General features: G+C 50.1%; 5 protein-coding genes across 5 annotated transcripts; 2 read left to right on the forward strand and 3 right to left on the reverse strand.

The window, feature by feature from the left end:
* Positions 1-1,624: 1,624 nt before the first annotated feature.
* On the reverse strand, positions 1,625-3,889 carry Dynll1 (dynein light chain LC8-type 1). Its single transcript, XM_051176506.1, has 3 exons — positions 3,721-3,889; positions 3,449-3,586; positions 1,625-1,944 (listed from the first exon to the last, which is right to left on the reverse strand). The coding sequence occupies exons 2-3, from the start codon at positions 3,578-3,580 to the stop codon at positions 1,807-1,809; spliced, it is 270 nt and encodes an 89-aa protein (XP_051032463.1). The 5' UTR covers positions 3,581-3,586; positions 3,721-3,889; the 3' UTR covers positions 1,625-1,806.
* Positions 3,890-20,881: 16,992 nt separating this feature from the next.
* Positions 20,882-26,507, forward strand: Srsf9 (serine and arginine rich splicing factor 9). The gene is made up of 4 exons (XM_051176497.1): positions 20,882-21,134; positions 23,635-23,795; positions 25,285-25,457; positions 26,012-26,507. Exons 1-4 carry the CDS (start codon positions 20,947-20,949, stop codon positions 26,153-26,155), a joined length of 666 nt encoding a protein of 221 aa, XP_051032454.1. The 5' UTR covers positions 20,882-20,946; the 3' UTR covers positions 26,156-26,507.
* Positions 26,508-27,861: 1,354 nt separating this feature from the next.
* Gatc (glutamyl-tRNA amidotransferase subunit C) lies at positions 27,862-33,206 on the reverse strand. The gene is made up of 3 exons (XM_051176502.1): positions 32,944-33,206; positions 29,111-29,214; positions 27,862-28,033 (listed from the first exon to the last, which is right to left on the reverse strand). The coding sequence occupies exons 1-3, from the start codon at positions 33,189-33,191 to the stop codon at positions 27,978-27,980; spliced, it is 408 nt and encodes a 135-aa protein (XP_051032459.1). The 5' UTR covers positions 33,192-33,206; the 3' UTR covers positions 27,862-27,977.
* Positions 33,207-33,255: 49 nt separating this feature from the next.
* Triap1 (TP53 regulated inhibitor of apoptosis 1) lies at positions 33,256-35,088 on the forward strand. Its single transcript, XM_051176507.1, has 2 exons — positions 33,256-33,440; positions 34,190-35,088. Exons 1-2 carry the CDS (start codon positions 33,294-33,296, stop codon positions 34,271-34,273), a joined length of 231 nt encoding a protein of 76 aa, XP_051032464.1. The 5' UTR covers positions 33,256-33,293; the 3' UTR covers positions 34,274-35,088.
* Positions 35,089-37,656: 2,568 nt separating this feature from the next.
* Positions 37,657-40,598, reverse strand: LOC127215993 (cytochrome c oxidase subunit 6A1, mitochondrial). Its single transcript, XM_051176504.1, has 3 exons — positions 40,454-40,598; positions 40,174-40,316; positions 37,657-37,933 (listed from the first exon to the last, which is right to left on the reverse strand). Exons 1-3 carry the CDS (start codon positions 40,557-40,559, stop codon positions 37,850-37,852), a joined length of 333 nt encoding a protein of 110 aa, XP_051032461.1. The 5' UTR covers positions 40,560-40,598; the 3' UTR covers positions 37,657-37,849.
* Positions 40,599-69,227: the final 28,629 nt, after the last annotated feature.

The raw sequence follows: 69,227 nt of genomic DNA on the forward strand, positions 1-69,227 counted from the left end.
AACCCCTGCTAAGAAAGTTCAGGTGTGCCAGTACACACTCGCAGCCGCACACTCAGGAGGCAGAGGCAGGAGGGTGTCTTAGTTCAAGGCCAGCCAGGGATACAGAGAAACCCTGTCTCCAAAACATGACAACAAAGAGCTATCCAAAAGGCCCAGCACATTAGGGGACATCTATAGCTCTCACAAGACCGTCTGTCACCGCAGCTTCCAGACGGCCAACTACAGATAGAACAGCAGAGAGCACCCGAGAAAACGCTGCACCTTAAAGAATTCATTCTTCAGCCAGCTGGAGCCTGCTGGCTTTTAAATTAACAGGGAGGAACAGGCACTGAGATACTCCATAAACCATCCAACCTATTTTATTTCTATAGCAACATGTTTTCTCATCTGAACCTGAAAATGAAAGTTAAAAGCTACCAGCCTTCTTGACAGGAAACACAGGCCAGATCAAATTAGAACAGAACTCTTCTCAGTGTCCAGCCTTGGTGTCTTGCTAATTAGCTCTAGGGACTTGCTAGAGACATCTGGTTTTGATGGCCAAATTCCCGTCAGGTTTCAAATAAAAACAGCCAGTCACAAAGAGGGAAATACCTCTGTGCTCAAAAAGTACAAATCTGAATTACCCTAACTAGTCTCCTGCTCCAAAATACCCCATGTTTTCTGCAGATAAAAGGGAACACAGGTCAGCTGTCAACAGAAACTAATACAACCAGGAGGGGTGTTGCGTATCTGCAACCCCAGGACTTGGCAAGTGAACAAGATTGGTTAGAGGTTATCCTCAGCTACATTGTGAGTTTTAGGTCAGCCTGGGCTGCAAAAGACAGTCACAAAAATCAAACAGGCATGGAACAGATCTGATTGTACATGGTGTTGCCCAGTTATCCTGACTTCCACACATGTACAAGAACAGTGAAGATGTTTCATGCCTCTTCTCAGAATTCCTGCAGGAAAAAAAAACAAATCTAACCAAGTTCAGTAGAGAAGGACCTGTCAAAGCTGTAATTGACCTGATAAAATCACATGGAGGATCTGTCAGTCAAGTCTGCCACTGTTCTGTCAAACAGGCTGCTTAGAAACCTCAATCACATTTAAACCAGAGTTATTATCTTGTGACAATGGAAAAGAGCCCTGATGTACTTCCCCCAGGCGCCTGGGGCTCGGTTCTCAGCCTGTAGGGGTCTCCTATACATGCTTTTCTCTGAAATTGAACTCAGGAAGCCTTTGGTGAATACACTGACAGCTTTAGTGAGGTTCTTATGTGAAAACTTACTAATTGACTTCTGAGGACCGTAAGGAGAAAACACAGTGTAGGAGAGCTGAGTCACGTCCCTCTAACCCAGGAGAGCTGGGGTGACAGGGATGGAGCCTCAGAGCCCAAATCATCTGGAGAAACCAGCGCAGCCAGCCAAGCATTCCACCTTAAAAGTAGTACAATGTCTAATCCCAAAACACATGGAGTCCTCAACCCTAAATCCTGTGACCTATCAACTGCTTCAGCCCTACCCTGCTTGAACAAACTAGCACACATGCACATCTCCAACAGATTTATTTTCAAAGGAATAGCCTAAGGGAGAAAAAAACGGGGTACAGAAGTATGGACTAGAAAATAAATACAAATGTAAGCTGTTTTACTAATTATTTTATAACCACAAACTGGTACAGAGGATGATGCCCTGTACAAAACACAACAGATTCGAACGAGGTGTTCCCTTAGCAAGGCTGAAGAGTCAGTCTCTGGTGTTTGGAATTTAGGATGCAGTCCTTGTTTTTGGATGGATCACTGGGTGTTTGGCACAGTCCATGCTTTTAACCAGATTTGAACAGAAGAATGGCCACCTGGCCCAGGTAGAAGTAGATGAAGTGTTTGGTTTCGTGTGTCACATAGCTACCGAAGTTCCGACCCACAATGCAGTGCCAGGTGGGGTTGTACTTCTTGTCAAACTCCTGGGAGGGAATAAAACACAATTTTAATGGTACACCAGAGAAGTCACTTTCCAGAAAAGCCAAAGCCTGTAGGATCAGAAAGGACAAACACTGGCTGGCATCTTGAATTGTTTCCACACTGGGGGCTCAATCCAGGGCCTTGGATGTGCTGAGTTATACTCACAACCCCAGCCAATTCTTAGGATAAAGAATGTTGCCTGACTCGAAGTCACCTACCTAATACAGTACTGCAAACATGCTTGCAGTCTGAGGTAAGATGTGATGGAAGCTGAGGAAATCAAAGGCAGCAGGTCATTTTCAAAGACATTTCTGTTTCAGAGATTGTATCTGACTTCTCGGAGGGATGGGGGTCTCAATGCAGCCCTGACTGTCCTGAACTCCCTATGTAGAACACTTTATCCTTGAAGTCAAAGAGATCTGCCTGCTTCTGCCGGGATTAAAGGCGTGCACCACCATGCCCAGTGCACCTCTGACTCCACATATTCAATGGAAACAGATGACATCAGCGTCTGTAGTTTATCAGGTTCTTTCTCATGACTGTCCTACCCTACACCCTGAATCCAGGATGACAGTAGGAACCCCCACCCCTTTAATGACACTTGTAGAAAGACTAAAGGACAAAGCCTCAATTATTATCCAAATCAAGCTGGGCTGAGAAATAAAATGCTGGCAACAGAATCTGACATCTAGCTCAGCAGCCAGACTCTATCCTTCAAAACTGCTCTCCTCTCCACATCTACTGCCCAGTCTTAGCAAGTTAGGGAGCATATGCTCCCTGCTTCCCCCATCGCAACGGGCACTAGAACTAGAAACATTCATTTCTTCACTAGGTGGATCGAACCGGGGTCAAAGATAATCTCATCCTGCATGCAGAATGTCTCTCACAGTCCTGATGCACACGGGGCTGCGTCTGTCAATACAGGTATTCATTTCTGTTCCATGTGAGCCTTTCATCTTCCCATTCTCCACTGGAACCCTCCCACGGCTTCGGCTCCCAGCAAACACAGCTTGAGAAGTTGGCAGTCTTGCCAGCTTTCTACAAAGTGCCATTTACCAACCCTCCACCCAAGCCCCCGACCACCAACCACACTGCCACCCACTTTCCCTGAACTGTCGACTAACTCCCGGCTGGAAGGCTGGCAAAATCTCCTCCTAGCCCGGCTGGAAACACCCACGCAGCGCACACCCGCTCCCCCCAACACCCAGCCACATCCTCGGCGCAGCAATCAGTAGGGGGAACCGCTTGCTGCTCCCTGATCTTGGAAACCGTTGCTAGGTGGCGCTTTCCCCCAAGGAGCTGGGGTTAAAAAAAAAAAAAAAAAAAAAAAAAAAAAAAAAAACTTCGGGCGTTGAGGGTCTGGTCTTCCCAAGAGGAACGCAGAATCTTTCTGCGTCCTTTCTAGAACTGTCTATACCGGGCCGCCCTGAATGCCACGGGAAAACTGCCAAGCGCCCAGGGCGCGCGGAGTCGGGGAGAAGGAAGTGTGCGGTGGCGGGCCCTCACCTTCTTGATATGGGCCGCAATATCCTTTTCTATGTTGTACTTCTCCAACGCCTGAGTAGCGCACTCCACCGAGTCCTGTTGCATCTCTTCCGACATGTCTGCATTTTTGATCACCGCCTTCCGGTCGCACATGGTTGCCTGCGGGAGAGGAAGGGTCAGGGTGCGGGCCGCGCTGCCCTCCCGGCCGGCCCCTGAGGACGACGCCCCCACCCGCTGCCGAGCGGCCCGCACGGCAGGCCCCGGGCCCCGGGGGCCCCGAGCCCCCTCCTCACCGTGGAGCAGGAGCCGGCCGGCTGCTGCGAGCTCCCGAGGAAGGTGCTGGCGCCGCTCAGGCAGCAGGGGAGAGCCGGTCGCTACCGAAGCCGTGGCGCATCTAAGGAGCCCCACGCCAGCCGCCGCCGCCTAATCCCGAGGCCCCGCCCTGCGCCCGCGGCCCCGCCCCCGGCGCACGTCGCTATTGGCTGAGCGCAGCCCCCGGCCCCTCCCTATTGGCCCGTGGATTCAATGGTTCCTTCAGGATCTTTCTCCTGCATTTTGTTGCAGACCACAATGCACCGCGCGCGGCGTCGGTTGCCCAGGCGATGCGCCGCACGCGTGCGGGCCCACACACCCTGAAGGCGGAGCCCGGGCGGAGACGGAGGCCGGCTCCCCGACCGCCCCGCCGCCGGGAAGGGTGCGAGGCCCGGCGGGGGGGCCTGCCCGCGCCCACCGAGGTTAGCCCTGGCTGAGTGTTCTCGAACCGTAGTTTCCAGAAGACGGGGAGTCGCCGCCCCAGGTGCCGCCCACTTCCACCCCCACCCGGGTCGGCACACTTTTGACCGGTGTGTCCGCCGGCCTCGAAAGGGTCCCCAAAGCACGGCGAAGCCGGCGATGCCGGCTCCCTAAGGGTCTAGGGCTTGGCTTAAAGCTGTGCTGTCTCATTCTGACAGCAGCGGAGGCCTGGGGCGTGAGGCTAGCGCGGCCGTGTCCCCCGTCCGTGCCCTCCCCGCCCCTCCCCACCCCCGCACGGTCTGTAACCGCGGCAGCCCAGGCTGGCCTGAAATCCGCACTTCTCCCGTCTTGGCCCTCCCCGCGCGCAAGTTCCTGATTTTATAACATGGCATTACCCGTTTATTTCATCCTGTGCTCCCCGTCTGTGTAGCTGCCCTGCCCTAGAAAACTGTATGCATGCATGGTGGCAGGCTCAGGATCGAAGGGGCGGTTCGGGAAGCAGGTCGAGCCCGTGTGCCAGGCCGTGCAGACCTCAGGACCTAGACTGCGGGAGAGGAGGAGGCTTGCTCGGACGTGTGTCCATTTTTGGGAAAAGTTGTTGGCTGAGGATTCATTTCTAGAAAGGAAGAAGTGTCTTAGTGGACAAGAAAGTGGCAGAGGTGCGTTTACGACTAATGGTGCCTAACTAGGTAAATTGACACTGTTAAGGGTTCGATAAAAGGCTGATGGCAAAGCTCTTACCTAACAGGCACCACATCCCGGGTTTGAGGCCCAGTGCCTCAGAACGAAACGCAAAGGCAGTCAGAAAGCAAGGTGTTAGGGCGTGGAGCCATCCCAGACGGTTTAAACCTGTTGTTTCTCTTTATTTCTAGGGGAACTAGCACAAAAGGAAAGCTTTGGTGGGCGTGTGTGGGAGCACTAAAGGAAAGAACGCTTGAAGACTCTCAGCACGCACGGTTGTGTATGTCTTAGAGCGCTGAATGAATCTTACTGACTACTAGTGTTGAACCGTCAAACCTTAAATTCCTGTAATATGTTTTTGAAACTCCTTAGGTAATTTTCGGGCTGTATAACTTCTGCTTCCATTTCTGCATTTCCCTAGTCACACTCACTGACCTAGAACCTTAGTTCTGTGCTGTTGAGACAGTGTCTCTCTGTCCTGTAGCTCTGGGCCTCCAACCACAGAGATCCATTTGTCTCTGCCTCCAGAGTGCTGGGATTAAAGCCATGCACCACATCTGGCTAGCCTAGAATCCTTTTACGATAAATTGCCCGGAGGCCACACCACTCCAAAGAGGAAAAGATGACAGTAATGTAGATATATGTATCAGTCCAAGGCTTTTCCCACCTCCCTCTTTGATCTTAGGTAACTAAGTCCACAAGCCATTGAAGCTCCCTACTTCCAATGGCAGGATTGGGGGCTTGGCATTGGGGGTTTGGGGGTACATATTGAGTGGCCTCCCACTCGGAACTGTGGCATTACTGACAAACACCCCCACCCCCACCCAGAACCTGAGCTGCTCGGCTGATACACTGGTGTTTTTCTCTGATCTGTGGCTTGGTCTTGTTTACATCTAAAGCAGACTAAGTAGGACTGGGGGCGTAGGTAGTGGTAGTGTTTGCCTAGGGCACACGAGCCCTTATCTTCAGTCTTGAGTACTGCAAAACAAATGAAAAAAAAAAATAACAAGTATGTTATTGCCCAGTGGGTACAGCACCTGGCCAATGTGAGCGAGGCCACAGATGGGACCAGGAGGATGACAAATTCAAGGCCAACTTTAGATAGATGGTTCTAAGGCCAGCCTGGGCTACACAAAACCCTGCGTCACCCTCCCCAATAAAATAGATAAAGAGGAGGAGGAGCAGCAGCAGGGGAAGTCAGCATTTGCAGGCACTGTCTCAGCAACACACATAACTGCGGTGTCTGAGCCCCCCTTTTCCTTTCTCCCGAGGCTGGAAGAGACCACTGGGTCCCTGGGTCTGAAATTGAGACAGCTGTGAACACATGTGGGTGCTGAGAATGGAACCAGGTCCTCAGAAGAGGAGCCAGTACCCCAAGGAGACCCCTCTTTTATTTACCAACTTGGCAAAGCTGTGTAGCTAGGATGACCTTGAATTCCTGATCTTCCTACTCCTACATCTCAAGTGGCACATGCCACCATACCCAGTCTTATGGGTACAAGGAGTTCAATCCAGGGCCTTGAGTCATTTCTCCAGCCCTGTCTCATTAGTTATCAGCTCAAGTGTCCCCTTCTCCTGGACCCCTCTGTTTGCCTTTATCACCACTAGGCTATTAAGTCCTAACACTTAGATTTCCTTCATGACATTTGCTTCATGCATCCCTCCAGAAGGATTTGCTCGTGTATTGCCCTTCTTGCTAAATGTCTGTGTGTTCTAAATGTCTGCAAACCCTGTTCCATCTTCAGCATTCAGGTCACTGTCTAGGGTTTAGGTTTAGGGATGTAGCTGAGTGGTTAGAGCCACTGCCTAGCATAAGCACAACCCTAGGTCCTTCCTCTGCTCCTGGAAAAAGATGTAAAACCATTAGGTCTTATGACCTCCGCCCCTTACAAGATCGGGAGATTTAAGAGAGGCCAGAGTGGAAGTTCTTGCAGTGTGGGATCAACCACCTGAATTTGGTGTCCAGAGTACACGTGCGCATGGGAGGGGAAAATCAGCTCCACAGCGAGTTCTCTAACGCCCACCAGTGAGACATGGCGCATGGGCCCCCAAAGAATAATAACTTCGGAGCATTGAAGACTGGAAGGTAAGAAATGTTGCCCTTCCCTTCCCTTTCGATACTGGGGCTAACTGTGGAGACCCTGGCCTTGAACTCACAGAGACCCTCCTACCTCTGCTGAGATCAGAGGAGGGTTTCCTTCTCTTTGCAGAGGTCTCCTGGAGTTAAGCTATGGCTGCCTTTGAGCCACGGTCCTCCTGCCTTTGCCTCATAAATGCTGAACTATCTGTCAAAACCATCATGTATGGCTTGGAAAAATCTATTACATGTGTGGCCAAAGGAGGAGGTTAGCGTTAGGGTTAGGGTTCAGGGGTTAGGGTTAGGGTTCAGGGGTTACGGTTAGGGTCCTGGCCATCCTGGAACTTGTTTTGTAGACCAAACTGGCCTTGAACTCACTAAGATCCACCTGCCTCTGTCTTCCAAGTGCTGGGATTAAAAGTGTGCCCCACCAATGCCGGCTATGGGACTGACTTTTAAAAACATGTTTATTTAGTGTGTGTGCATGACATGACATGCACACATGCATGATGCCACTACATGTGGAGGTCAGAGGGCAACATTCAGGAGTTGGTTTTCTCCTTCTACCATGTGGTACCCAGGCATCAAACTTAGGTCATCAGGTATGGAGTATTTTCTCTGAATTTCTCAAATGCAAATGGACAAGACGTTGGTGATATATAGTTATTGTACTTATTGTATATAGTTTTTCTTGTATTAGTTATAAACTTTTTTAGAGAAAGGAAATATGGTGATACTTGTTTATGAGCTAACAAACAAAGCTTGCCTGAAGATCAGAGTGCAAAGATAGCCACACTAGTTAGCCATAGAGGCCAGGCAGTGGTGGCACACCCCTCTAATCCCAGCACTCAGGAGACAGGCAGAGGGATCTCTGTTAGTTCAAGGCTACCCTGAGCTACATGAAATTGATGTAGTCTAAAAGAGAAACAGCTCACACAAAGGTGATCTCAGCCCTTGGGATCCCACATCTTTAATCCAGGAATATAAGGCAGGAAGAGGCAGGAGCTCAGTGCAGTCTGGAGATGCAGTCTGAGGACAGGATCACCCTGTCTGAGCATGGGTAGGGGGGGAGAACTCACTAATGGCTGGCTACTTTGCTTCTCTGATCTTTAGCTTTAACTCCAGTATCTGACTCTGAGTTGTTATTATTAAGACCTATTAGAAATTGTGCTACAATCAGGCTTGAGGACAAGTGTCTTTACCCACTGAGTCTTGTCAGCCCAGGTTTCTGGTCCTTCAGAAAGGAGACAGCTTCTTCATATTCTGGTGGTGAGGGTTATATTAAGTAAGTCTCTAAAGACCTGCTCCAGGTACAGTCAGTGGCTGTTGCTGCTCCGTACTGAGACCTCGCCACATGCCAGGCCTTCTAGACATTCCACCCTATGACTTCACATCAGGTGTGGACTGCCTGCTGCCCAAGGGGCAAGAGTTGAGCATATCCAGAGACACCCAATAGGCCCCTCAGCTCCTGTCGGTGGGCAGAGCAGCCCACAATAGATGTGACAAGGGCAGACTCTGAACAGCCTTGTGTGTGACTCCCAACTTGGCCTCTAAAGTCATCATCAGTTTTGTCACCTTTAAAAGGGACTGTGGGGGGGAGGGGGAAGGGAGGTTGCCCAGTTGGCAATCAGGAGGACCTGGGTTCAGATCTCCCAGCTCCTTCATAAAAGCCAGGCACAAATAAATCCAACACTGGGGGAGGCAGAGCTGTGTGCATTCCTGGGGCCCATGGACCAGCCAACCTAGTAAAGTCTGTAAGGTCCAAGTTCGGCAAGAGATCTTGTCTCTAAAGTGGAGAGGGGCCAGGAAACTAGCTCAGTGCTACAGCATTTGCCTAGTAAGTGCAAGGCCCTGGGTTTGATCCTCAATTCAAAGAAAAAAAAAGTTGGAGTAGCAAAAAAAAGTCAACTCCTGCCAGGCATGCTGACACACCTTTAATCCCAGCACTTGGGAGACAGAGGCAGGCCAATCTCTGTGAGGCCAGCCTGGTTTAGAGAGATGAGTTCCAGGACATCCAGGGCTGTCACACAGAGAAACCCTGTCTCAGAAAAAAAAAAAAAAAAAAAAAAAAAAAAGCAACTTCTCTGACATGAATACATGCATACACCATAAGAAAAAAAAGGAAGGATTACTTCCCCCTCCTAGAGACAGGGTCTCATTATGCTCCTCTGCCTATTCTGAACTCACTATGCAGACCAGGCTGGCCTTGAGCTCACAGAGATCTGCCCGCCTCTGCCTCCCTGGTGCAACACTATGCCTGGCTGGGAAAATGGTCCTGAAGCCATGATTGGTGGCAGCCTGAGTGAAAGCCTTGCACTCAGGAGGTGGAGGCAGGAGGCCCAGCTCAAAGTCAGTCTGGGGTATGTGAGACCTGTCTCACAGGGAAATCACTTCACAGGGTGTGGACTTGAGTCTGAAAGTTAGCAAGTCTTCCAGATGTCACACTCTGTCCCCATGCACAGGCCACAGAGCAGGCAGGGTGCTCTAGTTTCATTTCTGTTGCTGTGATAAAGTAACAAGAATCAGGAAAAGGGGGCTGGGCAGCGGTGGTGCAGGAAAAGGGTTATTCATTGTACATCACTGTGCAATCGCAGGGAGTCAAGTCAGAACTAGAGCCAAGAGCAGAGAGCTGTGTGCTTGCTTGGGTGACTGCTCGGCTTGATCCCCCTCTCTCAGCCTAGGCCCTTCTTAAGGAAAGGTGTTGTCCAGAACAGGCTTCGTCTTCTCACTGCAGTTAAGAGAGTGCCTGCAGGTCACATGAACTCCAGCACTGACTATGGGAAGAACCTGTAGTCTACCATAGGTGCCTACAGACCCAGATGACTTGGTAGGTGACCTCAGTGTCACTCTGTAATTATAGGCAAAGTGGTCCTCAGCCAACCTAATTATCCTAGGGCTCTAAACAAAGGAATAGGTCACTGGAGTCTGATTCTGGCACCTCTGTTCTGATTCACCGAGAGAAATCTGCCTGTAGAATGAAATAGTTCCTAAGTCTGTCAATTGGAACAACTAGGAGTGTCTAGAAAGAACCTGCTACCAGGCACTGTTCTCTGTGCTGCAAGAGCAGAAGAATATGGAAAATAAAAATATACAGATGGGGCTGGCAAGATGCCTCAGTGGACTTGCGAAGGGTCGGAGATCCATTCCCAGCACTTACTCCAGGCAGCTCACAACTACCTGTATCTCCAGCTCCAGGGGTCTGACCCCCTCTTGGGACTTATGCAGGTGTCTGTAGATGACATAGGTCCCCCCAACCCAAATACATGTATACATCATTTAAAAACCCTTTAAAAGTAAGTAGACGAGTAAATACAATGAATGAGAACAAAGTATGAAAAGTGAGAGCTTTCTGTGGGGGCAGGAGGCTGGGTCACAGCTTCCGGAGCCAGCCCGAGCTAAGTGACACCGTGTTGGACTAGGACAGTGGGTGCCTGAGGGAAGAGCTGATTGGCTGATAAGCTGTAGTGTGTCATGTAGCACACACCTGTAGTCCCAGCTGCTGCTGCTAAAGAGGGAGCAGAGATCACGTGCACCCACGGTGAGTTTGGAACTAGCCTGGGTCACATGGTGAGGCCCTAACCAACTAACTAACTAATAAGTAAATAAAAGATCGCTCAGCCATGAGGCAGAACAATAAGAAGGAGCCGAGATGAGGAGGGCCAGCAGAGGAAGCAAGTTCTGTCTTACTATGTGTAGTTTGCTGCTCCTTAGACTTGCACGTCAAGTGAAGTATGCAGTTGGAGGTGTGAATTCTGGGAAGATCTGGGAGGGACCAGCTTATCCCAGATGTTTGAAGCCATGGCCTTGGATGAGCTCACGACCAAGGGAGGAAGGAGTTGGTGTGGATGGAGGAGGTGGCACTCACACAGCGTGCAGTGTCCTGTTATTTCACAGGGGGCCGGCCACTCACTAGCTTAAGGGCCCCACCAGCTGTCCCAGAGACGCCTGCTACTTCCTGACTGGTTTCCACCTGTCTCAGCGCCTGCCGTATTTAGATGACTATTTAGATGAGGGCTCTAGAGTTTTCCCTGCCACGCAGTCACTCCGCCCCTGGGACTCTGGGTGTGGTGCCGGGAACTGATACTGTCTCAAGTAACTCCAGTTGGCCTGAACTCTGAATTCTCTATATAGCCTATCTGTGTAGTCTTAGCTGTCCTAGAACTAGCTCTTGTAGCCCATAGTCTGGCTACATAGAGATCCTCCTGCCTCTGCCTCCCGATTGCTGAGATTAAAGGCATATTCCAACCCAACCAACTTAACTGTCTTAAAAAAAAAAAGAAGTTATGATTGTGTGCATGTGTGTGTGCTTGTGCCTGTGTGTGTGCTCCTTTGAGCTCCTGCATGTGTGAATGTGTGTGTGAATGTCTGTGTGTGTGTGTGAATTGTGTGTGTGAGTGAATATATGTGTGTATGTGAATGTGTATGTGAATGTATGTATGTGTGTGAATGTGTGTGTATGTGAATATGTGCATGTGAATGTGTGTGTGTGAATGTGTGTGAATGTGTGTGAATGTGTGCGTGTGAATGTGTGTGAATGTATGAGGGTGTGAGTGTGTGTGAATGTGTGCGTGTGAATGTGTGTGAATGTGTGTGTGAATGTGTGTGTGTGTGAATGTATGTGTGAATGTGTGTGTGTGTGAATGTGTGTGAATGTACGTGTGTGTGAATGTGTGTGTGAATGTGTGTGTGAATGTGTGTGTGTGTGAATGTGTGTGAATGTATGTGTGAATGTGTGTGTGTGTGAATGTGTGTGTGAATGTGTGTGTGAATGTATGTGTGTGTGAATGTGTGTGAATGTATGTGTGAATGTGTGTGTGTAGGCACGTGCACACAGCATGTATGAGGACGTGCACATGAAGAGACGAGACAACCTGGGTGACTGGATTCTCTCTCCACCACTGGAACCTGGGCTGACAATGGCGTCAGGCTTGACGTGAGACCCTTTACAGCTGAGCCATCTCATCAGCCATGGCCTCAACCCTTTACCTTCCTGCCTGCATCTCCTCACTGCTGCAATTACACGCGTGTGACTCCACGCCCAGCTTTACTGTCTCTAATGCCACTTAAGCACCTGCTTGGTATGAGCTTCCTACCTAGGCATCCAGAGCGTGAAAGGACAGAGCCGCCCTTTCCTTCAGGCGGGCGCAGCAACTGAACACGGGTGTGCACAGGGTGTGGTTGACAGGCAAGGACGCAGAGGACAGGCTAGTGTGAAGGCCACCAGTGAGGGCTCTGCTCCACCCTGGGAAGCAAGCAAGGCTGCTCTAGAAGTCTCTCTTGAAAAGCAACCAGAGAGAGGAGGGAACCAGGCTGAGGGGAAGTGCAGAGAACCTTCTGGATGGAACAGCATATCCAAAGGCCTTAGGTGTAAGAGGTGATGGCTGACTAACTCTCAGTAATCCCCACTGTGTGGGGATAGGGTGGGGAGTGCTGAGACATGAGGACAGAAGGGTGGACATCAGTGAGACCTTGGAGCCTTGGTTCTGAAAGGCCACAGTGAGCAGTTCAGAAGAGGGGAATGGGCCACCAGAGCCGAGGGCAGCCAGTGTGCCACAGAGGTTCTTGTGCCATTCTCTCTGTCCCTCTATTATATTTATTTTTACTTAAATTTTAAAATAACAGTCTTGCTGTCTGGCCCAGGCTCCCCTGATATTGGGTAGTGATTAGCTCTTGAAGACATGGGATGTTCTAGTTGAAGGTGGAACTGACCCGAGTCACTGGGCCCCTCCCTCCCAAGCTGTGAGGGCCGAAAGATACTCTCAGAGGAGCAGAGCGGTGTAGCACACAGGGCCCTCCCATTCAAGAGGATCAGGACATCCCTTGGGGTTAAAGAGGAGGGTCAGTGGGTAAAAGCATGAACTTGGGTTCCACTCTAGCTCGCAAGGGGCTCTAGGTTCGGTTCCAGGGTGTCTGCTGCCACCTTCTGGCCTCTGGAGGCCCTTGCACTCACGTAGCACAGACACATGCATTCAGGCTCAAACTGTTCTTAAAAGACAGGACAGTCCAGTCACTTAGAGACATGTCCACAGACCACCCTGACAACGAAAGTTATACTCAAGACTTTTCCAGTCACTTAGAGACATGTCCACAGACCACCCTGACAACGAAAGTTATACTCAAGACTTTTCCAGGTGATTCTAGACGTGTCAAGTTGATAGTTAAATGCCAACTAGGACAACAGGCTGACACAGAGCTGGGGAAACCTAGGGTTTCATGCATGCTGAACAAGCGTTCTACTAAACAAGTCACAGCCCGCCAGCCCCTAGACCTTGGACAAGGAAAGCAATTGGACATGGCCAATCTATGTAAGCCAATCAAGACTGTCACATTAAGGGCTGGAGAGATGGCTCAGCACTTACTTCTCTTACAAAGGATCAGAGTTCAGTGCTTAACACCTACACAGAGACTGAAAACCATTCATAACTCTAGTACCAGGGGATTTGATGCCCTCTGTGGCACCATATATAAACACATGACATGGACAAACATTCTGGCAAAACACTCAACACATAAAATAATCTAAAACAAAACATTTTAAAGACCTACCTAAATTGTTATAAATTTTTTATTTTGAGAACACAATGGCACATTGTACCAAATTTCTGAATGGGACAGGCCAAATGTTGGGAAGAAAAAATTCAGCTTAAAGTTACAGGTGTGTGGTGTGTGTGTGTATGTGTGTGTGTGAATGTACATGCACATCTGTGTTCGTGTGTGGGTGCCTGTGTCTGCACCTAGTTTGTGGAGTTCAGAGGACAATTTTAGGTGCTATTCCTCAGGCTCTCTGACCTTTTGAATAAAGTTTCCTAGTGGCTTGGATCTTCCACAAGCATTCTGGGCTAGCCATTAAGCACCAGGGGCCCACCCACCATCTCTCCTTGGGCAGGGGTTTAAAGTTTATTTTATTTGCAATTATGTGTTCTGTAGATGTGACTGCAAGCTATCCATGGAGGCCAGAGGCATTGGATCCACAGGCAGTTGTGAGCTGCCTGATGTGGGTGCTAGAAATTTAACTCTGGAAAAGCAGTAACTGTTCTTAACCACTGCCATCTTTCCAGAAATTACATATATTTTACTTAAACTTTTTTTGAGACAGGGTTTCTCTGTGGCTTTGGAGGCTGTCCTGGAACTAGCTCTTGTAGACTAGGCTGGTCTCAAATTCACAGAGATCTGCCTGCCTCTGCCTCCTGAGTACTGGGACTAAAGGGGTGCGCCACCAATGCCTGACTCTGAGCCATCTCTTTTACCATATGGCTTTTTGTTGTGTTTTTCAAGAGACAGGGTTTCTTTGTGTAGCCCTTGCTGTCCTAGAAATAGCTCTGTAGATCAGGCTGTCTGTCCTAGGGCTCACAGTGATCCACCTACCTCTGCTTCCTAAGCACTGGGATCAAAGGTGTGGGCCACCACCATTCAGCTCATCTGGCTAATTTTTAACTTGGGTTCTGGAGATCCTGAGAGGTACTGACTGAGCCCTCTTAGCAGCTATAATTCACGGTGTTGGTTAGTCTGTTTTTGCAGTGTTGGGAATTGAACCCATATTCTTTCTGGGTGTGCTGAGCAAGGCCTCCGTACTGAGGTCTAATATAACAAAGGTTCTCACCTAGCCCAGGTTTCATAAGCAAGGCTGGCTTCGAACTCCCCATCCTCTGGCCTTCAAATGCTGGGATCACAAGTTTACATATCTACACCCAGCTTTCTGGCTTGTTTTTTGTCTGTAGAGATAGGGCTTTGCCTAGAACTCATGATTGCCCGCCTTCAAAGTCGTGGGATGGCGCCGCCCGTGCACCGCTGCAACCAACTTCCAATTTGTATGTTTAACACTATTTAATATCAACAACTGGGTAAAAATGCTTGTGTTAGAATAGATAGGACGCTTTTAGAGAAACCAACAGTGTTGATTTCAGGGCAATAAAGGAACAAAGCCTCCAGAGGTACAAACTTGGAGGACAGTTTCCTAGTGGACCACACAGGTCTGGTCACCTCTAATCTCACTGGGCGTACCCAATGAGCAGAGAGAGCTTGGTCAGGGAAACACTGGGGAGGCGGAGGTGCAGATCGCGAAAGCAGCTGCCACAGATGCCCAGAATGAAGGCACAGGCGCTGGGAGAAGCTGGGAGGGGGGAGGGGCAGGCAGGGAGGAAAAGCTGCTGGAGGCAATCCATCAATGCCAAGGAAGCATGTGGGTATAGATGGCCCCTCCAGGGAACGGCCCCGGTCCCTAGCATCGAGCCTTGCAAAGAGACATTTCTATAAGTACACTGGACATCTTTCCACAAGTACATGTATGACTGAGGTCTACACACTTCCCATTTACCAAGCCCTCTCCAGACGGGCCCTAAAGGGCTCTTCCAGTTTGGGGGATCACAGTGATTAATACACATCATTAATAGCGTTGAGCTCTCGCTGCACCAGACTTTTGGTCAGTTTGGTTTTGCTCTCCTTCTGGCTAATAAACAACTACCCTTTGGCTATTCACTGCTCCCTTTGCAGACTCTGAGGCCAGACTCCCTCCACCCCCTCACCTCCAGCCTCTGCATTAAGTCCCTTTTACAAGCATCGTATTCAGAGATACACAATAAACATTTGTATGGCAAAGGCATCTCACGCTGGCTTCTATTGAGTGTCCCAAACACTTAAGATTTGCACAAATAATCTAACCCAGCTGGGTTCTCATTTACATTAGGGCAGTTGACCATAAATCACACGTGTCTCTAAGTAGGAATGACCACACCCCCACCCCTATAAACTTTAGCATCCTGGGGCTTCAGGCTAACCTCCATGTCTCAGCTTTCTTCGCGTGTACTTTCTTTCAATCTGGAAAGCGTGTTCCCTCTGCCCTCATTCCCTGCCTAACACCATCTGGTTGTTCTGGTCTCCACTTAGAAGCCACTCCCTCCAGAAAGCTTCCCCGTCACTTCCCTGCAGCCACGGTGAAGACCTACACACCCTGTGTTTCTTGTAATGACTGTTTGCTCTGAATGGCTTTCTAGTTGTCTGTGTAAAGGATGAGGGTCGACATTAGGCCTTAGTCACTGTGGTATCCCCAGAAGGCAGCACCCAGCCAGGCAGGTGATGCTGTGGCTCGATAAATGTTGAGTAAATGAACATATGCTGCATGTTGGGGGGGTGGTCACAGGAGCTCATGTCCCAGATGCCATAATCATACCCTGGCCTCTTGGACTGGGGTCAAGCATGCTATGAAGAAAAGCCTGCATTTGCCACACCTTCAAGTAATGTTACCATAGCAAGAGAAAGTTGAAACCACGGAGGACAGAATCACAATAAAAACCTAGGTCCCTAGCTGCCCAACCCCAGGGAATGTTCGTCAGTGTGACATTCAACAGAAGCCCTGAATATACTTCATGTGCTTGCAGAAGAGGAAAGTCAGCCTGTTAGTCTCAGTCACAAGACAATTCAGTCACTGTTTATATATTCCTGCCCTCCAACCCGACACCCTCCCTGTGTGTGTGTGTGTGTGTGTGTGTGTGTGAGAGAGAGAGAGAGAAAGAGAGAGAGAGAGAGAGGTGCTCCCATGTTCTCGTGTTCAGGTGCACGCATGGGTGTCTCCTAAAAGCTTGGCTTAGGGTTAACTTTTTTTCTTTAAAAAGTCTTGAGAGGGACTGGCAAGGTGTCCCAGCTGATAACGATACCTGCTGCCAAGCCTGGCCCTCTGAATTTGACCCCTGGCACTTACATGGTAGTGTGAGGGACCCTGCTCCCAAAGCTATCCTCTGCCTTCCACAACCGAGCCATGTCATGCCACAGATGAACACACACAATAAATTTTTTAAGATGTAATTTTATATAATTCTTATTTACTTATTTATTTTGTTTTTCAGGACAGTGTTTTCTGTGTAGCCCTGCCCATGCTGAAATTTACTCTGTAAACAGGGCTTGGCCTTGAACTCACAGAGATCCACCTGCCTCCGTCTCCCAAGTGCTGGGATTAAAGGCATAGGCCACCATGCCTGACTTCAGCTACATTTTAATACCTAATAACATCTCAATACCTAATAACTACCATACAGAACTCAGAGCATTTCCATGGTTGTAACGTTCTAGGCTGGGGCTGTAGCTCAGTGGGCAGGGTGCTTTCCTAGCAGTCACAGCATGAAACAGGCATGGTGGTACACACCTACAATCCCAGCTCTTGGGTGTTGTGGAGACAAAGGAATCAGGGGTTCAAATCCAACCTCAAGCACCTATGGAGTTGGAGGCCAGAGTGGGTAAGAGAGAACGTGTCTCAGAAAGAGAAAACTGAGTCAGTGAAAGGCGAGGGCTCCACAGGCTCCCACTGCACAGGCTCAGTGACAGGAGTTCAGTCCTTGGGACCCACATGAAGGGGGAAGGAGAGAAGCATCTGTGTAACACTGTCCTCTGACTGTCACAGGTGTTTATTATCTAAGTAACAGATAAAGACGGCACTGTCCTTCAAACCCTAGTGCTTGGGGGGCGGATGGATCTCTGTATAGATACATATTATCTATATCTATTCTATGTAATGAGTTCCAGGCCAGCCAGAGTTACACAGTGAGTCTCTGAAAAGTAAACACAAGTCAGGTGTGGTGGCCCATGCACTCCAGAGGTAGAGGCCAGCAGGTCTCCGTGAGTCACAAGCCAGTCTGGTCTACATATCGAATTTCAGGCCAGCCAAGGCTACACGGTGAGACCCTGCCTCAAATTAAATAAATAATAAACAATCGAGGATTCTGTCTACTTCTAACAAGGCAACAGCTGCTACACATCCAATATGCTCCTTGCTTTAAATAACCTCATGTGAAACCAGGCTCTCCTCTTCCCACCTGTTTAGCCACATTCAAAGAAACAGCAGGTCCCCCCATCATCCCATAATAATTGAAAACCATGTTACATTTTCCCCTGCTGCCTCTTTAGAAGAGGGGCTGAGGGGGAGGAACATGTTCACAACAGACTGAAAACCTTCTTGAATTTTCTTTCCCTCCTGTCTTGTCACCTCCCCACACACTTGGCACTTGCCTCCCCCAGATTCTCTGAGCCCCGTTCCTCTCTCTCTCTCTCTCACCCTCCTATTTTAGCTGCTGGCTCTTCCCAGCCCTGCTCCCTGGCTCTTGGCTCATTAGTATGCAGCTCTCCAGAAATCAACCCTCTATCCGTCCTCTTCCTTCATCAAACAACTCTGTGCACGCTGGGCAAATGATGTAGCACCGAGCTACAGTCACAGACACGTCTCACAAATGTACTGGGACATGACAGACAGCAAGCTCCAGGCTGTCATGACCAATAACACATTCCAGTGACCCAGCTCACAACTCTCACACGCCAGCATTTCTCCACGATGACTCATTTTTCCTACTGACTACCTCCTCCTCGTCACGCCCCCTTCTGCCTGCTGAGAGAAGTTCATGACTGAGCTCCACACCGAAGGAAACATTTGACTGACATGCCAGAGGGGACTTAAGTCACAGGGAAAGGGCGAAAAAACCAGACAAACAGGTTTGAAGACGTGCCTTTTTGTTTTGTTTTATTTAATTGGACACTGTCTTGGGAAGGGCATTCATTCCTTCAGTAAGGTATGATCTTCGTGTACTCAAGGCTGCTTCAAAGGCAAGCTCCCCTTACCTCAGCTTCCTAAATACTGGGGTTATAGTCACTGGACATTACACCTAGTTCGGACGTTTAACACAGTCCCTGAAGGTCAAGAAATGTCTCATCTGAGGGTAAACCTATTGGTACCTAACGTGTGTTTTGTATGTGTGCGTGTGTGTACCTGTGTTTCTCTCTTTTTTCTGCAGATCAGTTCTATCTTGCAATGGCACCACTGCCCATCAAATTCTCCAAGCCAGGAACCTGACTGTCAACCCAGACTTTTCCTTCATCAGCCCTCATCCCTGGTCCATTCTGGTCCTATGATTTCTTTCCCTGGAGATTTCTTACCCAGACATGGCGTCACAGGTCATCTTCTAGCTCCTTGGGAGGCGAACATGAGAGGATCCCAGGTTCAAGGTTAGCCCCAGCAACTTAGTGAGACGCTGTCTCAAAATAAAAAGTAAATGATGGCCACGGAGTCCAGGAAAATGACTCAGCATGGGCAAAGTCGCTTGCTGTGCAGCCTGATGACCCCAGTTTGAGCTTTGGGACTAAACTGTAGTAGAAGGAGCCAAACTGCCTGAAATTGTCCTCTGACCTCCACACATGTGCCTTTTGCATACACTTTTCTTTCATTTTTTTTAGACAGGGCCTCACTATGTAGCCTTGGCTGGTTTTGAACTCACTATGAATACCAGTCTGGACTTGAACTCACAGAGGCCAGCCTGCCTCTGCTTCTCCAGTGCTGGGATTTAAGGTCCTCAGAAAGCCTTCGAGAGACACACCTAGATTCAAGTCTCCCTGCTTGCCTTCTGGGCCTGACAAGAGCAGTCAGAAGCATGGTATATCCCAGATGCAACACGCAGTTAGGTTTCATTCCACTTATAAAACTAGTGCAGGCTAATTACAGTCTGATAAACATCGGAAAGTATAAAAAGAGACATCATTGCCATCAGCAGATGTCTGTCCAAACACAGAAAAAGAAAACACAAAAATAAAAAATGTAATTGTAACTAAACTATTATGACATTAATATCATCGGAAACATGAATAAATAATTGTGTGACATTCAATGCTATTGCGCTGACTCACTTCTTTGTTACCAGGAATTTAAAGAAAAAATTATGCGTGTGAGTGCTTTGCCTGAATGTAAGTGTACGTGTACCATGTTCATGCCTGGTATCCAGGGAGGTCAGAAGAGGTGGTTGGATCTCCCGAAGTGGAGTTAGGATGGTTGTGAGCTACCGTATGGGTGCTGGGAGCCGAACCCAGGTGTCTTCTGCAAGAGGAATACCTGCTCTTAGCTGCTTAGACAGATCTCCAGCCAAGAACCTTTCGTTATTTTCAATTAATTAACTAACTAATTAATGTGTGTGTTTTGAGACTGGGTTCCTCCGTGTACTCCTGGTTGTCCTAGAACTGGGATGTGTAGACCAGGCTTGCTTTAACTCAGAGAATCACCTGCCTCTGCCTCCCAAGTGCAGGGACCAGGTGCGTGCGCCACCCACTGGCCGGCGTCCCGAACTTTTCCTGATCGCACAGAACGCGTTTCTGTGGGAGCGTTCACACAGGGGAGACCCCGGCGGAGTTGACGCGCACTCACTGCCCAGACTGCAGCTTACACTGCTGTGTGTGCCATCCCGGTTTGGACAGCTTTCCAAGCAGGGTCTCGGTACTAGCCCAGGCTAGCCTGGCGTCCCGACCGAGGGTGTCGCCATTCACAGCTTTGCTTGGAAAGTTCATGACCAAACTCACTATGTAGCCCGGAACGCAGCGATAGCCAAACCCTACACTTACGGTTTTGGTGACATTAAGAAGTGTTTGGTGTGGAAACAGAGACTTCCACACCCATGTCCTTCACGGATCTTATCCCCCTCTCTTTGAGACAGGGTTGCAAAAGGAGCTTTGGCTGGAACTTTCCACACAGGGCAGGCTGGTCTTGAACTCACAGACATCCTCCTGCCTCTGCCCGCACGCGGAGTGCCGGAATGAACGGAATGGCGTGCGCCACCATGCTCTGCTCTCCACAGACTGCACCTCAGTGCGGCACAGGGGCTGCTGACCGGGCTGAGGCTGAGGCTGAGGGCCCGGCAGCTCCGCGGGGCGGGGCCGGTGCTCGGGCTCCCGGCAGGGCTCGGCGTGCGCGTGCGTGCGTGCGTGCGCGCGCGTGCGCGCAGGAAGCCTGGGCTGCGCCCCGCAGCGAGTCCGCGGCGCCCGGCTCGCGACCCCGACCTCGCGCGCGGGCACCTCCAGGGGCACGGCTGCCCCGCGCACGCGCACGCGCACGCACTCGCGCGGCCGCTTTCCCTTTAAGATCGCTTTAGTGTCCTCCGACCCCGCGGCCCGGCGCTGCGTTCCCACAATGCAGCGCGGCTGAGCGCCTCGGAGCGCGCGGGGACCCGGGCGGGCGGGCGGCGGCGGCGGGAAGCGGGCTGCGGCGGGCCCGCGGCGTCGGGCGGCGCGGATGTCGGGCTGGGCGGACGAGCGCGGCGGCGAGGCCGACGGGCGCATCTACGTGGGGAACCTTCCGACCGACGTGCGCGAGAAGGACCTGGAGGACCTGTTCTACAAGTACGGCCGCATCCGCGAGATCGAGCTCAAGAACCGGCACGGCCTCGTGCCCTTCGCCTTCGTACGCTTCGAGGACCCGCGGTGAGGACCCCGCGGCCCGGCCCGCTGCAGGCTGCCGCCCGGCCCCGGCTCTCCCCGGTGTCACTCCCTTCGTTAGTGAGGAGACCAGGCGCGCTCGCTCTGCAGGGCCCGGAGCCGCCGGACCTGCCCCGAGGAGGGCGACAGCCGGCGGCGGGCGCCTCGGCCCCGCTCCGCTCTGCACTGCAGGCAGCCCCGTCGCCCACCCCGCCCCCCGGGCCCGGCCGCCGTTACGGGGTGTCTGCAGCCGGCCCAGATCGTGTGAATGAATCGGATGAAAGCAGCGGGGGAGGGGGCGGCCACGACCCCACCCCCCGATGAGGGAGGCCGGCCCCTCGTTAGTCAGACCGGACGGGGCCGAGGGGAAGAGCCGGGTCCCCAAACCTTCAGCTTTGCAAGCGTTAGCCATCAAACCGGAAAGGCCCGGGAGCTTGAGCTCTGCTGTGCGCACGCACACCGCCGGGAGGGGCAGTGAGCCCGGTCCCGACTTGCCGGCACCCTCGGGAGGGAGGCAGGCTTCGGCCCTGCCCGCCCGCCCGCCCGCCCGCCGGGGTTGGACACTAACAGCTTACGCCTTCCTGAGTGTCTTCCCATTTGTCTCCAAAGTAGAAGCATTTTTACACACCAACGGGGCAGAGGAAGTTATGGCTCTTGTTTCGTTACCAGTGCCACTATTTTGAAGCCATTCTGTGCCAAGTTAGCGTTGTCAGCAATCCATGAGGCAGATAGTGTCCATATTTCAGATTGGTTAATGCAATAGATGTTTCATGAGGGATCTAGGGTAGCATCTGAACCTCCTGTCACGACTTAACAGGTCCATGTGTTGCTACCCGCTTTTCCTTTTCTCTGCTCTAGTTGAGTTTCATACAAAGCACTTGAAATATTAGCAGCTTGGTCCTTTTGATAACCCATCGAGATAAGCTTATTTCTCAATTAGAGGTATAAAAAATTTAAGGCCTTCACATTCAAATTCCAATTTTAATTCTTAATGTGTCTGGCACTTCCCAGTCCCCACTAGAAACACATTATGGCAGTCAGCGGCGCCCTGGATGTGTCTGCTGGTGTCTTTTTGTTTGCTTTAGACAGGGTCTTGCTCTATAGTCCTTGACTGGCTTGGAACTTTGGTAGACCGTGCTGGCCTCAAGCTCACAGATCTGCCTGCCTCTGGCTCCCACTGCCAGTAATAAAGATATGAGACACCATACCCAGCCCGAGTTTATCTTTTTAAAAAGATTTATTTATGTGTGTGTCTTACCTGCATGTATCTGTCCCACACCCACGCCTGTGCCCAAGGAAGGCAGAAGAGATTGTTGGGTCTCCCCCAACTGGATTCCTGATGGGTTACGTGGGGTGCTGGGAGCAGCACCCCAGGCCCTGGATTGTCCTTAAACTGAATGTGTCTCCTGTATACCAGGCGTTGGGATTAGAGGTGTGTACCAACACACCAAGCCTTTGTGAACCTTTTGCTTTGTTTTGCTTTGTTTTCAAGACAGGGTTTCTCTATGTAACGGCTCTGGAACTCAGTTTGTAGATAAGGCTGGCCTTGGATTCACAATGATCCACCTGCCTCTGCCCCCTTCCTGAACGCTGGGAATAAAGGTGGTCAACAACAGCATTGGGCCTTTTTAAATGTACGTGCTTTCCCTACAAACTTGATGCCAGTAGGCTTTTTGGAAGAATATTAAGGGACCTAATGTAGGATAAGCCAGTGGGACAGTGATCTCAACCTTCCTAATGCAGTGAGCCTTCAATACAGTTCCTCCTGTGGGACACCCCCCCCACACTTAGAATCATTTTTGTTGTTACTTCATAACTGTAATTTTGCTACTGCTATGGACTGTAATGTAAATATTTTTGGAAATAGAAGTTTTTCAAAGAGGTCCCACACACAGGTTGAGCCCCATTGCTCTAGAGGAAAATGCTTGCCATGTTTTGGTAAGTTTGTTTATTGGCAAAAGCAGTTACCTGTCAACAATTATTTTGTTTGTTTTTGAGACAGGGTTTCTCCGTGTAGTCCTGGTTGCTCTGGAACTCTCGGTGTAGACCAGGTTGGCCTCAAACTCAAGAGATCCACCTGCCCTGCCTCCCTAGGGCAGTGACTAAAGGTGTAAGCCACCACGCCTGGCTATCCTCCACTTTCCATTCTTAGGAAACCATACACTTGACAGCTGTAGCTCTTTTTTAGTATGCACATTCATAAAATGATGCCTTCACATACCATCACATCTTTCTTTGTATTCAGACCCCATCATTAGCTGTAAAGTTTTTAAATTTCTTTCCAACTCAGAGTAAGTATTTTGCATTTAGGGGATGTGTGCATGCCATGGCTGAGCCATCTTACTGGCTAGCTGTAAAACTTAACTGAAAAGCTTGTGTGAACAAGAACTACAGCAGAGGTCCATTCTCCCACTCCCCTGGGATGACTTCCCTTCTCAGTTACTCACGCCTCACTGGGGAGCCACTCAACCCATTGGGAAATACTGATTCAGCTTTTTCTTTTCAGAGATGCTGAGGATGCAATCTATGGAAGAAATGGTTATGATTATGGCCAGTGTCGACTTCGTGTGGAATTCCCCAGGACTTACGGAGGTCGGGCTGGGTGGCCCCGTGGTGCAAGGAATGGGCCTCCTACAAGACGGTCTGATTTTCGAGTCCTTGTTTCAGGTACGTTCTTCCCACATTGAAGGAGACGTGCATGTATGCTGCTTCTAAGAGTCTGGCCTCTAAGGAGTATTAGCTGTCACTCCGTATGTGGTGTGTGTTGGCTTCGCAGTAGCCAGTGTACCTGGACAGTCTAAAGCTTTGCTCTGGTTTCTCAGGGAGGCAGGTACTGTCAAATGAAATTGTACAAGTAATACAGCCTGTGGGACGGAAACTTGTCTCTTTTCCTGTTTGTTTGTTGTTTTTAAGACAAGGTCCCTATATAGTCAGTCCTGACTGTCCTGGAACTAACTCACTGTGTAAACCAGGCTGGCCTGGAATTCAGAGATCTGCCTGTCTCTGCCTCCTAAGTGCTGGGATTTAAGGTGTGTGATACCATAGCTAGAATTCCAAAAATGTTTTTCTTTGGGAATATTCCTTGGTATCTGGGTTTAAAGACATCACAGGAGCCAGGTTCAAACACCTTAGAGTCTTGGGGATTGCATTTGAGAATCACGGAACATCTATAAGTGGATATAATGCTAAGACGTTTACATGTCTTTAACATATCAGTGCAGTGTTAAGACCTGGGGCCTTCTGCACGATGCAGGGGAATTTGGGGCCCGAGTGGAGTGAAGTGTACTGAGCTTAGCACCTGTTGAAGTGTGAATGTCCCACAGTCCAGTGGTGCAGAAGAGTGATGCTGTCTGTCTGTCTGTCTTGTATCCCTTTGTGATTTTTTAACCCTAGGACTCTATTCCCTTCTTCAAGATGTCATACATTATCTTTTTTTCTCTCCACGCTGCTCTGAAACCCTGCTTAGAAAACTATTAGGAAATGGCTGCAGTCCTGAGCTGTCAGCGGTAAACACAGCCTTTGAGCGCAGGAGTACATTTCCCTTTCATGCCATCAGGTAGGGTCCTATGACTCCCAGCGAGCCTTAGCCTGAGTGTTGCCTTTCCCCAACTGTATGAGGAATGGTGGTGATCCCTTATGAGGTACTTTGTGGTCTGTCAACTGTTCATGGCAGTAGAAAACAAACTTTGCTGTTGGCGTTGTGCTGTTCCCTAAGCTACACTTGGTTTGTTTCAAAATTCCCATGTCTCTGGAAAGTAAGTCAGCAACAAATACTTGGTACTAATAAATTTCATAATGAAAACAAAACAAAAAAAAAACAAAAAAAACAAAAAAAAAAAAAAGGAACTCAGTTTTGGAAGTGTCACATTGATTGTGAAGGACAGTGGTAAATTCTCAGAGGAGCCTGTAACAGGATGTTTTGTTGGGAAACTCTGGTCTCTGGACAGTTAATCTAGACTAGTTTCTCGCAGTGCTTTACCATATGTAGCTAAGTGTATTTCTCTGGTCCGTGCCCCTTATAAAGATTTGTGACTTGGGAACCCTTAAGAATGAAGTGGTCCACAGAGTATAGACCACCTTGGGTGTGGCTAGCTCTTAACTGGGCAGTTATCATGGCTGAAGGGTGTGGCTCTTCTCTCACATTCTCTGCACCTAGGACTCCCTCCATCAGGCAGCTGGCAGGACCTGAAGGATCACATGCGCGAAGCTGGGGACGTCTGCTATGCAGACGTGCAGAAGGATGGCATGGGGATGGTTGAGTATCTCAGAAAAGAGGACATGGAATACGCTCTGCGCAAACTGGATGACACAAAGTTCCGCTCTCACGAGGTAGGTTTACCTTCCGTCAAGTCTAATTTAGCAGTAGTCCAGCAACAGGTCATGCCTTTGCTATTTGATGACTTCACAGTACTGTTAAAGATCTATCTGCAGGGTTAGGGCTGGAGAGACGGCTTGGGTGTTAAGAGCACTGGTTGCTCTTCCGGCACCCACGGGGCTGCTCACAACTGTGCTGTGTGTTTGTGTGTCTGTAACTGCACTTGCAGCCTACCTGTATGACAGACAGACCTGTATACAGACAGATGCATGCAAGCAAAACACCAATGCACGCACATTTTTAAAAGTATGGAATAAAGGGTTTTTTTGATTTTTTTTTTTTTTTTTTGGCTACTCCTAATTCCTGCAAGGTCAGAGCAGGGAGAAGCATGCATTTGGTTATCTTGATTTTCTTCCATTTTGAAATGGGAGAGTAAGGGTCCAAATAACACTGTGACACTTTAGTAAGATCACAGTGTTGGGCATGCAGCCAGTTTGAGCTGTTGGCTTTGCTTAGTATTGCTATTCTGATTCTCTACTTTTTCCTTTTGTGTTTGTTCAATTTTCAGGGTGAAACTTCATACATCCGGGTTTATCCTGAGAGGAGCACCAGCTATGGCTACTCCCGGTCCCGGTCTGGGTCCAGGGGCCGTGACTCTCCGTACCAAAGCAGAGGCTCTCCACACTACTTCTCTCCTTTCCGGCCTTACTGAGGAAGGCGCTGGGAAGTTTCTCTGTCTTTTTAGATGTGCTGAGCTACTTTGGGCTCAGAATCTACATTCCAGATTGATAATTTAGCGTCTTAGGAAATTTTTTTAATTTCTTTCTTTTTTTTTTTTTAAGGAACTACATAATTTCAACCAGGGCCACCATATTAGCAGTGGAATGTTTTAGACTGCAGAAATAGGAGTTGTGGCTCTTTTCAGAAACAAGTTGTATATTTTCCACCCTGATTACGGGACAGAAATCAGTGCTGCATCGTCTTTGTGGGCCGCTCTGCTCTGGAGACCAGCAGTTACGCTGACTGAGTCGCCCATTTTGTTTAGAAATATATTTTAAATGGTTTAGTGACTGGTGTATGGTTGTCTTTCAGTAAGCACATAGGTTGCACCTAGAAGGCACTGACTGAAATGAAGCATCATCTGCATTGTCACACCAGTCTGCCAGGGTTTCAACACCAAGGGCAGAGTCTGATTAGTTTTTATGCACTGTACACCACATGGGTGCCAATGACCACCGAGGACAGAAAGACCCTTGGAACTGGAGTCACAGGACGCTGTGGGCCACCCTGAGTTGACGTGATACTAGGAGCCTGACTCAAGTCAGACAGGAGACTAGGAGGTTCTTTCTTTCTTTCTTTTGTGAAATGGGTTCTCTGTGTACCCCTGGCTGTCCTTGAACTCACAGAGATCCACCTGCTTCCGCCTCCCAAGTAAGTGCCTGCTGGGTTTAAAGACATGTGCCATAGCACCTGTTTAGGAAGTTCTCTTAACCACTGAGCCATCTCTACCCCAGATTCAGGGCTCCTTCAATGCAACACTGACGCTGTCAATTAAACTGCCTGGAAAAGGAGTTGGTTGAGCTGGTGCATGCCTCTGTCACTGTACTTAGGAGGCCGTGGTAGGAAGGAAGAGTCAGCATTCAAGGCCAACCTGAGGCACAGAGGCCCTGTCTACACACAGAAAAGGTGTGTGTGAGAGGGAATGATGCAGATAAAGGGAAGAGGAAGAATGAAAAACAAGCCCAGGGCTATTTTTAACAAGTTCTTCTCAGAAAGAACTGTTGGCAGGCGTTCACAGATAGTGTGTGTGTGTGTGTGTGTGTGTGTGTGTGTGTGTGTGTGTAGCGGTCAGGTGCTCACAGACACTGTGTGTGTGTGTGTGTGTGTAGTGGTCAGGTGCTCACAGACACTGTGTGTGTGTGTGTGTGTGTAGCGGTCAGGTGCTCACAGACACTGTGTGTGTGTGTGTGTGTGTAGTGGTCAGGTGCTCACAGACACTGTGTGTGTGTGTGTGTGTGTAGCGGTCAGGTGCTCACAGACACTGTGTGTGTGTGTGGGGGGAGTCAGGTGTTCATACATAGTGTGTCAGGGAAGGGAGGGTGTTCATATACACCTTGTAGGGAGGGGTTGAGGACCCAAGTACTGTGGGTGGGAAGGGGATGGTGCTACTTCCCGAGAAAGGAAGATTCCCAGACTATTACTTGACACTACTCAAGCCTTCCCATAAAGTGAGCCCTCTGGTAGGGATAAAGTAGGTACTCAGGAACAAATGAACATGGTTGGCTGCTCAAGTCAGTGGAAAAGGGACTAAAAATAGCTTTTCTTACCTGGTCTCCGGCAATCTATCTCCTAAGTAGACACAGAAAAACTCACATGGATACATTTTGATAGTTTTTTAGGAGATGTTTGTCATACAGAATAGGCCTCTGAGTACTTGGTCGGTTTCCTTGGAAGCAGGCTTGTGGTGTTCTGTTAGCTGGGTGTTTTCCAGCTCTGCTGTCAGCAAGAAACCATCAATGTCCAGTTTATAATAGCTACTCTGCTGTGGGAGGAGGGGTCTTGTTTACCATGTCTGGCAAAGAAATATTACCTGTTTGAAAACAAAAAAAATTATAGTTCAGCCTGCTGTCCAGCTGGCCCTCCTAAACTATGGTCACTTGGTTTCCATGGAAACAGTGGAAGTAGATATCAGTGCCATCCCTTTCCCCAACTCAATCAAGTATCAGTAACAGTTCAAGTGAAGCCACACCCACAGTTCAGCGCAGAGACAGCTGTGCATAACTGGCCATGTATATGCAGGCAGGAGGGAAGACCAATGAGCCTCGGCGCCTGGGACCCAAGGCCATGTATATGCAGGCAGGAGGGAAGACCAATGAGCCTCGGCGCCTGGGACCCAAGTGTGGGGCAGGGCCCTGTCTGTGTCATGTGACAGTGGATATATTCGATAAAGTGGCAACCACTGAGGTTAGAAAAGTCTTTCTCTTTAGCTAGCTGAGGCAAACATGGCAGAGTTAAGAATGTAACCCATGGGTGGTGGTGCACACCTTTATTCCCAGCACTCGGGAGGCAGAGGCAGGCAGATTTCTGTGAGTTCAAAGCCAGCCTGGTCTACAAAGTGAGTTCCAGAACAGCCAGTGTTGGTATACAGAGAAACCAAAAGTTTAACCTCTAAGCTTGTTGGCTTGGCTCACCAGAGCGTTGTTTGTCGGCTGCCTGTCTTGGTGTCTGCTATGGGGATAAAAGGGGGGGTTGCTCAGGCTTCCATTTTAAGTGTGTACAGGGAGTTTGGAAATGGCTAAGATACATATGGTTTACAGGCATGTTTCAGCTGGCCAACATGACACATTAATTTTTCTTACTTGAACTGATTGCCAATGCAAACTGAGGAAATACCAGGACAAGATGTCATACGTTTAAGTACTCTAAGCAAATAGGCTCAGGTTCCTCTGGCACCAGGAGAGCACCAGGGAATGCCAGGCAGGGTTCCAGGCCAGGGAGATAAGCTGCCTGCTGCACACAGGCGCACTCAGTCCTTGCTGACTGGCCCCTAAAGGTGAGGATGGCTCCTGAACTACTGTTATCGTAAGCCACCACCACTTGTGTGGGTTATCCTTTTTCCTTCAGTGCGTCTCAGTGACGATGTCTGACTGCTCCGGGTAACGCATACCTGGGGGCGCCACGAAGTACTCCTCCACCACGTAACGGGAGTTCCGTAGCAGCTCTCCAGCACACCCGCCCTCTGCTACCCTGTCAGACCTCAAGTAGAGACACCTGCAAAACCCACAGCTTGGAGTTACATTAGAGCACACAGGCTTCCAGAGAGGCAGGCCCAAAGAGCGACCTGCAGTCTGGGGGTCCCCCTGGCCACTGAGGTGAGCTGTAGTTATTCCCTGGGTAATTAGTATGAGCAGATGAATTTTGCTGAAGTGAAAGGGCAATCATGAAACAAGTGTATTAAATCTGGGCTGGAGTGATCTCAGTGCTCAGATGCCCTAGCTGCGCTTCCAGAGGACTTGGGATCAGTTCCCAGCACTTAATGGTGACTCACAACTGCCTATAACTCCAGTTCCATCCAGTTCCAGGGGATCTGATGCTTTCTTCAAAGGGTACTGCACACCTGTGGTACGTGTGTGTGTGTGTGTGTGTGTGTGTGTGTGTGTGTGTGTACAGGCACGCACCCACACACACACAAGTTTTAAACAAAGTATGTCAAAGATTGGTCAAGTGTCCCAGACTCTGCTTCACTGAGATGCATGTGCTCAACGTCAGTGATGTCACTGCCTAAGGAGACACAGGAAGTAACTGGATGGGGTGTGGAGGGGATGGAGGTTTTAACAGATGCAGCATGAATCCATGCAAGAAAACACAGCCACCTATAGGGATATACAGATGCCTGCCATTCAGCAAGATACATAATGAACAGTGGCATTAGGTGGTACATGCCAATAATGTGTGCACTTAGGTAGTTTAAGGTTAATGCCAATAGAGACTTTGTCTCAAAATAAAATACATCTTAATCCCAGCACTCAGGAGGCAGAGACAGGTGGATCTCTGTGAGTTTGAGGCCAGCCTGGTCTACAAGCTAAGTTCCAGGACAGCCAGGGCACAGAGAAATCCTGTCTTGAGAAAAAAAAATTATGAATATTTTTCTCTATGTGTACATCTAAAATATGTGCATTGCTTAGGTCAAGGCACTTGCCACCTGGCTTAACAAGCTGGTACACACATGGAAAGAGAATGGACTCCACCACACACACACACACACACACACACACACACACACACACACTGTAATTAGGTGATGGCACACTGCTTAACGTCCAACATTCGGGAGGCACAGGTGGGTGTGAGTTTGCAGCCTACATATTAAGCTCAAGGTAATAAGATTCTGTCTCAAAAAAATTCAAGTAAACATCTATGTTACAAACTAGTGAAACTAAATGGGAAAACCCTCAAACAGCTTCACTCTGATTTCAGAACATGAAAGTGACTTGCCACAATCAGCCTGCTTCTGGATACTCCTATTAAAAATACTCCACTCCCTGGGAGGCAGGCAGGCAGATCTCTGAGTTCAAGGCCAACCTGGTCTACAGAGCATGTTCAGGACAGCCACCCGAGAGACCCTGTCTCAACAATAAAAAGGAATCTGAACTCACTAGCAAAGGGGAGCTAACCCTAACAGAAGTACCCAACACAAAGCTAGACATTGCCATTCACGCTAAGGAACAGAGGGTTGGAATTGGTTCTAGGGCCTGGGTTTGGCTGCTCATACCCACAAGTGTGTACAACTCCAGTCCCAGGGAACCTTGCAGGCACCACCCTCTTCTGACCTCATAACAATAACACATTCAAGTCTGGCCTGGGGTGCTGGCGTTAATAAGGCCTATTTTTTTTTAAACCCTACACATGTCAAAATGACTAGTGGGATTCATTAACCTAAAACATGTAATTTCTGGGAAGAGATGCAGGCCACTGAATGCCAAGCGCACATTCCAGCCACCACATGCCAACTATTGTTTGTCTTTTTTTCCCCAACTCTTCTTTTTGGTTTTTTGAGACAGGGTTTCTCTGTGGCTTTGGAACCTGTCCTGGAACTAGCTCTTTTAGTAGATCTGGCTGGCCTCGAACTCACAGAGATCCACCTGTCTCTGCTTCCCGAGTGCTGGGGTTAAAGGCGTGCGCCACCACTGCCCTGCTCTTTAGGTACTCTTAGAAGTCAGAAAATACTGACTTTCAGGGAATTTTTTTTTTTTTTTTTTTTTTTTTTTTGTATGGGGCAGAAGTATGTACTGTGGTATGCATGTGGAGGTCAGGACAACTTGTTCGAGTCTGCTTTCTTCCACCATGTGGGTCTTCAGGGTCAAACTAAGACCATCAGGTCTGGCAGCAATTAGTGTCGCCCACTGACCCATCCCACCCTCAGGCTCCGTAGTACTTCTCTGCCCCAAACAAACGGATGGAACGTTCATTTAAGCATTTACCAAGTATTTACTCAGTGCTAGACACCAAAAATCATCAATGCATGGGACACAGATAAACAGGGGGAGGGGCAGAGAAATAACATTCAAGTAGATAAGTCGTGATTGGCAGCTCTTTTGAGTATCACCAGAATCACAAAGAACATAACTGTATAAAGGAACGAAGACTTAATGCAGTTGGCAGTTAAGAAGAAAGGAAGCTAAGTAGAAGAGTAAGTGAGCTAAAGAGCTGATTAAACAAGGGCTGCGGATTAAAAAGCAACAGGGAGGGAGAACCCAGGAAGCTAAAGGACAGGACAGTGCTGGCTGAGAGAAATGCGCAGGGACACTGACAGACGGTGGATTCCCTGCAGGCCACGAGGAAACTTATTTTGGCTCTATCAGAAGCAGTGACATTCCCTGAAGGACCTGGTAGGGAAAATGCTATCAGGTTTCTGCTGTGAAGTGCTTGCTGGATAACATTAGGCAGCAGTGTTAACCTCTCTGGACCCGAGCGGAGCGGCATCAGAGCAAAGGCCGGAAGGAACCAAAGGCTGGAAGGCGAGGACAAAAACAGGAAGCTGATAAAATTCACAGTCACTAAGACACTGGAAAGATGAAAGATGGCCCGGGGGTTAGCGCTGGTCACTCTCCCAGGGGAACCAGGTTTGATTGCCAGCACCCACTTGGTGGCTTACAATCAATCCAGTGTAACTCCAGTTCCAGTGGATTCTGAACCCGTTTCTGACCAGACACGTGGCATACAGACATACAAGCAGCCCAAAGCACACACACACACCTTCAAGCTAAGAATGGTTCTGCACACCCATAATCCCAGCACTTGAGAAACTGAGTAAGGACTGCAAGTTCGAGGCCAGCCTGAGATACATAAGCACGGTGGTTGGAAGGTGGAGGTATGAGGAGGATCAGTCATTCAAGGTCATCCTTAGCTTGTCTGGTCCACATGAGACCCTGTCTCAAAAGAAGTGAATAAAATGAGGAGACAAATGCTGTGTGTGATGATACGGGCCTATACACGGAACTAAGGAGGAAGCAGCTAGATAACCTTGGTTTCAAAGCTAACCCACGGCACAGCCAGATTCTGTTTCAAAAACAGATGGAACATAGCTTATATGTTATTTGAATATGCCGTACTAGCATATGAACTGACTTAAGAAGGTCTCCAAAATATATACTTCTTTCCGATATTTAACCTGATGATCAGGTGCAAACACCTTAGAGGGAATGAGCGTGCTTGCCGAGAAGCAGTTCCGGAGGCCAGAACAGAGCGAACAGCACGCGGAGAGGATGAGCAGGGGCCCTGGGGCCCTGTGAAGACGGGATTCGAAGGCGGTGACTGAGAAGCAGCGCGGATTTGTTCCTACTAACCCCGACACTAGGAAGGCTAGAGGAGTCCACGCGGGAGTAGCGGGATCGATCTGTCATGAGCTGGTGGGGACAGTGAAGGCATCCCACGGTGACCGCAAGTTCCCAGTCATGCAAAGGACACCGGAACGGCCTCCCCGGAGCATCCGGAGTTTACCTGTCCTCCAGGACGGACTCCAGGGGCTCCACCCCGTCGGTGTCCACGGCGTGCAGCTGATCAGCGAAGGCGATGGCTTTCTCCAGCCGGGCCACCGCCTCGCGGCTGCCGAAGTTCACCAGCGCCAGCCGCTGCAGGTGCTCGATCTTCGCGGCCGGCACCTTTTCCTGTGCTCCCGCTCCGGAAGCGAAGCCTCGGCCCCGGTGCAGGGGAGCCCCGAGACGCACCCGCACTGCCCGCGCCCACATGTCTTCGCTTCCCGGCCTCCGTAGTGACGAAGGCGGGGGCGACGCGCGCGCGATGCGACGACGTCAGAGTGCGCCGCCGCCGCCGCCGCCGCCGCCATCGCCATGAACAGCGTCGGGGAGGCTTGCACTGACATGAAGCGCGAGTACGACCAGTGCTTCAACCGCTGGTTTGCCGAGAAGTTCCTCAAAGGGGACGGCTCCGGGGACCCGTGCACCGCCCTCTTCAAGCGCTACCAGCAGTGCGTCCAGGTGAGCCTGCCCGCGGCCCGGCTCGGCCTTGCACGCGTGCCCTGCTTGCTGCGGAGCACCGTGGCATCCTGCGGCTCGTTTCCCTCTGGTGCTCTTCCTATGGAGTCGGCGTGCTCCTTCCGTGTGTGTGGACTCCGGGGGACTCAGAAACAGTGATTGGTGCCAATGCACCAGCGTCCGCTGACCTAGGTTGTCTCCGTTGTTGTAGGGGCGGAGTGTGCTGTCTTTAGACTGTTTGTTTTGTCATGATCGCTTTATTTGCCCGGGTTTTCTCCACCAATTCCCAGTTGCAGCGGGTAAGGTCTGATTCCAGACTAGTAGTAGATGCACTTTCACTAACTTAACCTACACAGCCTCTCATTCCCAGGAGCGATTTTTTTTTTTTTAGCCAATTCGCGGACAGTGAAGGTGCCTCAAAGTCTCGTAGCGGCTGGTGCTAGAATAGATTTGGACACTCGCTAAGACAAGGTAGTGAGTGGTACCTCCTGTCTCTGCCTCCCAAGAGCACGTGTGCATACCACCCAGGGCATTACCATCTTTCCGGTGGCGCTTTGTTAAACAATTCCGAGTCAGAGGCAGACAGATATGTGTGAGTTCCAGGCTTGCCGGGGCTACACCGTGACACCATGTCTCAAGTGTCCCTTGAGTTGTGGGTTTCAAACCTTTCCAGAAAGTTCACTTTGGTTTCCTTCTGTGCTATTCCACTGCAGGTACAAAAGATTAACTTTTATATTATTTTCTTCTTTCAGAAAGCAATAAAGGAGAAAGAGATTCCCATAGAAGGACTGGAGTTCATGGGCCATGGCAAAGAAAAGCCGGAAAACTCCTCTTGACCTGCCTGTCACTTGGGAAATGTCAGTCCATTGAGAGACCTCTGGATTTTGTCCGCTAAGACTGTGACACTAGTCAAGGGATGGAGGAGTTAAAAGGAGAGTTTTGTTTCTTCCTTTTTGGTATTCTCTCCTTTCTAAGGGCAGCTGTCACTCTGGCTCACTCTAAGACAGTTTGACTCTGCTGGCATCTCGAAGGGACTCCCTGTGCTACAATGGAAACGCTTCTGGGGATTTGGTTACAATACGTGGTTTGGAATCAGCCTTAACTGGTCCTTGGATGCAGATAATGATAAAGTGGTCACGATCACGCTTGCCTGGCAGCTTCTGCTGCAGAGGAACTGCATGGGAGTCATCGTTCATGTGCGCAGTCGGTCAGGACCTTTTTCCTCTCAGGGAGCTGATGCTCTGAAAAGGGATCTGGACACAACAGTTTCAATCAATCACTGCTTGGGAACTTGATTGTATTTTTATAATGACAGTTACAAATGCTGGCAGCCTGGGTTGGTGAAGTAAAGGACAGCTTTACTTGGCTCCTGCCTTAACAAGCAAGGAAGGTGTGAAAGCTTCAGAAATGACAAAATCATCACTTTGGAGCTCACAGAGCCAGCTCCTAGCTGCAGCACCTGGAGTGTCTGTGGAAGAATCACCTACATCACAGCCTCCATGTCGCCAGTTTTCAACTCCATGAATTAATGTCCATCTGCACATCATTTAATTGTGTCTGGCTGAGTGGAGGAGAGGTGCTAACTTATCTGCTTATCATACCCTAAGTCTGTAATCATGAAAATGGAATAAATTCTAAAATTCAGATTTTACTCTCTGCTGCTGGAACTGTGCACTTCATAGAACACTTATTACACATTTGCTTTGTAACTTGATGATTTGTTTAAGCGTTGGTGGCTGACACAGCATGTAGGTCAGGAATCTGACCTTTAGGCTGGCCCCCTGTCTCTGCCTTCAGCTTGCTGGGATTACACACATGCACTATGATACCCAGCTTGTATAAACAGCTTCTTTATATTTAATTTGACCAATCCTAATGTCATTCCAAAACATTTTACATTTACATTTTTAGAAAAGATATGGATGTAAAAAAAATGTATTTTTCCACTGGTTGAGGGTCACTGTCCAAGAGAACACAGACTGTTGAGACCCTGTGTGAGGGAAACCAGCAGGCTAAATAAAGTACACGTGTTCTAAACTCAGACTGGCCCCACCACCCCGCAAGAACACACCAGAACAGATTTTTTAACTTTTATTTTGGCAGTTTCATGTACCCAGGCTGGCCTCAGTCGGATAACATTTGCCCCCACTGTTGAGTGCTGGTATTTCGAATATGTTCCTCTACATCCAAATTTACAAACTTCTAAACAATTAATTTTATTTTATATGCATTGGTGTTTTACTTTCATATATGTCTGAGGGTGTGGAATCCCCTGGAGCTGGAGTTACAGCTGGAGTTGTGAGCTGCTTTGTGGGTGTTGGGACCTGAAACCGTTCTCTGGAAGAATTGTTAAGTGCTCTAAGCTCTGAGCCACCTCTTAAGAGAATTTTCCTCTGTATTTTTTGTTACGTTTTGTCTGTGCGTATGTACACGGAGTAGGTTCTCTGCCACCTGGGTCCTTGGAATCCAACTCAGGCCATCTGTCTTGTTACGTGCCTTTACCAGCTGAGCCATATCTATATCTATTTTTTGAGCAGTGGTCTCCTATAGTCCAGGCTGGCCTTTTTTTTTTTTTTTTTAATATATTGCTTTGGGGCCTGTCTCTGTCCTGGAATTGCTCTGTAGACTACGCTGGCCTTGAACTCTTGAGGTCTGTCTGCCTCTGCCTCCCAAGTGCTGGGATTAAAGGCTGGCCTTGAATTTAATGGATAGTTGAACATGACCTTGAACTCTGATCCTTCTGCACAACTCTCGAATGCTGGGATTTAGTTAAGATCACACTTGACTTATGTGCTGTGGGGGGGGGGGGTCAAACCCAGGATTTCATGTGTGTAATCTTTACCCCCAGACCATTTTTTGTTCTTGTTTCCCCTATTTATGTGTATGAATATTTTGTTCACATGCAAGTATGTGCCTGTTGGATCCCCTGGAACCATTATGTGAGTGCTGGGAACCGATCCCAGGCCCTGTAAGAATAAGCACTCTTAACCATTGAGCCATCTGTCCAGCCCCCATTTTTTTGGTTTTAGGCAAGATTTCCTGTAGCCCGGGCTGGCCTCAAACTTGGCATGTAGATGAAGTCTTGCTCCTTTTGCCTCAACCTCCCATTGCAAGGATTACAGGTGTGTACTACCATACTGGGACCTCTGAAGAGCAGCCAGTGCTCTTAACCTGTGAGCCATCTCTCCAGCCCTAGTTCCAGAGAGTTTAAGTCCATGATCATCCTGTCAGGAAGCATGGCAGCTGACTGGAGGGCATGAAGCTGGAGTACAGGCAGAGAACTTGGATCCTGCTGCACATGCACAGAGCTAACCAGGAATGGTGTGGTTTTTGAAACCTCAGCCCGTCTGCCCCCAGTGACACTGCCCTCCAGCAAGGCCATGTCCCCAACCCTTCCCAAACAGTTCGTCATGTGTACATGTGGATGTAGGTTCTGGGTATGGGACTCAATGTCAGACTCGTTAGCAAGACCCACCAAGTCTACCAGCTGAACCACCTCAAGGGTTCTCCCCTTTAGGACAAGTCTGGACTGCAGCCTAGACTAGCTATGAACTATGGCAGTCCCCTGACAGACTCCTCCCAAAGCCCTAGGTGTTATAATGTGCACCACCATGGCCTTTCAGTCTTGTTTTGAGGGGTGGGTGGGTGATGGTGATCACTTTCGGCTTAGATGACAAAGGCATTCAGTCCTTAACTTTCAGAATAGTCTTAAGAACCCCTGAAATAACGAGATGGTGGTGACATACACCTTTAATCCCAGCACTCAAAAGACAGGCAGATGGATGTCTGTGAGCTCAAGGCCAGCTTAGTCAACAGAGTGAGTTCCGGGAGAGCCAAGGATACACAGAGAAACCCTGTCTCTAAATACAAACAGGAAGTCATGGTGTGGCGGTGTGTAACACAAAAACTAAACGACCCAGAGACTGACACGGGGGTTGGGTCTGTGTGGCTAAGCGGACCTGCCACTTGCTCTTTTGCCCAGCCCTTGACATCATCACAGGCCCTGTATGGGTGGAAGCAGCAGCCACTCTTGACCTTTCAGGGTGTCAGGGAGCCCATCCCAATAGGTAACTGCTCTGTGCTGTTGGCTTACCCACCCTAAGCATGAGAAAGCAACACAGAACCAAGCATAAACTGCACTCGGCAGGCTAAACTAGGTCTGAAGTACTGTAAACGAGCAAAGTAATAGCATTTCTGAGAATAAACAAAGATGTCGACATCCAGCTTTAAGTTATTTATTCAAGCCATCTCCTCTTACAAGCAAAGGGATGGTGGAAGATCGGTGTAACTGTCACCGATTTGATACAGGAAAGGTGAGCTTAGTGCCCCATGCGCTTCCTGGTCCACACAGAGTAACGGTCCAAAGCAGTGCTGTGGTCCCTTGTTGCCTGGGGGAACGGCCTGGGTTCTCTTTACTCATCTTCATAGCCAGTCGGAAGTGGGTTCACATGAGGGTTGTGGAAGAGGGTATGGTTACCATCTCCCCAGGGGAAGGGCTGTGAAATGAAGATGTCAATTAGATGATTCCAGACAATACTCACAATTTGGCACAAACTGCTTGAAACATGATACATAAAATCAAAATGAAAACCAGTTTTTTAACAGTACAATTTCAATGTTTCCACAGCCTTTCCCCTTAGATTTATTGATTTGTGTATTTTATGATGAGTGCTCTGTCTTCATGCACACAGAAAAGGGAATAAGATTACAGATGGTTGTGAGCCACCATGTGGTCGCTAGGAATTGAGCTCAGGACCTCTGGAAGAGCAGCAGTGGAGAGCCGTGGCTCCAGCCCCCAGCTTTTCCATAACTGAAGTGTGTTCTAATAGACAGTAACAAAAGCAAGCTCCAGACGGCTACTTGGGGAAGGAGACAGCTCTGCAGCAGGTACTGTACTGCGTTTCAACAGCGCCCAAGCCTGCCCCCCGCACCCACACGAGGCGGCTATTAACTGCCTGTACTGCAGCCCTAGGGATCTGAAGCACTCCCTGGCTTCCTTGGGCATGCACACATTTAAATTTTTTTTTTTATTTATTTTTTTTTTTTTTGTCGAGGCAGGGTTTCTCTGTGTAGCCCTGGCTGTCCTGGAACTGTCTTTTGCTCTTTTGTATACGAGGCTGGCCTCCACCTCACAAGACACACCTGTCTCTGCCTCCCGAGTGCTGGGATTAAAGGCATGTGCCACCATGCCCAGGTTTTTTTTTTTTTTTTTTTTTAAGTTACCACTGAGCCATCTCTCCAGCCTCTTCCCACTATGTTTGGAAAGCGCTGCTCTAGGTCAGTGGCTCACAATCATTCTTCGGTTTTTCGAGACAGTCCCACTTAGCCCAAGCTAACCTCGACTTCACAATGTACCAGAGAATGACTCTGGGCTACTGACCCCCTTGTGCTGAGATTACAGACCCGAGCTAGCACCCTGGCTCCCAGGGCAGAATGTGCAGCATCATATTCCGACATTCAAGAGGGGGTGGTACTGCCATCTAGTGGCAGAGCCCAGGGCAGGATGCTGTCAAACACCGTTCCCTCCGTCCTTCCTCTTCCCCTCCACAAGAGAGGCCCTCACTGAACAGCTCTGGCTGTCCTGGATCTCAGAGATCCACCTGCCTCTGCCTCCCGAGTGCTGGGACCAAAGGCGTGCGCCACCACCGCCCGGCCTCGGTGACACAGTTTTTTAAGGAACAAGAAGACGCCTTGTTGAAAGGCATCAAGTGACGGACACCAGACCGGGAACAGGCAGTCGGGTCGTTAGGCCCCCAGCATGCCAGATGCCGAGATCTGGAATCACCGTCAGAGCTCGCCGCTCTCAAAGGACACCCCAAACGCCCAGGCTTTCACGCACAAAACGGCTGCTCCTGAGCTGCACCGGGAGACAAGGCGTGCCATTTACCGGGGGACAGGAAGACCAAGGCGCGCAGACGGTGTGACCTTTAAGTTGAGGCGTGTGCCACGGGCTGGCTTCCTCCCCGCAGGCACAACGGGAGCAAACAGAACGTTTCTGTTTGCGCGGAAAGGCAGCCGAGGCCCCAGCCGGGGCGGCGCCCTGCACTAACGGGATCGGGCCCGGCACTAACCGGACCCGGCCCTGCACTAACCGGGGCGGCCCTGCACTAACCGGATCCGGCCCTGCACTAACGGGATCCGGCCCTGCACTAACCGGATCCGGCCCTGCACTAACGGGGACCCGGCCCTGCACTAACGGGGGTCTGGGGATCCGGCCCTGCACTAACGGGGATCCGGCCCTGCACTAACGGGGGTCTGGGGATCCGGCCCTGCACTAACGGGGATCCGGCCCTGCACTAACGGGGGCGGCCCGGCACTAACGGGGATCCGGCCCTGCACTAACGGGGATCCGGCCCTGCACTAACGGGGGTCTGGGGATCCGGCCCGGCACTAACGGGGATCCGGCCCTGCACTAACGGGGATCCGGCCCGGCACTAACGGGGATCCGGCCCTGCACTAACCGGATCCGGCCCGGCACTAACGGGGATCCGGCCCTGCACTAACCGGATCCGGCCCGGCACTAACGGGGATCCGGCCCTGCACTAACCGGATCCGGCCCTGCACTAATGGGATCCGGCCCTGCACTAACCGGATCCGGCCCTGCACTAACGGGATCCGGCCCTGCACTAACCGGATCCGGCCCTGCACTAACGGGGATCCGGCCCTGCACTAACGGGATCCGGCCCTGCACTAACCGGATCCGGCCCTGCACTAACCGGGGCGGCGCCGCGCCTACCTTGGTCCTGATGCGCAGGTGCGGGTAGGCGACGAACTCGGGCCTCTCGTGCTCCCCGTGCCGCGACTTGAGGAAGACGTTGAGCATGCTCACTCCCACCCCGGGCAGCGCCACGAAGAAGGTGAGGGCCTTCCACATGCGAGCTGCGGCGGGGACACGACGTGAGCGCCGGCCTCCCCGCTCCCCGCTCCCCGCTCCCCGCGGGCCTCCCGCCAAGGTCACGGCCCGCACACGCCGCCCGAGCGCCGCGGAGGCCCCGCCCCCACCCGAGCGCCCCTACCTGAGCCCTCCTCGCCGTGGGCGCCGCTCGACATGGGCCGCCCCACCCGCGGGAGGGCCCGGACCAGCAGCCCCGACAGCCGCGACGCACACACGGACGCCACCATCTTGGAACTACCCCGGCGCGCCGGAAGCGGAAGTGGCGCGGCGGCGAGGCGGGAGCGCGCATGCGTCCCGCCCCGCCCCCCCAGCGCCCCCGCCCCGCCCCGCCCCGCGCCCCGCCCCGCCCCGCGCCCCGCCTCCCTCCTGCCTGCTGCTGGCTGGAACGTGGTGGGCGAGCTGAGCTGGGGCAGGAGCTTGTGCGGCTTTATTTATTCATTCATTCATTCGTTTGTTTGTTTGTTTGTTTGTTTGTTTTAATTATTTAAAATTAATTAATGTATTAAGTTGCTACCTCCTTTGGAGTCCCTGGACAAATCACGATGTCGGATGCCTTCTAATCCTGCGTTTTCCAAGGCTGGTCCTTGTTCTCACTCACCCTTCAAGACAGTTATCTCCGTCTTCTGTATAGACTGTATAGTCGCCCTGTGTAGACCGTAAAGCCTGTGATGCTCAGATTTTTGTCAGCGGTGCAGTCTCAGAGTTACTTGCCTGGAATGGTGCCCACCCAACCGTGCCCAGCAGCTGCTTAATACAATTTAATTAATGGATGTGTGAATCCATGATTTGTTTGTTTGGTTTGGTTTTTCGAGACAGTTTCCCTCTGTAGCCTTGGCTGTCCTGGAACTCTCTCTGTAAACAACAGGCCTCACTAAAACTTGCTGTTTCAGGTAGCTGACCATCAAGCCACCCACCAGGATCTTCATACCTGTGTCCCTGGCTCTGGGATCATAAAGGTACACTGCAGATGTCCAAACTCAGGGCCTTATACATACATAGCAAGTGCTTAATCCACTGAACCGCCTGCCCAGACCACTAACTTCGTTCTTTTTTTTTTTTTTTTTTTTTTTTTCAGATTATTTGTGCTGGGCTTGGTGGCACACCCTTAATCCCATCGGGAGGCAGAGGCAGGCAGACTTCTGTGAGTTGGAGGCAAGCCTGGTCTACAAAGTGAGTTCCAGGACATACAGGGCTACATAGGGAGACCCTGTCTCGAAAAATTAGTTATTTCTTTTATGTGTGTGTGCCTGCTTACCTGTATGTGCACCATGTGTGTGCAGTGCCCACAAAGGCCAGAAGAGGGCAGCAGATACTCTGGAACTGGAATTACGGGCTGCTGAAACCCACCGGATATAGGTTCGAGGGATAAAATGGATCTTTTGCAAGAGCAGCAGGTGCTCTCAACGGCTGGCCCGCATCCTCTGTCTTTTGTTTTGTTTTAGACAGGTCACTTTTGGTTTGGCTTGGTTGAGTGTTTTTAGACAGCTTCTCGTTCTGTAGTCCAGGCTGACTTGGAGGCCCCTGTGTGGCCAGGGTTGCCCAGAATTCACTATGTAGCTCAAGCTGATCTTGAACTCATGGTAATCTTCCTGCCTCAGCCTCTCACGTGCTGGGATGAAAGGTGAGAGCCCCCACAAAAGCTGGCTGTGTGGGTTTGTTGTCGTTTTTGAGACAGGGTATCACTACGCAGCCTCTAACTGACGCCTTCCAGGTGTAGGGATTACATGTGTGCAACACTCATCTTCTCTGTCCTTGGGACTGTTTTACCAGAGTGGCCTTCCTCGGTCATCTTTAAGCAGAACAGTTCCTCCCTGTGTGACACTCTAGCTGCCTCCGGGTGCCTTATCTACTCCATCGTACTTACTGCCATCTGTTATGTTAAATATTTATGGGATTAGTGTCTGCCGTCCTCCATTAAACACCACAGTGGCAGGGACTTGGTTTTGTTTACTGCTGTGACCCCAGCATTTGTCCCACGACAGGCACTGACTGATGACGTCAGTCCCCACCTGGACCCTGTTAGGTGGATGCTGTCTTCATTGTTTCAGATCGTGAACCTGAGCATCTGGGATGTTCAGGGAAACCACTGGAGATGGTACAGTCTTAGGTCAGCGGTGGACCCAGGGAGGCTGGGCCTCTGCCTGCCGGCTTAGCCAAGGAGCTACACAGGGGCTGCTTAAGGGGCAGAATAACAACTCCCAGGAGCTAACTGGGCCAAGCTCTTGCTGAGCTGATGTGCGGATCAGAACAGGGAGGGGATAGCAAAGCCCGTCATGATAGCACAGGGAGTCTGAGGCAGGAGGATGGCTAGCTTAAGGGAAATATCAGTAGAGCCTGGGAAGGGTGTGGGGTCTCAAGGAGTTGTGTGGGGTGGGGGTGGGGGATAAAGAGAGCTTGATAAGTGCACATCATATACTGCATGCTGAGCTCTCCTAATAGATGTAGTTAATAGCAGCCAATCAGAAATGACCATCTCAAAACGTTCTGACCTCTGCGGAAATATTTCAAGTCGTCCTTGAAAATGGACCAGGCCACCAAACATCTTCTCGGCACACTGAGGTGGCATTTCTACACATGCTACCTCTCACTGCTTCCCAGCCCCTGGGACTGACTAGGCTCTGTGCAGGGAGCCTCCAAGGCCATTGCCAGGCAGCCCTGGGTCTGATGTCATCCTCTCTAGTAGCTGGTGATGTTGACACAATGCTGGAACCACAGAGCCTATCTCTGCTGTACTGTTTTCTGGGACAAGGAGCTGGTGGGTGAATAGCTCCATAGTGGGACAGCTCACGGTGGTGGAAGAGGGTTTGGCGTGACCCTGGCTAAGAACAGCACTTGCTTAGGAGGAGACCATATCTGGGTTATCCTGCCTGCTACTTCTATTGCAAATTCTGTCTCTCTATCTCTCCCTTTCCCTTTCCCTTTCCCTTTCTCTCTCTCTCTCGGTTTTTGGAGACAGGGTTTCTCTGTATTGCTTTGAAGCCTGCCCTGGAACTTGCTCTGTATACCAGGCTGGCCTCGAACTCACAGAGATCCACCTGCCTCTGCCTTCCGAGTGCTGGGATTAAAGGCATGAGCCACCAAAGCCTGGCTTAAGAGCTCTTTTTATTCCTGGACGAATATACAGTTGTCTACCAGGAGACTGATTCTAGAAGGTATTGAAGCTCGAAAGATGCTGGGGATCCAACAGTGGCCTGTCTCGAAGGCGGTACATGTGAATGTGTTGTGACAATCAGTGTGATGGGTTCTACAGCTAGGGGACAGGAAAACATGAATCATTGATGTTGAGTTCAAGTCTCACATCTGCCACTAAGCTATACAACCATCCACAAGTCACCCGTGAAAGCCCCACTTGTGAGCTGGGGACATTCTGTGGGCTTGGGATTATTGACTTAGCTGGCATTTATTAAACACCATGTAACAGGCTCTTCGCCCATACTCATTTCTTGGTCAGAACATGTTGACATGGGTGTTAGGCTGATCCATTCAGTAGATGAGGCAACTGAGGTCTAGTGTGGCTAAGTCATTGACCTAACTTTCACCCTTTAAGTGATAAAGCCAGTGTTCAAATCCACAAGTTTGGCTCCCAAGTTTTCACACTGAACCACTATGAAAAGCTGCATCAAGGGGGCTGGAGAGACGTTGACTCAGCCATCGGGAGCACCTGTGTAATCCTAAAGACTAGAGTTGTTAAATAACAAGCTCGGTGTAACTGCACATCAGAGGAACCTGAAGCCTCTCCAGCCAGCCACGTCCGGACGCTGAAGCAGATGCACATACTCACAGGTAAATAATGTCTTCAAGTTTTAGACTGGCAAGTGGCCCAGGGGGTAAGACACTTTCTGCCAAGCCTGAAGACCTGAGTTTGATGACTGGGACTCACAGGATAGAAGGGGAGAAATGACTCCTGAAAACTGTCCTCTGGTCTCCGCATGCGTGTGTGTGTGTGGGGGGGGTGCGCGCGCACATACAAATAAAGACGTGATTTTGAAAGCACCTTAAAAGAAACACTACATCAGTAACTCATGGGGTCGCAAAAGAGTGCCTGGCATGGAGGGTGAGTTCACCTGGGCAGGAGGGAGCCTCTGTGTGAGCTTGAGGCCAGCCCAGACCACTGTCACACACCTTTAATCCCAGCACTCGGGAGGCGGAGGCAAGCAGAGCTCTGTGAGTTCGAGACCAGCCTGATCTACATAGGGAGTTCTAGGCCAGCCAAGGCTATATAGTGGGACCCCGTCATGCTCAGATATTTTAACTCCCTCTGCCTCTTTCTTTTTCTCTCTCTTGTTTTTTTTTCCCCTGTGGTTTTTTTGAGAAAGGGTTTCTCTGTGGCTTTGGAGGCTGTCCTGGAACTAGCTCTTATAGACCAGGCTGGCCTTGAACTCACAGTGGTCTGACTGCCTCTGCCTGCAGAGTGCTGGGACCAAAGGCCCGGTCCACCAACTCCGGCTACTGTTTAGATTCTTACACTGTCCGTACCTGACTTCCTGCCCTGATTACACTTGGTACTCCCTCCCTCGCTCTCTGCCTGTTCCCCTGCTCCCCACCTCCTACAGGCAGCCTCTCCTGATTCCTTCCTGCCCTCTGGCTTCTGGTCGGCCAGTGATGTCTAAGGAGAAGAAGGTTCTATAACCTCAGCTCCACCGTTTGAGTGAATTCCAGGAGCTCCTCCTGACTTTTCCACCCACTGAGTTCCAGGGGCCGGTTCAAAGCAGGCACCACGCGCAGTCAGCCATGAAGCTGGAATTAGAGCCTGGTTCTGCTGCTTTGGTTGAATACATCTCTATTTTTCTGGGCCTCAGTTTCTTTTGCATAACAAAAGAAGTAATAGCACCTGCTATCGGTTTTATTCACAGGACTCGATGTGATTTATGTAAAGCATTTAGTATCTTGCTCAGCAAATAACAGCCGTCATTATTGATTTTCTTTGTTGTTTGGTTCCTTTGTTTTTAGACAGGATCTCACTTTGTAGCCCTGGCTACCCTGGACCTCTGTATATAGACCAGGCTGGCTTGGATCTCCTCAGAGATGCACCTGCCTCTGCCTCCTGAGATTAAATGCTTGTGCCGACAGGTGGATGCAGGATTTCATTCTGTAGCCTAGGCTGACCTAGAATCATCGTGAAGTGAATTCAGGCTGGCTTCTAACTTGCAGTGGTCCTCCTGACTCAGCCTCTCCAATAGCTGGCATTATAGACACACCCTACCCTGTTAGTATTAATCGTCCACAGTTACATTCAGTTAAAAATGAACCGGGCCGGGGGATGCAGTTCACTTGGTAGGGAGGGTAGGAAGTGCTGAGTTTGACCCACACACACACCTAATGATAAAACTGGGCATCAGGGAGTACACCAGCAATCCCAGCACAAGGAGTGGATTCAGGAGGGTCTGAAGCTCGACATCATCCTGGGCTACATAGCTAGCTGGAGGCCAGCCTAAAATACATGAGATCCTGTCTCAAAATTAAAAAACCAACCAACCAACCAACCAAAACAAAACAAATGCGTGGCATGTGAAGATGTGGAATTCGGAACTGAAGAGATGGCTTTTGGATGTAGATAGAGTACTTGCTGTTCTTGCAGAGGACGAGGGCCCAGGACCCGCATGGTGGGTCAGAACCGTCCATGAGTCCAGTTTCAGGGGATCCAAATAAACTCTTTTGGCTTCCGTGGGCACAGGTCTGGGCCTGCACATGGTACATAGGCACACACGCTGGCAAAACACTTATACAGGTAAAATTAGTAATAATAAAAACATGGCATACTGAAGTACATTGTATGCATCCCTGCCGTATTGCATTTAAACAAAATTTTAAAGAATAGAGTGTGCCTGCAAAATATCGTTTTTGAGAAACACCCGGTATAGCAACTATGCACACCTCTAATGGAAAAAAAAAAAGTCCTTCCACCAAAAACAGGCTGTTCGTTGCTACCAGGACTTCTGTTGCTCTCATCAATCCAGTAGACTATAAGTCACATGAGGACAAGCAGGAAAAGAACTGGCTCGGGCCGGGTCCTGCCCACCTGCGTCTGCAGTACCGCTCTCTCCCAGTGGGTGGCAGGCTCCTCATGCGGGCGCCGCCCCTAAAGTCTGGCCCAGGGAAGTCCTGCCTTCGACCTTCAACGTGGCTGGTCTGGTCTCAGGTTCCTGGAGGCAGGGAGAAAGGGAGGGCGGTGAAACCCGAGAAAGGAACAGAGGGGGCCAGCCAGGCCTCAACCTCAGGGGCTCTTCGGGTCTTCGCCCCCACACTGGAACAAGAAGAGAAATCTTGAAGGTTGGCACAGTAGTGCACCTGTTAACCCAGCGCCAGGGAAGCTAAAGAAGGACAATCAAAAACCCCGGACCGCGATGGAGGTGGTGGCTGGGGCACGCCTTTAGCCCCAGCCCTGGGGAGGCAGAGACAGGAGGATCTTTCTGAGTTTGAGGCCAGCCTGGTCTACAGAGTGAATCCCTGGGTGGGTGGGGGTGGGGATCTTCAGTTGTTCTAGTCAGGTCTGTGATTTCGGCTACTCTGGAGGCTGAAGCAGGAAGAGCACAAGTTCAAGGCCAGCCTAGGGTATAGAGTGACTTCCAGGCCAGTCTGGGCAATTTGGTAATACCTGTCTCAAATGCGAGGTAAACAGTCTACTGTTTACTCTCTAGGTGGTGTGGCACGTGATTTTAGCTAAGGTTGCCGCGTGTCACATGCTTTTATTCAGGGCCAGCCGGAGCTACACGGTAAGGTCCTGTATCAAAAAACGAGAAACAAAGGAATGTGAGTCAAAGGAAGGCTGAGGCTACAGCTCAGTGGTACAGCAATTGCCTAGCATGTGCGAGGCTCTGGGTTCGATTCCCCGGCACATCGACAAAATTTATCAGGAAAGAAGAAAAGGAAGGGGCAAAGGACTTGGAAGGAAGGTCTGCTGGTAAAGCGCTCGTCTCACTGGGCAAGGCCAGCGTTCAGTCCCCGCACAGCATAAAACCAGCCATGGTGTGGGCAGGAGCATCGGGAACAGTTACACAGCAAACCCGAGGTCAGCCGGGGCTATAGGAGAGCCTGTCAGGGTAGGGAGGTGTGGGATCTTCATTTCCCATGTAGGTGGGAGGTAGATAGGAAATACCAGAAGACCCACCCCTCCCCCTGGACCTGGGACTCTGAGCAAAAGGAAGGGACAGCTTTGAAAATCTGGGTAACTCAAAAGCCACTTGATAGCTTATTTGCTGTCCCTACGGGCAGTTCCTTTCATGTTACAGGTGGTGGCTGTGAGCGGCCTGGTGGGGAGGAGGCTGGGATTAAACCTCTTCCTCTGGAAGAGCAGTCAGTGTTCTTAACCACACAGCCATCTCTCCAGCTCTGTTTGTCTTTAAGTCAGTGTCTCACTATGCAGGTCCGGCTAGCCTTGAACTTACAATCCTCCTGTCCCAGTCGCCCACATTCTCTCTCTTCCTCCTTCGAGTTTATTTTTGTACTTTTATTCTGTCTCTGGTGTGTGTGTGTGTGTGTGTGTGTGTGTGTGTGTGTGTGTGTGTGTTCAGTCGCCACAGTGTATGTGTGGAGGTCAGAGAAAACTTTCAGGAGTTGGCTCTGTCCCTCTCACCACATGGGTCTTGGGGAATCGAACTATGGTTTTCAGGGTTGGTGGCAAGCACCTTTAGTCAGTGATCCATATCACCACCCCTTCTCTCTTTTTAATAATTATAGATCAGTAACCTGGGAAAAAGTTTAGTTAATAAAGTGCTTGCCTTATAAGCATTCAGACCCAAGTTCCATTCCTAGAACCTATGTGAGAAAAAAATTTTTTAAAAATTTTTTAAATGTATAAATGCAGCACTTGGGAAATGGAGATCACAGGGCCCCAGGAGCTCACCCGCCACTCTAGTTTACTCGATGGGACTGTGAAAGATAGCCCCAGGCCCTGAAGAATGACACCCAAGGTCATCCTCTGACTTTCATACACACGCACACACACACACACACACACACACACACGCAATGCACACAGGCGGGCACACACACACATGCACACACGCATACACACAGGGACACATGCACACACTAGCGCGCATGCACGCACGCACACACAAGCACACAGGCAGGCACACATGCACAGGAGCACACATGCATACATGCAGGCACACACACATGCACACACACACACACAATTATAGATATCATACGGTTGAAACAAGAAAGAACAAAAATCTCCCCTCACCCCTGTCCTGAACCCCAGTCTCCCCCTCACCCCTGCCCTGAAACCCAGTCTCCCGATCTTGAGTTTCCAATCCCCCTGCCTCCTGCTCTAGCGCTGGGGTCACGATGTGTCATCGCTGTAGTGCTGGAGTTCAAACCCAGGTCTTCCCGGGTGCCAGACAAGCGCTCTACCAACCGGGCTACACCTCCCACCCTGGAAGTGCCGAGGTTTTCATGAAGAGATCCTGGGAGTTGGATGCTGAGGCACACCCTGTAACCCTGGCATTTGGAAGGTAGATCTGAAGAGTAGTCCAAGGACAGCCTTGGCAACATAAATAGAGTTCGAGGTCATCCAGAGCTAGATGAAACAGTCTCAAAAAAAAAAGAAAAAATCCTAAACTAAACAACCAACCAAACAGCACAGAAGTTGGACGGCTGGGGAGATGCACAGTGGTTATTCCCAGCAGCCACTTGCTGGCCCACAACTTGGGGCAGCTTCCAGTTCCCGGGGGTCGGAAGCCGCTTCTGACTTCCTCAGGTACCAGCTGTGTAGGTGGCGCACAGACACACATGTGGGCAAAATGTCTGCACACATAAAATAGATAACTCTAAAAATAATACATAAACACAGGACCAAACAGCAGCAACAACAGAGGAAGGGGGGGAGAGAGGGGGGGAGAGAGAGGGAGAGAGGGAGGGATGGAGAGAGAAGGAGAGGGAGGGGGAGAGAGGGAGGGGAGAGGGAGGGAGGGATGGAGAGAGAGGGAGAGGGAGGGGAAGAGAGAGAGAGAGAGGGAGAGAGGGAGTGGGGAGAGAGAGGGAGGGATGGAGGGAGAGAGGGAGGGGGGAGAGGGAGGGAGGGAGGGGGAGAGGGCGCACCCATTTTCAGCCTCCCACGCCCACCGCTGAGCCTCTGAACAGGGAGGGCCACCTTCACATTTACTTGTGTGGGAACTAAGTGTCGTTTCTCTTTACTGTTTCCTTGGGTTGCCATTCAGGGACTCGCAGGGCCACTGTCCCCCACTCTGCGTGTCTCCCACATTGTGTTGTGTCTTCTCCCAGCTCCTTTGCCTCCAGCGTCTCTGCAAGGGCCTCATCTACCGAAATCTCCTGCCCCTTGATGACTCTCCCCTCCTTCCCTGCCCCTGCAGCCTCTGCCGACACCCTTCATGCACATTTCGTGGTGCTGTGTGACACACGAGGCTGCCTCCACGCCTGCCTCTCCACTGGAATACTCATCTCCGGCATCTCAGCTGGGTCTCATAATGGTGCCCGTAGCGTCTCGGCTCTCATTCCCGAAGTCTGGGCATCAGTCATTTCGCCATCTTCCACGTGTTCTTGCCTCCACCCCGCCTCTGCCTCGCCTGGACCACTGCAGTGGTTCCCACATTTGCTTCCCTCCTGAGACCCTCACCCCTGTCAACCCCTTCTCCATACAGCAGCTGCAGGACCCGGATCCCGCTACAGGGCAGACCCGGTGGTGGTATCTGCATCCCTCCTTGAAACCCTTCCGTGGCTGCCTGTCGCGCTTAGGGTAAACCCCAGACCCTGATGTCCAGTCCTCACCATCACCGCTAGACGCCTCACTTCATTCATCCCGAGTTATCTTCCCTCGTGTTTCTAAAACATGCCACGCCCTTTCCAGCCTCACAGCCCTGGTTCATGCCATTACCTCTGCCAACAGTGGTCCTTACCTCTTCCTCCTCCTTCCCCCCTTCCTCCTCTCTTCCTCCTCCTCCCCCCTTCCTCCTCTCTTCCTCCTCCTCCCCCCTTCCTCCTCTCTTCCTCATCCTCCTCCCCCCCTTCCTCCTCTCTTCCTCATCCTCCTCCCCCTTCCTCCTCTCTTCCTCCTCCCCCCCTTCCTCCTCTCTTCCTCATCCTCCTCCCCCCCTTCCTCCTCTCTTCCTCATCCTCCTCCCCCTTCCTCCTCTCTTCCTCATCCTCCCCCCCTTCCTCCTCTCTTCCTCCTCCTCCCCCTTCCTCCTCTCTTCCTCATCCTCCTCCCCCCCCTTCCTCCTCTCTTCCTCATCCTCCTCCCCCCTTCCTCCTCTCTTCCTCCTCCCCCTTCCTCCTCTCTTCCTCCTCCTCCTCCCCCCCTTCCTCCTCTCTTCCTCCTCCTCTCCCCCTGCAAGTCCATGCTGGGGATGAAACCTGGGGCCTATTGCGAACCAGCCAGGCACCATACCATTGAGCCATATCCCATCCACCATCGACTTATGAGACTACTAGAAACTCCATGTGAGCAGAGCTGTGGTTTGCTTATTTCTGTTATCCCACACCAAACACAGCCCTGACACAAACCAGTAATGTTGAATATATTAATTGCATTTTGCCATTCCTTCCTCTCAGGACAAAAGGAAATCTGTCTGCACAGTACTGTGGCCCACATCTGTAATCTCAGCACCCTGGAGTCAGAGACAGGGTTGAGAGTTGTTTCTGGGGCCAGGTCTCTCTGTGTAGCCCTGGCTGTCCCTAAACTCACTTTGTAGATCAGGTTGACCTTGAACTCACAGAGATCCAGCTGCCTTGGCTTTTTGAGTGCTGGGAATAAAGGTGTGCGCCACCACCGCTCCCAGTTTGGGGAATGAGATTTTGAGGTCAGCCTGGGCTGTAACGAGGTACAGTCTATAAAGCCTGGAAAAAAACAAACAAACAAACAGAAACTAGCTGTGTCAGGATTTAAATCCAGGTGTCTGCAGCCAAGGGGTCTTCAGTGAGGGAACTTGGTAGTGGGAGGCGCTCCTGAGCCACCTCTGTACAAAGCAGCTGGGCTTGGGGTCCCGTGACAGAGCCATTTCCCACTTACTCTGTTATCACCATTTCCTGCTGAGCACCAAAGGCTGCAGACAGATAGACTCTGTTCAGAGGCTTAGCCTTGGCCATGGAGACAGCACCCAGACTATGGGGTGACCTCCTTCAGACCTCCACAAACCCGCAGGCAGACCCCCTGAGTCAGCCGGTCAGTGCCTCCATATGATGGGGCTGTAAGCAAGTTTGTAGGACGATTTCTTAATTAGTGATTGATGGGGGAGGGCCAAGTCCATGGTGGGTGGGGCCATCCCTGGGCTGGTGGCCCTGGGTTCTATAAGAAAGCAGGCTGAGCAAGCCATGAGGAGCAAGCCAGTGAGCAGCACCCTCCATGGCCTCTGCATCAGCTCCTGCCTCCAGGTCCCTGCCCTGCATGTGAGTTCCCATCCTGACTGCCTTTGATGATGAACTGTGATGTGGAAGCTGAAGTAACCCTTTCCTCCCCCAGTTTCTTTGGTCACTGTGTTCATCAGAGCATTAGTAACCCTGACTAAGACAAGTTGGTACCTGGATAGTGAGTTATTACTGTGACAGAGCTGACCACGTGCTTTTGGGAGGATTGTGAAAGGACTTTGGATTTTTCTGCTAGGAAAGCCATTGATGTGGGAGGTGTGTGTATATATATATATGTGTGTGTGTGTGTGTGTGTGTGTATGTGTGTGTGTGTGTATGTGGGGTATGTGTATGTGTGTGTATATGTGTTTTGTGTGTGTGTATGTGGTATGTGGTGTGTGTGTGTATGTGACGTGTGTATGTGTATATGTGTGTGTGTGTGTGTGTGTATGTGTGTGTGTAAGCCAGAGGATGTCAGATTTCCAACTTTGTTGCCCTCAGTGACCTTCTAGTGAACTTGGATCTGGTCATTTTCCAGGCAGGTTGGCTGTCCAGCAAGTCCAGGTGATCCTCCTGCCTCAGCTCCCTGCTCCCTGGGGCTCAGGTGCATGCGGCCACCCCCAGGTTTTATGTGGATACTGAGGGTCTGAATTTGGGCACAGCAAGTCCTCTTACCCATGGGTCCATCCTCTGATGTCCACAGAGCATCCAACTCCATTCCCAATCACGTCATCAATTGCACGATTAGTGACTGAGAGCTGATGACTGGTAAACATAGTCACATGTCAGATCAGGAGCTGGCCACACTGGCACGCACACTCACACACACACATGCACGCACGCTCAGCCCACACACGCACGCACACGCATGCACCCACGCACACGCATGCACCCACGCACACGCATGCACCCACGCACACGCACGCACACACACACACACACACACACACACACACACACGCGCGCACACTCACACACACCATCAGGCCCAGCTCCTGCAGTGATTTCTTACTCAAACTGAGTTGGTTAGTCCAGCAAACTTCTACTGTACAAGCCTTTGCCATGGATAGCTGGAGTGGCCTGTGCTGGCTGATTCCCCTCCCTCCCGTCCGTCCGTCCTACCCCTCCTCTTCATCCTTGTTTTTCCCTGTCAGTGTTGAAATTGGACCTCTGGGCCTCATCATACGTAACATGCAAACACTCTCCCACTAAGCTGCCCTCCCCAGCCCTCTTTCAACGTTTTCTCTTGAGATAGGGTATCTCTAAGGCTGGCCTTGAACTCTCCATCGCCTTTTGCTTCAACCTTCCGAGAAGCTGAGCTTACAGAACTGAGCCACTGTGCCTGGCTGTCCTTCTCTTACCCAGGTTTCCAGCTCCAAGACTCAAGGCTCCTCCTGTTTCAGGCTCCCAAGAGCGCAGGAACACAGGGCGCCCGCCCGCCCGCCATTGCCCTGGCTTCCGCCCTTTTTATACCCTGGCATCTCCCACATTGTAAACTTACTTTCGCTTTTGCGGTTGATAGCTGTGTTTGTCTGCTTTGAGGCAGGGTCTCATGTAGCCCAGGCTAGCCTCAAACTCATTATGTCCCCGCCTTCCTGCCTGCCTCCACCTCCCAAGTGCTGGGGTTATATATCGGAGGTGCCAGCGCACTAGGCTTCCAGCTTCCAGATTTTGTTTTCACAGGTTTAAAGCGGGTAAGCGTTTGCTTACTGCTGGGATGCAAGCGGGACCCGTACTCTGCAAACTGGGCTGTGGTGGCTTTTCTCTCTCGTTTCTTTCTAAAGACTTTAAGACTACAGGGTCATACAGGCTGAGTGCTAAAAATTATAACAAACTTCCAATCCCAGCAGTCCAGCCTTTTGTAACGGGCTGGGCATGACACGACGTGCCTAATTGGGATAATGACGGTGGGGGAAACGTGGTGTCGGGGCGTTCCCAGGATGCCATGGGCCAGCAAGTGCAGTATGACCTGGGAATTGGAGAGAAATGTGAAGTTGGGGGCTCCACCCAGGCCTGCTTCCTTGGATACTTCGGGAGGAGGGCTGGGGGAGCCCAGCCGTGTGTGCTCCGACAAGCCCTCTGAGTATTCCAGAGTGCCTCAGGTTAACAGATTCGCACATCGCAGGCTTATGTACCACTTAGAGGCTGTGTGATCTCAGACAAGTCATTGCTTCTCTCTAACTCTGTGTCTTCTCTGGAAAATGTAACAGTGAAGCCTGGTGGTGGTGCCTCACTCAGGCGGCAGTGGATCTCTGTGAGTTCGAGACCAGCCTGGTCTACAGAGTGAGTTCCAGGACAGAATAGGCTCCAATGATGTGCAGAGCAAACCCTGTCTGGAAAAACAAACCAACAAACAACAAGAAAAAGCAGGAGCGCAACGGAGATGCTTGCAAACACCACACAGGTAAGGGAAGGAATCGTACGTGATACAGGAATGGTGAAGAGATTTAAAGAGGGGTGTCGTGCGAAGAGTAGGTGCACACAGCAGGCACCCGCTGTGAGCCAGGAATCATCCCGAGCTCTGTCCTGGCAGCCGAATCTGGGCAATAAACACTTGGGAGGAACGTAGAGAGATAGCAGAGACTTAGCATATTCCTGAGTGAGCATATTGACCTAATTAATGTGCCTGCAATATAACCCCTGGCCGCTTTACAAACATGGAAACTGAGGCTGAAAGACAGCTGTGAAGCTGCGTGGCTGGGGCCCATGCACCCCAGCCTCAAGCAGACACAGCCTGACTGCCCACTCGCTCTGAAACACACGACCTCCAGAATCTTTGTGGATTTGGCTAAAGCAGTTGCAGCAGGGGTTATTCTCAGGGGTTGGAAGTCATAGGTCAAAGGTGTCAGGTCTTTCTGGGGCTGCAGCTCAGTTGGTAGCGTGCTTGCCCAGCATGTAAAAGCCCTGGGTTTGATGCCCAGCATCACATACACCAGACATGTTGGCTCACATCTGCAAATCCAGCATGGGAGTCTAAAGCAGGAGGAGTTCAAGGTCAGCCTAGGCTACGTACCGAGTTCAAAGCCAGCCTGAGACTCACTGTATCTTAATTCAGCAAGTTCTATTATTGGTGTCTGTATGTTTTAGGAAATAAGATTTCAGGGAAATGTTTGTTTCCTTCAAATGGGTTAAATAACTAGACAGGGGCATCAAGGATTCTATGGCAAGACAGGTGTGGTGGCCTATGTATGTCTTTTTTCCTGGTACTTGGGAGTCAGAAGTAGGCAGGTCTCTGGGGCTTTGAGGCCAGTCTGTTGAGCGCAGTGACTTCCAGGCCAGCCAGAGCTGTATAGTCAAGCCTTGCCGAAAAAAGAAAAACAAATTAATTTGTAACTGTGTGAGAGAGGTTTGGGCTGGGGAGACGGGCTCAGCTGGTAAAGGCACGAGTCACCAAGCCTGATGACCTGAGCTTGATTCTCAAGACCCACAGGGTAGAAGAGAGCTGATCCCTGATCCCCGCAAGTTGCCTCTGGTTCCAAATTCACACCAGAGCTTACATACATTTGCATGTGTGCTCTTGAATGCATGCATGCACACAGGAACACACGAGCACTCTCACTCGAGCACACACAGTGAACAAATAAATAACAAATGGATGGATGAAGTTTACGTTTTTTAGGGTTGTAGGTGTAGCTCAGTTGTCGATGTTTACTGAGGCCTCAAACCCTTGCATGGTATAAACTGGGCGTAGTGCTATACACCACAGAAATTCAAGGTCATTCTTGGTTATATGAGGGTGTCTAGGGCCAGCCTGGGCTATGTGAACTGAGCATAGTAGTACACACACGCACACACACACACACACACACGCACGCACGCACACGCATGCACACACACTACCAGCACTTGGGAGGTGAAGGCAAAATGATCAAGAATTCAAGGCCAGCTTGGTTACAGGAGAGTCAAAAAGGCCAAACAAGACACATCATCACGAAAAATTCTCAGAGAACAGGTCAGGTATGGTGCAGCACGCCTTTAATCCCAGCACTCAGGAGGCAGAGGCAGGGGGATCTCTGTGAGTTCCAGGACAGCCAGGGCTGCAGAGAAACCCCATCTTAGAAAAGCATGCAAAAGATGAACAAATAAGTGAAATTCTCAAAGAACAAGTAAATAACCATAAAGGAAAAACACCTAAGTTAACAAAGCCAGGGTTCTTGCAGGAGAAAACGTTAGAAGGGGTGAGGTAAGTTCTTCCAGACGAGTGAGCAATTCTGGGATCTCTGGGTGCCTGTAGGCCTCACTGCCGAGAGCAAGAACACTGAACACTGATCCCAAGGCGCCTTTCACTGCCCAGCACTCCATTCCCTGGGTTGTCTCAGCTTCTGCATCCCTAAGACTTGACTGTACTGCCTCTATTAAATGTATATTAAACACACTCATTTGGTTTGCATTTGTGTGTGTCCCCGTGTGGAAGTTAGAATGCAACTTTTGGGAGTGAGTTCTGGTCTCTGAGTCTAACCTGTGGGGTCTGGGACTCGAACTACAGTTGCCAGGCTTGCCAGCAGGCTTCCCCTCGCCACCAAGTCTATTCCGCCCACTGGGAGGTTTATTTCGCATGCTTTCTGCCTAGTTAGTTGAAACTTTTAATAGTTGGTCCCTGTTTCCATCCCTGTCAGTCTGCCTGTCTGTCTCTGTCTCTCTGTCACTCTCTCTCACGCACACACACACACACACACACACACACAGAGAGAGAGAGAGAGAGAGAGAGAGAGAGAGAGAGAGAGAGAGATTTTTGAAGCCTCTTGTTTCTCAGAGGTTTTATTTATAGGCCGCTCCTTATTGTGGACGTGAAAAGGAGAAAGCGCAGCCTGGGGTAGACCTTTCATGTGTAAATCAGGCCGGCCCGGAGCTCGGGGTCACCGGGAGCGGGATTTCACTCTTAATTACTCCGAGAGAAAGCGACTGGGCGGGCGGGAGGCCCCTGCTCCGCTCCCCTGGGCAGGGCGGCTGAGCCCTGGCTCCTGGGCTCTCCACAAAGCTGGGCGGGCATGGAGCAGCTGCCCCCACCCCCAGCGAGCCCCAAGGGGCCTTCTTGAGGGGCAAGAAGTTCGGAAGAGTGGGAGTTAGGAAGGGTTGCTGCCGATGGCCAGGGAAAGAAAGGAGGGTGTGTGTGTGCGTGTGCGTGTGCGTGTGTGTATGTGGTGTGTGTGCGCTTGTACGTGATGTGAGTGTGTATGTGGGTGTGTGTGTGTACTACTGTTTTGTTTTTTAAAAGTGTGTCGCTGTTTCTTTTCCAAATAACACATGCTAGGAAAACAAAGTGTGGAAAGATTCCCATTGCTTAGTTAGCATCCTTGACCCCGGGAAGAGTCTGGAGGAGTTGTTTTAAAAGCCTGCTTTTCCCCCTTTACTTTCTTTTCTTGCAGTTCTGGAGATGGAACCCAGGCCTCAGTCCCCTGCCACTGAGCCACACTGCTAGCCTCACAGTTGTTTTTAGTTTTCTTAGATTTCTTTTTATTATTCTTAAGTTCCACGTGTCCAGGGTGTTGTGTGTGCCTGTGAATCCCAGAACAGGGTGATGGATCCCCTGGAGCTGGGGTTCCAGGCGGTTGCAAGCCGACCTATGCAGTTGTTGGGATTCTATAATCCAGCCCTCTGCAACAGGGGTCCTGGCTGCTATCGGAGAGCGGAGAGCGGAGGGCGGAGAGCGGAGAGCGGTCTCTCCTGCCCATCCCTGAGTGAAGCCAGGTGCTCTCTCTCCCTCTACACAGCTCCCCGCCCACTCTCTTTCAGTTCCTTCTGTACTGTTGCAGTCCTACCCCGGGGGCTTCTACATGATAAGTACATGCTAAGCACACGCTCTGTGGCAGCTCTAGCCCCGGCATGGATCCTGTTTCCAATGCGTCAAACCCTTTGCTACGTGATTGTATAGAAAGGCTGTTTGTGTTTTCTTTGTTGGTTTAAGATGGGGTCTTACCATGTAGCCTTGGCTGACTTGGAACTTGCTATGTAGGCCAGGCTGGCCTCGAACTCACAGAGATCCGCCTGCCTTTGCCTCCTCAGTGCTGGTAGTAAAGGCGTGCGCCACCACTGCCTGGCTCATGGATCTATTTCTAGATTTTTCTAGTAATAAGTCTCTTGCCCAGTGATGGCGCACGCCTTTAATCCCAGCACTCGGGGACGCACAGGCAGGCAGATCTCTATGAGTTCAAGGCCAGCCTGGTATACATAACAAGTTCCAGGCCAGCCAGAGTGATTCCATGAGACCTGGCATAATAAAGTAAAATAATGAAACAAAATAAAGATATCTCTCTGTCTCCTCACTAATAATGATTTTGTTGCTAATGTTTATGGGTGTTTTGCTTGCATGTGTCTGTGCACTGTGTATGCAGAGTTCCTGGAGGCCAGAAGAGGGCGTCTGATCACCTGGAACTGGAACTGGAGTTGTGAGGGGCCTCGCGGGTACTGCTGGAACTGAACCCAGGCTCTACTGAGCAGCCGGCGCTCTTACCTTCTGAGCCCACCCCTCAAAGCCCCACACTTTTTTTTTAATTGTAGACAAATGTTGTGAACTTGTGATCATTTTAGCAGCCCACTACACTGCTCCAGTTGTGATACCAAGATCTCCAGGTAATGCTTGATGCTTCCTTCCTGAAGGGAAAAAAAAAAAAAAAAAAAAAAAAAAAAAAAAATCACCCCTGGCTGAAAACACCACATTAGAGGGTTTTAAATATTAATCATAGTTATTTTAAGTACCCAGCTAGAGAGCCATGAAAGTGTTGTTCCGGGCCTTAGAATGCCTCACCTTTTCATACGCCCTGTTTTTGAAGGCCCTTGTCTTGTCCAGAACGGCTGTTCACAGAGAGGTCCTCACTGTTCTCAAGGTAAGAGTAATGCTAAGCATTTAACACCTGCTTGCCTTCTGAGACTCTGACATTGTGGTCCACACCGGGTGAGGCTGCCTGCGTGACCGGTCTCCAATAAAAACCCTAAGTGAAGTATGGCCAATGAGCAGAGTGGTGGGCGGGCGGCGGCTCACATCTCTAGTGATGTCTCAGTCATTGCCGAGAGAGTTGATGACCCAGACGACTCCACTGGGTAAGGGTGTTTGGATGTGTCTCTTGTTTGCCCCGGATTTTGTCCAATGAACCTTTTTTCTGTGTAGATTTTGCTTTGTGTCATTTCACCGGGAGAGGGGTTGAGAGAGTGGCAACTGGAAAAAAATAACTTTTATGGCTAGCTAGGCATATCTTCTCCAAAGCCTTTCACACGGGGCTTCAAGGTGATCCAGTTAGGGATCTCACCACTAAATGAGACAGGGAATTATAGAGTTAAAAAATAAGTCTGGCCAGGCTTGGTGGTGTGCATCTTTAATCCCAGCACTTGAGGGGCGGAGGCAGGCGGATCCCTGTGAGGTCCAGGCCAGCCCGGTCTAGAGAGTGCGTTCTGGACCAGCCAGATATACATAGTGAGACCCTGTCTCGCACAAACAAGCAATCAAAGAAACACACAAAAAATAGTTTGGGGAGGGTCTTGCTCAGTGATGCAGCATACACTGGGGAAATGGCCAGCCGTGAAGAGGCCTGCTCTTGCAGAGGACCAGGGTTCTATTCCAGGCGCCACATGGTGGCTCAGAGCCACCTTTAACTCCAGTTCCTGGGGACCCAACGCCCTCCCAGGGCCTCTAAAGGCACCTGCATGCACGTAGTGCACAGAAACTCACAGAAGCACACATATGAACACATACATAGACAAGGAAATGGAACACAGTTGAGGTATGCATGATGCTTTCTTTAAACATTTCATTTTATTATATATGTATGCATATTTTACCTGCATATATGCCTGTGCACCATGGGCATGCCTGGTGCTTGCAGAAGCCAGGAAAGGGTGTCAGATTATCTGGAACTGGAGTCACGGGGGGCGTGAGCCACCATGTGGGTGCTGGGGACCTAACCTGGGTCGGATGCAAGAGGCCACGTGTGCTCTTAACTGTCTCTCTGGCCTCAAGACGTGTATAATTCTATTATGTACTCATTAATGAAAATGCGATGTTCATTAAATGAACACAGAATTTATTAAATGCAGAATTAACAGAAAATGTTCCCCCTATACCATGAAAGATGACCACTGTTGGCTTTCATTTATTCTCTTCTGATGCTGCATTGGGGATGGAACCCAGGGCCTCTCCCTACCACTGAGCCTCCATATCTCCAGCTCCCGTTGTCATGTATGTACGTATGTATGTGTATATATTTAAATTTTAACTTATTTCCCGTGTGGGTGTTTTGTCCGTGTACATGCCTGTCCCACCAAAGCCACAGACCCCAGTTGTGAGCTGCCACGTGGTGGCAGGGATCCCAACCCAGGTCCTTTGCACAAACACCTGGTGCTCTTGACCACTTACAAAAACTCTTTTGAGGAAGGGTCTCATGTAGCCCAGGTTGGTTTTGAACTTGCTGTGTAGCCAAGGGCGGCCTTGAATTCCTGATCTTACTCCTCTACCTCCCAAGTTATGGGATTATGGCATTATTGGTGTGTGTCCCCGGCATGACAATCTGTCTCTCTGTCCTAGTAACTAGGCCGGCCAGGGTGACTGTTGCTGTAGACCAGGTCCCCCAGCTGCTTCAGCCCCGAGTAAGCACACGGGTGCTATATTAATTATAAAACTGCTGGCCGATGGCTAGGGCTTCTTATTGGCTAGCTCTGGCTTAATTATTAACCCTCCTAGACTAATCTAAGTATTTCCACGTGGAGAAGGGTCCGGACCTATTACCCCTTCCTCCTCTACATGGCGTCCCTTTGTGGTCTCTCTCTGCCTACCTTTCCCAGAATTCTCCTCATCTCCTAGCCCTGCCTATCTTCCTGCCTCTCTTGGCCAGTGTTTCATTCATCAACCAATAAGAGAAGCATATACAGAAGAACATCCCCGTCAGAACAGGGATTTTTTTTTTTTCTTTTTTTTTTTTTTGGTGAGACTGTGTCTCCTAGGAAGCTGCTCTGTATAAACAGGAGCCAAACAGCAGGGGGAGAACAGTAAGCAACAGGCAGGGTAACTTGGAGGAGGTAGGGAGGCATGGTAGGGGTGGGGTGGGGGACCATGAGACTTCAACCCTGCACAAAGAACCTGTAAGCAACTAAGGAATACTGAGAGAAATAGTCTTCCCCAGGGAAGAGCACACCATGGGTGATCCAATACCATGTGGTCAGCCCTGAAGACACACACAAGTACTATTGTATGGACCAAGTAGGGGGTATTTATATATGTAGGAGAGAGTGTGTGTGTGTGAGAGAGAGAGAGAGAGAGAGAGAGAGAGCACATGCTCAAGTGTGTGAGCAATTAATGAAAAAAGGAGGCCATGAATTTGAAAAGGAGCAAGGAGGGTATATGGGAAGGTTTTGAGGGAGGAAAGGAAAGGATAAAATTATGTAATTATAACCTCAAAATAAACAGAATGTTTAAAAGCAAATGGAAAAAGTGTACATAAATAATGCAAAGTTAGAAACTGGATGTCACCTAAGCCCTTACTAGTGACCGCTTCTTAAAAGTCATGTGTATAAATGGAATCATCTTCCGAGGTTTGGTTTTTACGATTTTATTTTTGTTTTTAATTATGTGTGTATGTGTCTGTGGGTTTGTACAGGTGAGTGCAGGGCCATCATATCCCCTGGAGTTAGACTTCTAGGTGGCTGTGAGTTGCCTGAGGCAGGCAGGGAACTGAACCCAGTTTCTCTGGAGGGGCAGCGAGCACTCCTAAGCAGGGAACCATGTCTTCATATCTTTAGTTCCCCACATCGTCAGAATAAAGTTTTGCTATTTATACCATTCCTTTTGCATGCATAGTTGTTTTGCTCTTATTACTGTATATCGTTTGATATTTTTGTATGCTTTTCAATTTGTCTAGAAGCTATTAGGAAACATTTTAATAAGTCTAAGATTGCCCTGGGCAGTGTGGTGGCGCAAGCCTTTAATCCCAGCACTCAGGCGGATCTCTGTGAGTTCGAGGCCAGCCTGGTCTACAGAGTGAGCTCCAGGACAGCCAGGGCCACACAGAGAGACCCTATCTTGAAAAACAAAACAAACAAACAAACAAAAGATTAAAATTAAAAATGAAGTAATTCTTAGATAGCCCAATAATAACAGACATTTTCACGCACACACCCCTGTTAATGGACCACTGCATGGCTTCTAAGTCTTGGTGATTGCAGACAACTCAGAGGAGCATTTCCACTCATGACCCTTTTTTATGTTAAATAATGTCCTCACATAAGGACATTGGTAAAGGAAATAGGGTTGTTGTTTTGCTTTGCTTTCCTTTTTATTTTTAAAGCATGGTGTCTTAAGCTCCAGCCTGGCTTTGAACTCCCTGTGTAGCCAAGAATGACCCTGGACCCCTGATTGTCTTCTTCTCCCTCCCAGGCAATGGGATCACAGGCGTGTACCATCACTGCAGGAGATGCCTGTTTCCCAGGCTCCTAAAAATACTGTCCAGCTGGGCGTGGTAGTGCATGCCTGTGGTTCTAATACTTGGAAAGGTGAGCCAGCTTGAGGCTGGCATATGCTGCCTAGTAAGACTTTCTCAGAGAGAGAGAGAGAGAGAGAGAGAGAGAGAGAGAGAGAGAGAGAGCTCACAAGTCATTAAAAAAAAAATCTCGTGAGCTAAAAGCAAAAAGGTTGGGAGTTCAAAGTCATCCTTGGCTAGGTATAGGTTCAAGACTAGGCTGGGGTTTGTGAGACCCTTTCCAAAATCGTTTCTCGGGCTTATTAGGCTTCACAGCTGAGAGAGAATAGAGCAGAGCATGGCTGAAAGCTCTAGGACAGCCTGCTCTACACAGTGAACTATGTAATAAGAAGCCGGGTGGCGGCGCTCGCCTTTAATCCCAGCACCCAGGAGGCAGAGGCAGGCGGATCTCTGAGTTCAAGGCCAGAAAACGAGAGCGATAATTCTCTACGCCTCTATATAGGGCTATGAGACACCGTATCCCTTTGCTATGTGCTGGGGAAACAGACCTTCTGAAGGGAGAGAGAGAATTCAGAAAGGCAGGGAAGTCAGGTTGGCAAGCCGGAGGGAACACTGAGCATTTGAATAACCCCCTCTGCCTGCCTGCTCTCCTCGCCCCCTCTACTCAGGCTGCAACAGCCACCACCAATTACTGGGCCCTCCCTGGTTCCTGGCACGATGCTCCTTATATGCAATATCATCTGGTTCCCACAGGAACTCCGTGAAGTTGGCGATCTTATCCCCGCTGACAGGTGGGGGATCCGAGGCCGAGAGGGAAACGCCTTTCCCAGAGCCATGGGGCTGGCAAGTGGTACGGTGGAGATTAGAATCGAGTGGGTAATCCAGCCGTCTTTTGATGCATTTACAAGTTCAGACTCCTGTTTTACAGGTTGAAAAACTGAGGCCTGGAAAAGAGCTCAAAGCCAGGGACTTTGCCCCTGTCACATTCCACAGTCTGCTCCCAAGGCGTGGATGTGGGGACTTACGACGATAAAACGGTGCCGCGCAGAGTCTCCCTGTGGGACCTGGGTCAAGGAGTCCTTCGCTGCCACCGCCTAGTTGTGTTTTCCCCCTAGGGAAACATCCATCGTAAAAAAAGGAAATAGCAGTTTAAGCTCAGCATGCCCAGACAGGGAGGAAATCACACAGACACAGCCACCCTGCCACCTGGAAAGGAGCTTTAGACACCGGGCAGAGAGGTGAAGGGAAAAAAGAATTACTGAGAGCCGGGGTTGGAGGCAGAACCCTGAAGACGTGGTGAAGAGGAGGAGGTACCTGGAAGACGGCATTGGGAATATGTTGGCCCCACAGGGGAGAAGGCTGAAGGCCTGGCCAGAGTTCCTACTCCAAAGAATTGTAGAGCGAGTGGCAGGCCTGATTCCTCCCGCGGGATGTTTGAGAGGTGTCCTTACTGTTGTTATGAGACTGGGTTCAGTGCAGCCCAGGATGACCTCAAAGTCTCTGTGTAGCAGGGCACACCCTTGAACGTCCGACTCTCCCCACTCCGCCTCCCCAGTGCTGGGATTGTTGGTATGTCACCAGTCTGATGCACTACACGCCCAGCCTTTGGCGTGACACTCGGGAAGTTTCCCCAGGCTACACAGCTGGCAAGTCTGTGGTCCCGCCACCATCCCCAAGCCCCATCTCCAAGCCCCATCTCAGGGTCTCGTCATCATCCCTGGGCTGGAGGTCAGAGCTCTCAGAAGCTGCATTTCTAAATCTTTTTTTCCTACAAGGGCCTGAGTTGCAGTCCCTGTAGATACCGACCAAGTTGCTCTTCTTGTGTCAAGGATGGACAGGCAGGCAGTAGGAAGAAAAACTCCAGGAACACCAGGGTCCTAGGTATCCGTTGATCATCTGTCGTCCACCATCTATCCATTTTATCGACCACTCACAGACTCACAGATATCCATCATCCATGAGAGAGTTAGTCACAAAGACGCGCTGGCTAATACTTCCTTCTGTGCAGGAGAGACGGCTCACTGCGTGATGGCACCGGCCACTAAGCCTGACAACCTCAGTTTGACCCTCAGAACCCAAATGGTAGAAGGAGATAACCAATTCCTACACATAGTCCTCTGACCTGCACACATACACCATGGCATGCTCTGTGTGTGTGTGTGTGTGTCTAAAAGAGAATCTTCCTGGCTGGAAGAGATGGCTCCGTGGTTATAAATGAACTTCCTGTGTTTGCAGAAGACCTGATTGATTCCCAGCACCCATGGCAGCAGCTCACAACCACTGTAACCCCAGTTCCAGGGGATCTGATGCCCTCATCTGGACCCAAGGGTACCTACAATTACACTTGCACATAATTAATCAGGTGTGGTGGCTCACGACTTTAATCCCAGCACTCAGGAGGCAGAGGCATGCGGATCTCTGTGAGTTCAAGGCCAGCCTGGTCTACGAACTGAGTTCTACAAATCAAATTCCAGGACAGCCAGGGCTACACAGAGAAACTGTCTTGAAATGGAAAAAAAAAAGCGGGGGGAGGGAATGCTGGAGAGACAGCTCAGGGGTTAAGAGCACTGGCTGCTCCTCCAGAGGACCAGGGTTGGATTCCCAGCATCCACATGGTGGCTCACAACCATCTGTAATAGGATCTGATGCCCTCTTCTGGCGTGGAGGCTTACATGCAGAGCACTGTATATTTTTGGGGGAAAGTACTTAGAACTAGAGCTGGTTACTGTTACCCCTCCCCTTCCCTTTTTCCCTCCCCTCCTCTCCCCTGCTCTCCCTTCCCTCCCCCCTTCCCCCCCATCATCTCCTCCCTTAGAGTAGGTCAGATCTGCACTTTTGGAGGTCAGGCTCTGTTGACCAGTGGTGACATGTGAATTGTGGGTATGAGTCGTTTTTCCGAGCAGACACAGTCTTCCCTTTGGTCTCGTCTGGCCTTCCACCAGGGTGGCTGATGTCTCCTACCACAGTGGAGGCTGTGTAATTATGGTTGAGAGAAAGAAATTATGGTAGAGTTCCTGCCTAAAATGTGTGGGGCCATAGGTTCAATTCCCAGAACGACACTTAGGGAAGGGGGAGGGGGAGAAGCAGGGAGAGACGGTGGCAGGCATGATAGCACACGCCTGAATGTTTCCATTTGACAGACTGTCACCGTGTGAATTGATCGCAGTTCACACATGCCATGCTTTGCATGTGGAGATCAGAAGACACCTAAGCCGGGCACAGTTGTCACCGCCTTTAATCCCAGCACTCGGGAGGCAGAGGCAGGTCTCTGAGTTCCAGGCCAGCCTGCTCTACAGAGAGAATTCGAACACAGCCAGGGCTGCACAGAGAAACCCTGTCTTGGAAAACAAAAACAAAGCGAACAGAAAAAGACGGCAACTTTCAGAAGTCGTTTCTCTCTTTCTGCTGTGGGTTCCAAGGGTCAAATCCAAAGGCTGTTGGGCTTTTGTGGGAAGCCCATTTCCCCACCGGCCTGTCCGGCCAGCCCGAATGCTTAGAATTCTAATTCATGTCAGGCAGAGAGAGGAAGAGAAGTTTGAATCTGGCCGACGAAGCCTCATAGCAACAGACAAGCTATGGAGCGAAGCTATCAACTTCAGAAACCTCACTTTTTAGCTGTGTGATGTCCATTTGTTTATTCTAGGAAAAATAGTGTATTGAACACACCGCAGGGGAGAGCGTGCTGGGCGTTGACAGGGTACTTCTAGCAAACCTAAGCTGTGTGATTTTACTGGCTCACACGCTGGTCCTTTGGATAAAGTAGGATTACTATATTTTACTTATTTACTTGTCTGTTATTATTGCTGCTTATATCTTAATATTTTATTACATTTATGTGTGTATCTGGGCACATGCCAAGGTGCATGTGTGGAGGTCAGAAAGCAGTTTGTAGGAAAGTTCTCTCCTTACACTCTGTGGGGCCAGGACTTGAACTGGGGTCCTTAGGCTTAGCAGCAATCCCTTTTACCAGTCCTGTCATTTGGCGGCCTTGTAAAGTAGGATTTTAATAGCAGTACCACCAAAGGGTTTGTTGCCAGGCTGAGTACTCATTCCGGATGAGCAGAGTGCAGAGAAACATGACCTCCTCGATGCTGCGACCCGTTACCACAGTTCCCCATGCTGTGGTGACCCCCAGCCACATTATTTCCATTGCTATTTTATAATGGCAGTTTGGCTGCTGTTATGAATTGCAATGTAAATATCTGTGCTTCCTGATGGTCTTAGGGGACCCCTGTGAAAGGGATCGAAACCCATAGGCAGAGAACCGCTGTTGTAGAAGACAGCACTTTGTCAGGCACTTGCCTTGAGAAGTAGGTGCTGTTCGTGCCCATTTTATAGACGGGAAACTGAGGCTCTGCAAGGTGGTGAGTGGCATGCCCCACATCACAGAGCGAGTGAGTGACAGGGTCAGATGTGAGATGCTGGCCTTGTCTTCCTCACCACCCTCCAGTCACCCTGAGTTTGACCAACAAGCTTCTGGGTTGTGACAACTTGTCCCACCCACCCTTTTATTCAGACTCACACTACCTGCATTTGCCTCTCTCAAGCTGCTAGAGGACACATCTGGGTGTGCAGGTGGCCAGACTACACAGGGCAAGAGCAAGGGTTTCTTCTCTCTGCGCGGCTAACCTAGTTGCGCTGGGGTGGGGTGGGGATGAATCTTAGAGGAGGGTGGGAGGTTCAAAAGGCAATTCTTGCTTCTGTCTCAAACCCGTAAACAGATAGTTAGGGCTCTGACACCATCAGTGCACAGACAAAAGACAGACAGAAACAGCTCAGCTCACAGAAGGAAGCAGGCCGTGGCCTCCGCCCAGAGTGGGAATTAAATGTTTTCCTGAAAGCAGAAAGGAAAACCACGATTAAAACCAAGCTGTGACTCGAAGTCTGCGACTCCATGACAGCGTAAGCGTAGTGTGTAAAGGCCCTTAATTTGTACCTGTGTGTTGTGAGTCTTAGTCTTACGGGACGTTCTTTCTTGACCTAAGTGTGTGGAACAAAGTAATAATTAGGAGTGAGTCTTCGACGCACACTGTCATTTCAAAGATGTGTGTATGTTTTTATATTTATATTGATCTGTTTCTATATATATATATGTGGAGAGACCGTGGGAGAGTGTGCTTCGGCTTAGGTATATTAGTCAGAACTCTTGGTTGAGAAAGAAAAATGATGAGAACAAAAGAAATCAATAGTGTAACCCAGTGTGGTGGCACACATCTTTAATCCCAGCGCTAGGGAGGCAGAGGCAGACAGACCCCTGAGTTCGAGGCCAAACACCCTGGTCTAGAGAGAGTGTTCCAGGACAGCCAGGCTACACAGAGAAACCCTGTCTCAAAAAACTCCAAAACAAACAAACAAAGTGTTAATAATTATTCTGCCAGTGTGGTGACATCCTCAGCTACATAGCAAGTCTGAGGCTAGCCTGGGCTATCTGAGAGGCTGCAATGATTAGTATTCCTTACTGGCCCACACATGGATCCAGGAGCTCAAAGCTGTGAGTGTCCTTGCCCTTGCTTACCTGTTTTTCCCATCGGGAAAATTGTGTCTCTCCCAGACGAATTTCAGACTCCTTCTAATTGGCTCACACACATACACATTCTTCAGCCAACTTTGTGTCTTGGATGGGTCATCCGCCTGTGGCTCAATGCAGAGTTGCTTGGAGGAAGCACCATTGATAGTATATTGATTGACACAGGGGAGAGGGGTTTCCTAGATGAAGCAGCAGGGCTGAATCCAGAAGTCATGTACGTAGTCAGTCACCTTGTTCCTATGAGCCCTAAGGAAAATTGATAATCAGTGATGGTGATGATGATGATGATGGCACCATTGCTTGAGCTAGGCATCACATGGATTATTTTAGCATTTCTTCTGTACTCCTCAAAAGAGCCTTTGTTTATTATTTATCTTCATCTTTACTGAGAGGTCAGGGAATTGGTCCAAGCTCATGTAGACAGCAAGACATGGAGTTATTTTCCAAATTCTAAACTCTTAGCTTCTCTGGGAACTCTCTCTCTCTCTCTCTCTCTCTCTCTCTCTCTCTCTCTCTCTGTCTCTGTCTCTGTCTGTCTGTCTCTCTGTCTCTTTCTCTCAGTAGCTTCATGTCAAAGGGGATGCCCAGGATCTGCTAAGGGGCCACATTGCAAGACTATAAGGGATGCGGGGACGACAGACCACAGAGCTACTTGTGGTCCCCAGAGGGCTGTCCTGGGGAGGCTGCTACACACACCAGAGGTCCAACATCAAGGGAAGAGAATCCGAGGACCACAAGGACACAAGAGCCTGCATTCCTTGGTACCATCTCCCCACCCACCAGGAATGATGATGCAAAGGGTGTGCCATGCAGGGATGCGCTAGGACTGACTTCCTGTTCTACCAGCCTGTGATTCGCATCCTTGAATAAACTCGCTTGGTGTCTGCCAGACAGTTTCCACATCCATTAAATGGGCACAACAGCATCTTCCTTAAGGATTATGGGAATCTTTTTTTCTAGCTCTCCCCTGCCCGGCCACCCTCCCTCCCTTCCTGCCTCTCTCCCTCCCTCCCTTCCTCCCTTCCTCTCTGCCTCTCTCCCTCTCTCTTTCCCTCCCTGGGGTTCTTGGGATTGTATGCTGATTCTTTAAAAATAAGATGTTAGGTAGGTGTGGCCACTCACATCTGTAATCTCAACATATGGGAGGCTGGAACAGGAGGATCACAGTAAGTTTGAGACCAGCCTAGAAAAAGTTTCAAAAATAAGTACATAAACAGATCTGCTTGCCTCCCCTCAGCTGTTTCCATCCTTCACACATCATCCTCCTATCTTGTTGGGGAGACTCGGCAAAAGCAAGCAGAAATGGCCAGTCACCTTTTGCTTTTGGGGGCCAACCTGCTGAACCTTATTCCCTCTCTCCAGCATCAGCAGCTGTTGTAACACAACAGGAACGCATTGCTGTCCGATCTCTGAGTTCTGAGTTCGAGTTCTAGCTTGGGCCCTCTCTTCCTAGCTTGGTCTGCAGCTCCTTTCGGGTGAGAAGGCACATTCCCCTTGAGATCTGATGCAAACCCTGTGTGCAGAGCTGCCTGCCCTGTGGGGATTTGTTTATTCACTGGATGAGGGGACAAGGCTGAGTGAGCCAGGCTGTTTGGGGCAGGACCAGGGAAGGGTCTGGTCTGGTAAGCAGAGGGGCCCTCACTACTCCATTTCCCATC

This window comes from Phodopus roborovskii, unplaced genomic scaffold, assembly GCF_943737965.1.
Source record: "Phodopus roborovskii unplaced genomic scaffold, PHOROB, whole genome shotgun sequence".
NCBI classification, from domain to species: domain Eukaryota; kingdom Metazoa; phylum Chordata; class Mammalia; order Rodentia; family Cricetidae; genus Phodopus; species Phodopus roborovskii.

Coding starts and splice junctions, on each gene's coding strand:
- Srsf9 (XM_051176497.1), top strand. CDS start 20,947: ATGTCGGGCTGGGCGGACGAGCGCGGCGGCGAGGCCGACGGGCGCATC. Junction 21,135..23,634: donor GTACGCTTCGAGGACCCGCG/GTGAGGACCCCG, acceptor TTTTCTTTTCAG/AGATGCTGAGGATGCAATCT. Junction 23,796..25,284: donor TTTTCGAGTCCTTGTTTCAG/GTACGTTCTTCC, acceptor CTCTGCACCTAG/GACTCCCTCCATCAGGCAGC.
- Gatc (XM_051176502.1), bottom strand. CDS start 33,191: ATGTGGGCGCGGGCAGTGCGGGTGCGTCTCGGGGCTCCCCTGCACCGG. Junction 29,215..32,943: donor GAGTCCGTCCTGGAGGACAG/GTAAACTCCGGA, acceptor TGGGTTTTGCAG/GTGTCTCTACTTGAGGTCTG. Junction 28,034..29,110: donor GTACTTCGTGGCGCCCCCAG/GTATGCGTTACC, acceptor GTTTTCAAACAG/GTAATATTTCTTTGCCAGAC.
- LOC127215993 (XM_051176504.1), bottom strand. CDS start 40,559: ATGGTGGCGTCCGTGTGTGCGTCGCGGCTGTCGGGGCTGCTGGTCCGG. Junction 40,317..40,453: donor CCACGGCGAGGAGGGCTCAG/GTAGGGGCGCTC, acceptor TCCCCGCCGCAG/CTCGCATGTGGAAGGCCCTC. Junction 37,934..40,173: donor ACCTGCGCATCAGGACCAAG/GTAGGCGCGGCG, acceptor TTCATTTCACAG/CCCTTCCCCTGGGGAGATGG.
- Dynll1 (XM_051176506.1), bottom strand. CDS start 3,580: ATGTGCGACCGGAAGGCGGTGATCAAAAATGCAGACATGTCGGAAGAG. Junction 1,945..3,448: donor TTGCGGCCCATATCAAGAAG/GTGAGGGCCCGC, acceptor ATTCCCTCCCAG/GAGTTTGACAAGAAGTACAA.
- Triap1 (XM_051176507.1), top strand. CDS start 33,294: ATGAACAGCGTCGGGGAGGCTTGCACTGACATGAAGCGCGAGTACGAC. Junction 33,441..34,189: donor GCTACCAGCAGTGCGTCCAG/GTGAGCCTGCCC, acceptor TTCTTCTTTCAG/AAAGCAATAAAGGAGAAAGA.